This window comes from Desmodus rotundus, chromosome 5 (genome assembly GCF_022682495.2).
Source record: "Desmodus rotundus isolate HL8 chromosome 5, HLdesRot8A.1, whole genome shotgun sequence".
NCBI classification, from domain to species: Eukaryota; Metazoa; Chordata; class Mammalia; order Chiroptera; family Phyllostomidae; genus Desmodus; species Desmodus rotundus.
The window spans coordinates 11,859,286-11,930,908 of record NC_071391.1 but is presented as its reverse complement, the minus strand read 5'-3'; the positions used below and the strand labels follow the sequence as shown (position 1 = coordinate 11,930,908).

The following is a 71,623-nucleotide window of genomic DNA, read 5'->3' as shown; positions in this document are numbered from 1 at the left end:
TTGTGAATTGATTGAATGCATTCATTTTTATTAATATCATGATTGAACATAATGTTCTGAAAGGCTGACCTATGGAAATCATCACAAGACTAATGAGGAAAAATACTATTGGATTTTTATTTTCTGGAACACTGGGATCATGCCCATTAAACACAGTTTCATTATATTATAGTGTTATCACCAATCTTATCCATGAACATTGCTGACATTGACTTACGCATTATGTCTTTTCAGGGACGTGTTAATGCATTTTTACTGCACTGGACCATGGAAAGTGGAAGTAATGTCACTGTGTTTTTTCTCTTAGGACTATCTCAAAACAGGAACATTGAAATCCTCTGCTTTGTGTTGTTTTTATTTTGCTATGTTGCTATTTGGATGGGAAGTTTGCTTATAATGATTTCTATCACATGCAGTCCGCTAGTTGACCAGCCCATGTATTTCTTCCTTAATTACCTCTCCCTGTCCGACCTCTGCTACACATCAACAGTGATGCCCAAACTAATGACTGATTTACTGGCAGAAAGGAAGACCATTTCTTATAATAACTGCATGACACAGCTATTTATCCTTCACTTCCTTGGAGGCATTGAAATCTTCATCCTCACAGGGATGGCCTATGACCGCTATGTGGCCATCTGCAAGCCCCTGCACTACACCATCATCATGAGCAGGCGAAGGTGTAACGCCATCATTGTAGCTTGTTGCACCGGGGGATTTGTACACTCTGCCAGTCAGTTTCTTCTCACTATCTTTCTGCCCTTCTGTGGCCCCAATGAGATCGATCACTACTTCTGTGATGTGTATCCCTTGCTGCAATTGGCTTGCACCGACACCTCCAGAATCGGTCTCTTGGTAATTGTCAATTCAGGTCTGATTGCTTTGGTGACATTTGTGATTTTGATGGTGTCTTATCTTCTGATACTGTACACCATCAGGGCTTCCCCTGCAGAGAGCCGTGCCAAAGCTCTTTCCACCTGCAGTTCTCACATTACAGTTGTGGTCCTGTTTTTGGGGCCTGCCCTCTTCATTTACATTAGACCAGCCACAACTTTTCCAGAGGATAAAGTGCTTGCTCTTTTCTACACCATCATTGCGCCCATGTTCAATCCTCTGATCTACACACTTAGAAACATGGAGATGAAGAGTGCTTTGAGGAAAGTGTGGTGCCAGAAAGCATTTTTGATTGGAAGGCAAATCATCTGAAAGCATTTTCAGTCCTCACTACAGACCCGGTTCAAGCGATATATTTGATCCACTTATGTTTATTAAACCAGGAACTTTGCTGTAAGAAAAATAACCACGACACCAGTGTCATTTCATTAACATTAAAATTTACTATAACATACTTTCTTCTTTATTTATTGATCTGTTTCTTATTTACATCCTCCCCTAATAATTGGAGTCATCATTGCCTTGTGCAAGTTCTGTTATGATATTTTTCCTTTAGAGTTCCGAGTGTTGCTAACGGGGGTCACCATTTTAATCTCTCTGCACTTTGGTCCCGTGAATGGATGTCCAAATGTACATAAGCATTGTCATACAGACCATGCTAGACGCAGGGAGTCCATACGACCTTGTTGTCCTCCCTGCATTCTCATCCAAAAGAAGCATCAGAAATTTAGAACCATTTTTTCCTCCTCCTCTTCTTCCCCCTTCTTTTTTATAGCTGAGTAGTATTCCATTCTGTAAATGTACAATAGTTTTATCCACTCCTATCCTTATGGACTCTTGGGCTATTTTCAAATCTTGGATATTATAAATAATGCTGCAGTGAATATAGGGGTGCATATATCATTATGCTAAGTGAAATAAGCCAGCCAGAGAAAGACAAGTACCATATGATTTCACTCATGTGTGGAAGCTAATGAACAAAATGAACTAAAAATCAAAATAGAGGCAGATTCATAGATGGAGAGCAGGCTGACAGCTCTGGGCAGGTTGGAGAGGGGGTGGAGGGATTGAGCAACAAAGGAAAAAAAGAGACATGGACAGCAATGTAGTAATGGCAGGGGTTGGGGGATGGGTGGAGGTGGAAGAGGGTATAGGGGTGAATAAAAGATGATGAAAACAGCACAAAAAAATTGTAGAAAAAATATAATTTATGTAAAAATATGGTTATATAAAAACTGGAAGAGATTTTCTAAAGTGATTTTCATAAAATCATTTTAAAAATTACAAAATTTTAATAACTATATAAAAATCTGTTATAAAATTCTCATTTACATGGTAATGAAATGGTGATATTGATTATAGATAAAGTAGTCATATAATTTATTGTCCAAACTAAGCCACAATGTCACTGCCACTAGGCCATCATTTCCCTAGGCCATCCATTCTTCTCAGACATTTAAAAGTAGCCAGACATCCTACTCCTCTGGCACAATCCCATTCATGCCTAGTATTTCAGTATCATTCTAAGTAGACCCTCACTTTTGTACTCAAATGTGGCTTAGTTTAGACATAGTGTCTAATGAAAAATTATAGAGAAGTTCAAATAGAGAGATGTAATTGGAGACATCCTGAAACAGTGCATGTTTGTGGATATATTAGAAATTTAAGAGACTTGTTATTAGAGCAGTTGGTAACTGAATTTTTAGTGAAGTTATTATGCAATGTACACCATGATACCTATCAGTTTTCAAAGATAGTTTTGAAGCAATGAATAAATTATTAACAAATGTTTTATTTTTAAAAACACTTTGCTTTGGTTAAAGCCTTAAATTTATCACCCAATCACATAATTGTTTATTATAAATTATTGAATTATTATAAAGTAATAACAAAGATGGCAATTGTAGTGAAAAGGTTTCTCATTTTGTTCAAAATAAAAAATACGAAGTTGGCACAGTTGAACGAAGACTAAACATGCAGATGAATGAACATCGTAGCTGAGGGGCCCTAGAAAGGCAATTTTGCTTTCTCTTCTTTTTCTTCCTCTATCAAAAAGAGATGATAGTAGCTATCTCATAAGGTAATTTTGAGGGTAAATGGAAAAGAGTATTGTTCTTCAAATAGAAACTGCTCAAAATAATTTTATCGTTGTTAGTTTTTAATATTGGCAAATTAATTTTGTGAAATAGTTGAACTAAAATTTTTAACATGAATATTTCAATTTGTACTTTAAATATTTTCATATTATACATATAAGCATACAGTTTTTGTGACATATCCATCATGTCTAAGTAACATTATAATAAAATATGATTTTAATCAATGCTTGGATTTGTGAGAATTTTTTCCTTAAAAAGCTGTATAAACTTTAGTTCTGAATTAATGATCTAATTATCTGCTTCATTTTACAAATGGATAAACTGAAACTCTCAGAATTAAATTTGTCTAATCATCAAACTGTAACCTAGAGAAGAAGTTGAATAGGTAGGTAAAAATAAATCTCAAATAAATTGGTGGTAGCTATCAAAGTTTTATTTCAAGCTTGCCAGCCAGGGAAAAGTCTTCATACAAATCAGATCAAAGATTTTACTCTTGATAGTGACATATAGAGAAGAAAAAGTAGGAGGAAGAACTGGATGAGATTTTCAGACTAGATACAATGGAGGAATATCTGGTTAAAAGTTTTAGGCAAAACATGTGAGTGAATTCCATTCCCCAAAGATGTTCTTCATTGCATTAAATTCCATCAAAGGATTGCGCTTTTTTTCCCTCCCTAGAAGAGTCTTTAAAGATTGTCCACTGTCTTTCCTTGAACACGAGGAACTTTTCCTTCTTAGGAAACTTATTTGACTGAGGAAATCCTTGAAGGTGTTTTGCCAAAAAGATTTTTTTTCTTGTATTCTGATTTTGTGTTAAATCATTATTTAAATGTTACTTAGTTAAAATTTTTACATCTGGAGTTGGATTTTTAAATATGCAATTGAGCTTAAATATAGTTCAAATGCAATTCCATTCAGGTATTCTCTCTCTCCATATTACCTTCCAATGCGTGTTATTAGAGATGACGTTTTATAGACAGACCCCAGAGCCACTTCCTTCCCAGAGCAACAAGTGGCATGGACTCTGGAAGTGGGCTTCACGCTGAGAGTTTCTGCTTAGATCTGTGTGTTCTCTCCACTTACGCACAATAGTAGCAGTTCTCAACCACGCCAAGGCTCTCTGATGATTTGGTAAAGAAATTTAGAACTATTGGATGCGAGGCCAGGAAATCAGTTTCTGAATGGAGCTTGCAAATGTGATTGCTTGTATTCTTCCATGACTTTTTCAATTGATGTTGTTAATCTTTTCTACCTTGAGGGCAAGTCACAGGGCTGGCTCAGGTCATTAGGTTAGCCTTTGGTACCTGCTGGATAGCATTTCCTTCAAGATCTTTTGGTGTGCTAAAGTTTTTTGCCTGCCCTTAAATGAGTAAAAGTTTTACTGCTTCTTAGGCTGGGACTCAGTGAACTCCAAATTTTCTGAGAGGGCGTGTGTAAGCACTCTTCCGCATGTGAAGTGAAATAGTTATTCTTCTGTAATGGGCTTGTCATAACTAATTAAGTGAAATTTACCTTTAAATGAGGTAGCTCTGACATAGTCAAAATAAAAGCTTGGTTTGTCCAATTATGTTCTGACAGGAAGGCCATGGACTGATATTAAACCTATGCAAGGAACTATTTGCCGTCCAAACTATGCGGACTCATCATATTACTTACAGAATCAAGGTAGACTCAACTAGTAATGCTACTTGCCTTCAAGATGTTTTTATTGCTTGCAAATGTATTGTTTTTAAGATAGAAAATTTAACATAAAGTCTCTTATCATCAGAGGATAGTTGTGATTTCTTTAAAAGTTTAACCCATTATAAAAATATTCCTCCTAATTTTCATAATTATGGAATATTTGTAACTTTCCCCTAATGATTCACAAATTGGCTTGGATTCACTGGAAAACACAACCCAAGGCAACATTTTTGTGCTAATACTTTCTTCCAGAGAAATGTACTTCCAGGGAAACAGGTGTGAGGGAAAGGGAGTGAGTCAGAGAAGGAAGGAGATCCAGTCCAGAGGGAGGCATGAGAGAGCCAGCTTCAGCTTCATGCCCCACACTGCCTTTCTACTATGTCTCAAAGGCCAGCTAAGAAAATCCTGCACCTTGAACCCATCTGTGAAAGGATTAACGTGAAAGGGAATATACAACATCTTCCTGGGTCTGTCAGTAGGAAATTAGCAGTGAAATAAAAATGGCATGCCCCTTACTTTCAGAAAACTTAAAATTCAGTGAAGAATGAAGCATATCTATGTAGGAAGATGCAACTGGAGCACCATGGCGGGCGGGTCGTTGTTTAAGGCTTGGCTTTCACACTCTCTGACTGGCTTTCCCACTGGCTGGAGGTTGAGCAGAGAAAGGGGATGTGAGGAGCAGATACTCATTTGCATCAGAAGATGAATTACCCTCAAATCATTGTCTTCCCTTCCCCAAACCTTTCAGGGCACCAAACTTTCCTGATTGTGTTTCTCATCTGCATGTTTGTGAGTGTGTAGATAAGAGGGTCAGGCATGGGGACGATAATTGTGCACAAGAGTGTAAATACTTTGGAAAAGTTGTGGCTGGTCTCATGTAAACAAAGGTGACGGGTGTGAAGAACAGAATCACAATTGTGACGTGGGAACTGTCTGTGGAGTGTGCTTTGTGGTGGCATTCTGCAGAATAGGCCGCCAAAACCGCAAAGATCCCCGGACCCATGAGGCTGGAGTCAGCATTGACCAAGAAACCCATTTTGCGTGCATCAGGGCAGGCCAGTTTCAACACAGGGTACACGGTGCAGAAATAGCGACCTATTCCATTGGGGCCACAGAAGGGTAAGACAATTGTAAGAAGAAATAGACCTGGGAATGCACACCCCCCAGCCCCAGCACAATACTATGAGGGTGGACTTACACCTTTGCCGGCTCACGATGATGGCACAGTGGGGCGTTGTAGGTGGCCACATAGTGGTCCTAGGTCGTTTCAGTGAGAATGGAGACCTAGACTCCCCCAAAGGAGTCTGTGGTGGAACACCGTGCCATGCAGTCTTTGTGGGAAATGACTTTCCCCTCTGTTGGCAAGTTGGTCATTAGTCTGCAGGTCACAGTGGAGGTGTAAAAGAGGTCTGAGAGTGCAAGGTGATTAGGGTGGAAGAGGACGGGCTGGTTCATTAGCCGACTGCATGTAATATGAATCATGATAATCAAATTCCCCAACAAAACAGCTAGGTAACAGAGTCAGAAAAATAAAAAGCAGAGGATCTGACCTTATTTTTGGTTCCTAGTCCCAAGAGAATAAATTCAGTAACATTTTTCTATTCTCCATGCTTGGAGGCTCCAGCAAGTTTCCTGAAATGAAGACAGTAAAACAACAAATAATGGGAATCTAGTATCTAATTAAAATGGCAAGAATGCATTTCTAGAAGACCTCAGCCATTTTGAGGTCCATGGGAATCACTCACTCATCTAGCGCCATCCTTTTGCATGTCCAGTGCTAATACTCCTCTAGGAGCCAAGGGTGCAGTGCTGAGTTAGACAAAACCCCAGCTTTCCTGTGACTTAAATTCTTTTGTGCGGAAGCAGGAAATGATGCCAGTCAAGAATGAAGAAATTATTTCAAACAGCTTCAAGTATGGTGAACATATAAAGGGCCATCTAAATGGGAGAAGTTTGAGGGAGACTGAGCACCATTAGTGGTCACACCAGAGCAGGTGTGAACCAGGACCTCCCAGGGAGAACCGAGATGTGGGTTCACACTGATGAGGGGTCCTCCTCGCCCCTCTGTGGCTCACGGAAACTGCTTTGTGTCTTTGGCAAGAACATTTAGCACTAATCAGATCAATGAATTTGAAGTAACTTCACAAATGAGGAAGAATTATTTAAATACAAGTTTTTTGATTATCCAACTATGTGTGTATGTGTAAAACAACTTCTTACTATACCACCAGTTTACAATAGAATCTTGTAATCCTTACTTTTAGAAAAGAAACAAAATGTTTTGGTCATTTGCATTTTATATTTTATTAATTTTTTTTTCAATTACTGTTGCCATTCAATGTTATATTACTTTCAGGGGCAAGCATGGTGGTGAGACATTTATACAATTCACAAAGAGATGCCCCGGGTAAGTCTCGTACCCACCTGGCCCCTCACACAGTTGTTACAATATTACTGACCACATTCCCTGTGCTGTGCTGTTCTTTACGTGCCAGTGACTGCTGTGTAAGTGCCAGAGTAATCCCTTCACCTTTTCACCCAGCTCCCCAAAGGCCCTGCTGTCCCGGTAACCATTGGTTTTTTTCCTGTATCTAACAAAACTCAAGTTTAAAGTCATGGAAGAAACATTTTAAAGATCCAGCTCAGTATTAAAAAGTACATGACAGTGTAATAACAACAACAACAACAACAACAACAATCAGTAAGTAACAATGGTTATATTCTTAATTAGGAGGCGCTGCTGTAATTTTTATATTTATTAACTTATTTTATGCTCAGTAAATCCCATTAAATTTGTATTATTTTCCCTGTTTTCCCATGAGGAGAGTAAAGCACAGGGTGGATAAGGAATGAATTTGAGCTCACACCTTGAGAGGCAAACTACGTTTTTAAAACCTCATAGACTGAATTTTGGACCTGCGCTCTTAAATACTCTTCTATGTTAGTTTTTGGAAATTATGGAAATTTTACTTGAAAGGCTATTCGTGGGAATTCTTGGGAAAGTGTTTACTAAGTGAATGTTTGTGGCATTTATACCCAGCAGAAAACCAGAAGAAATGATTTTAGGTCATCCTTCATTCAGGCAGCTTAAATGAATTAAAATGTTTAAACATCATTGGTGCTTCTGCCTTTTGTATTAAATCCCATGCATTTTACTATAAGCAAAATTGAACTTAATGCTATTTAAGAGACACCCAGTGTAAGTTTTTAAACTTTGGCCTCCATTCTGATGGCATAGATACCATGTCGAAGGACATAGAAGTTCTAAGTGACTTATCTAACGTATTTGACCTCCTTAGCGCTTACAGAATAGGACTCCCAAGAAAACCAGCACACACTTATTTTCAGTGCACGTGGAAGGCTTGCCACCAGTGACCGTTTGCTGGGTTGTGAGGCAAGCCACGGCAAGTTTCAGCTGGCTCCAGTCATTCAGAATATACTCTGTGACAACAATGCAATTAATTTAGAAGTTACTAACTTATCCTTTAATTTTAACTTTACTGAACCTCTTCTCTGAGTTTCTCATAAATATAGGACAATGTTGGATTTAACTTTATCATTAAATTTATTAATGTAATCAGTATGTTCTGTTTCAATTCTGTAATATCTTATGCTATATGTATGATATTTTATACCCTTAAATGTATATATATAACTAAATGGCTTTTCACTGTTTAGTTTGTTTTGTTTGTTCTTTGCTTTTAGAAAGATTTGCATTTTTGAGAAGATTTTTACTTTTATACTTATATCTGTAATATCTGTATATATTATTCCATTTTATTTGTGCATTTATTTATTATAAGTGAATTGAAATAAACTGTTAATACTATTTTAAAGATTTTATTTGTTTATTTTTAGGCAAAGGGGAATGGAGACAGAAAGAAAAGGAGAGAAACATCAATGTGAGGTTGCCTCTTATGTGCTTGCTTCCCACTGGGGACCTGGCCAGAAACTGAGGCATGGGCCCTGACTGCAAATTGAACCAGTGACCCTTTGGTTCACAGGCCAACACTCAACCACTGAGCCACACCAGCCAGGGCTAAACTGTTAATACTCTTAATTCCCCAAACTTGTGATTGTTTAAGTGACCAAGAGCCAACAGAGCTACACAACATTACTCTTACCTCAAAATTAATACATGAAAAAACAAAGATAAGAATTAAAGGTGAGTTGATGCTTGAATGTGGTCAGAAATTTACTGCCTTTGAACATTTGTTCTGTTACCCTTGAAAGAAAAGGATGTGGAATGAGTATATTCAAAATATGAACATCTTATTGTTTCTTTTGTTTGTTGCTCTCTTTAAAGCAATTGATACGGAGATTTTAGTGTCTTATTTTAAATTATGGTATCACCCTGCCATCTAGTGGATATGTGTTTGTATTGCTTGTAAGGGAAAGAAATTCATACTGTGCTACGATTTTTGCAGAGGGATTTTGTACTGGGCTGTATGAGAAAATCTACCAATTACTGTGCAGTTCACTTGAGAATAAGACCACAAATAGATGAGAGCCTAAGTTGCAATATTATGGAAATTAAAATCAACATTTTTTCTCATTATGTCAAACTAAAATAAATTAAAAAACCAACAAACAAAAAGCTGTCTCTTGTGTAATAAGAAATGATACTAGACTGGAAAGTAAGACATCCATATGAGGTTTATCTTAACTCTCTAATATTTTTTGAAATATGTGTCATGTAGGAGATCATTCTTAGATCAGAGAAAGGAAAAGAAAATTGTCTGTAATCACATTAATTGAGAGTTATCCATAGAGCTAGTCATGGATACTATATACACTGTATACTTCCGATTCTCAGAGGTATCGCTATCTGTCTCTGTACCTGTCCCTCTCCCTCCCTCCCTCCCTCCCTCCCTCCCTCCCTCCCTCCTTTCCTCTCTTCCTCCCTTCCTCCCTCCCTCCCTCCCTCCCTTCCTTCCTATGCATCATCTATTTATCATCATACTGGATTTGGGAGGCAATTTTGAATTATATTTTCTATTTTTCATAGTATGCTATATTTATATACTTGTATAGGTTTCATGAATGGTCTACTCATTTACAGGCAAGAATTAATAAAGCTTGAATTAAACCAAATTCTTCTTGGTTAGCAAGGTTAGAGCATGCCTAATTACTATAATAATTACTTTTATTGGGTAGGAAGTTCAACTAACCTGTTAGATATGAACACATTCTGGATTTTGAGAAGCATGGAGATAATTTAAAAACAGTGGAGTATTTTGAGGAGACCGAAAGTGAAGTGATCTTATGGAGAGTTCTATGCAAATATGAGAATTGGTCATAGGATATGGGAGATGCAGAGAAACATTGTGAAGTTCCATTGTTTCAGGATTTTTTCTCAGGAGCCACTGTGGAAAGAAGTATGGAGATATCTCAAAAAATTTAAAATGGAACTGTCTTTTGACCCAGCAATCCCACTGCTGGGAATATATCCAAAGGAACCCAAACACTAATTTGAAAAAACATAAGCACCCCTGTGTTCATTGCAGTATTATTTACAATCACCCAGGTATGGAAGCAGCCCAAGTATCCATCAATAGATGAATGGATAAAACAACTATGGGACACTTACACAATGGAATTCCACTCAGCTGTAAAAAAGAAGAAAATTTTACACTTTTGCAACAGTATGGATGGACCTGGAGAACATTACACAAGGTGAAATAAGCCAGTCAGAGAAAGACAAATGCCATATGATTTCACTCATATGTGGAATCTAATGAACAAACAGAACTAACATGCAGAATAGAGACAGACTCATAGATGGAGAGCAGATGACAGCTAAGAGAGGACAGGTGTTAACTGGTGGAGGGATTGAGTGAAAAGGAAAAAGGACTCATGGACGTGGACAACAGCGTGGTGATTGCTGGGGCGGGAGGGGGTTTTAAGGTACTAAATGGTAATGGAAAAAATATAATAAAGATTTTATGTTTTAAGAAATGTTGATGATGAAATTATTCCCCAATGTTTAGAAGAAATTACATACAGACAAAATATCACATTAGCCATTACTTCATCTAATTGCTCTACCCATGGTGTCCTAGGCAATACTTCAATGATATTCTCTGGAGCTAATGTCCCTAACGTCTTGGTGGCGTATATATGCAACACAGTTTGGTGTTAAGATTCAGCTTTTTGATCTCCTTTTTTCTCTGTTATCTGTCACATTTATTCATAATAGCTTTGAGAAAAAGGTAATTTCCCATAAATATTGCAATATACTGTAGACTCCTATTCATATTTTTACAGGTTTGTTACTATATCACATTCAAAGCTGAAATCTCAGCAGGAACTTTTTGGGAGTTCATTAATTTTAGCAAAGAAACTTTAGTAAATGAGGAAGTCAAATTCGTCCACACTCAGGTGAGTTGATTTGCTCTTACTTTATTTCACTTCAGAAGGAAAATGATGTACACCAGCCAGCTTTGCAGAGGGCGAACACGTGCCCCTGTAACTGCCAGGATGCCTGGTTAGCCGACGGCAAGTATTTGAATATTTGCTGACTTAGGATTCACTGACTAGGAAAGTCGCAGTTTTTGTTGATCACAATATTCTTATCTTTCTCTTTATACACACAAACTTCAATTTTAATAGGAAAAAAGAATTATATGTTGTAATACATCATTTGTCATTATATATATTATTCCTCAGAATAATTCTCAGAAGGGAAGAAATTGAGATGAGCCCCACATTTCATAATTATTTCATAGCTTCCACCATGCCTGTGACAGAGCTGAGCAAAGAGTGGATGTGCAGTGAGAAAGCCACTGCAGGCTAGATGTCCCTGGAAAGAAGAGAGGGAGAGTGCACAGCGCCTGGAGCTCTCGGTCACCTGGGCGTGTTGGACACTTCATGGGCCTAAACGGGGGACTCTGAGCTTTGGCCCCACGTCTGGTGCTATAAATACAGAGGGCAGGAGATAGAGTAAAAAGCCAGACACGTGGACAAGATATGTGGGTAAGAATGAGATGAATACATATCAGAAATTATATTTATCTTCTTTAAGTTAAATTTTTTGGGGTGACATTGGTTGATAAAATGATATAGGTTTCAAGTATAAAATTCTATGATACATCATCTGTACGTCGCACTGTGTGCCCACCACCCAAAGTCAAGACACCTTCCTTCATTATATATTTGCACCACGTTACCCTTTATTGCCTCCCCACCCCTACTTCTCGGGTGATTGCCGGACTGTTGTCTGTGTCTATGAGTTTTATTTGTTTGCTTTTCTTGGTTGTTCATTTGTTGCTTTCAGTTTATATCCCACACATGAGTGAAATCATATGGTTCTTGACTTTTTCTCTCTGACTTATTTTGCTGAACATGATGTTCTAAGATCCATCCATGCTGTCACAAGTGGGAGTATTGAACCTTCTCATGTCTGAGTGGTATTCCACTGTCTATATGTACCAAATCTTCGTTATCTAATTATCTACCAAAGGATATTTTACTGTATTTATTTTTGATGGTGGTAATTTCCCTTTCAACCTAGAATGCTCAGACATTGTTATAATAGCCATAAAAAACCAAATATACATATTTTGGAAAAAGTAAGCAAAAATGTGCTCAATTACTGAATTGGTATTTGATGAGTTTTATGTGAAGTTGAAAAACATGTTCAGGAAGTTATAATAAATGTGGTGGAAGATCAAACCACAAGTATAAAATCAAAGGAATTTGAAGGAACATTTGGAGAAGAAAAGGCACAGCAAGATGTGAATGATATTGTTCCATATGCAGGACACCTTTAAGTGCTATGTGTGACCATGGAGGATAAAGGCATAACATCCGAGTGAAAATGCTGGAGTATTTTCACTTCAGCTCATAACAGGACATAGAATTTGAAGTTCTACATGGAATGACCTTCCCTTTATGCCTGGTGCCATTTCAGGTTTTAGTCAGTAGTCAGGAAGTGGCTTTGAGAGTAATTGCTTAAATAGCAGAAAAAGGTAGTTGAGGCATTTTGGAGGAATACAAGACAGTAAAAATATTAAATGTATCCTTTCCCCCGACCACACATCCTTCTGTTCTGCTATTTCAGGAAGACTAGGTCCCAAGAGGCTTCACTGTGACAACTTGTTTTGCACGACTCAGGACGTGCGTCTCAGTGCGTTGTGAGTTTGCAGAGTGGGCCTGACTGAATAGGCAATTCTAACGTCTTTAGTATTTTTATGAGCTTTTACCCCAATACAAGTATATTATATTCCCAGTGTTTATTCCCATAATCACATGTCATTTCTTCAGTAGATGTTATTGAGTACCTAGTCTGTCCTATTGTCCCATCTTTGGTTTTGTGAATTTTATTTTGTTGTGGAATAGACAATGATAAAATAGTAATTGATGAAAATCAGTAAAACATGTATTATGGTAGAGATGTGAATAAATTTGATATTTCTGAGGCTTATAATTATCGATAAATACATAGTTAATAGTATGACTATAGTTTTGAGGAGTATGTCAAGTAGAGACAAAATTATTGGAAGAGATCAAGAAACTTAGAGAAGAAGAAATTGTAAGGATTATCTTTATGTCTTTCAAAACTTCTCAGTGCCTAACCAAATGAAAGCCACACCGTGATACCTAAGTGCAGTGCCCCATGTTTAAAGGGTTACAGGTAGACTAAGTTGACCATGTAGTGATGATGTAGTAGAAAGGTCTCCAGCACAATACAAATAAAATAAAGATAAAAGTATATTTCTGCACAAGTCCCTATAAATACCAGATATTATAATAGACCAAGAAAGGGTAACAGATTTTTACAACTTGTAATGATTAGGCAAATATGGCTGATCAAGTGTATTATTTTTCCTCAGGAAACATCTAAAACATGGGGAGAGAAATGTGTGACCAACTATAAGAAAGTGTCTAGAAAAGGAAGTTAAAAAATAGCTACAGCAACAATAGTAAAAAAGAAAAAAAGAAAAATTTTAATGACCATTTTGCTAGGCCATGAATTTCCTTTTGAGTTCTAACTTCTTGTGAAACTGGTTAGGTAGGGAAGAAATTATTGAACCTTACAATATGTATTTCCTCCAAGACAAGCATTTTAACTAAACTCATGTTGAGGCAAAAAGCTAGACTAATCCTTTGCATGATGCGAACTGTCTCTGAGGATACTGAGTCTCATCTAGAATAAAACAGATCCAACACTATGTTGTTCCTCCTTCTGCTATTATACCATCAGCACAGATTGTGAATTTACTCTACAATATTGGTATCAGCAAATTCTAGCTTTTAAAATAAGTAACAAATAAATGAAAGCAAGTACTTGCACAACAGTTTGTATATTCATGTCTTTCAACATTTGCTCCTTTTAACCTGCCTTATCCAAATTTGGCTTCTCTGAGTCAACTTCCCTATATTGCCCACAGGATCCTAGAAAACCAGAGTGATGAGGTCACCTTCATCCTCGTGGGCTTCTCAGAGTATCCCGAACTCCAGGTGCCTCTGTTCCTGTTGTTCTTAGCCATCTACACGGCCACGGTGCTGGGGAACCTGGGCATGGTCATGACCATCAGGAGCAACCCCAAACTCCACACCCCCATGTACTTTTTTCTCAGCCACTTATCCTTTGTTGATTTCTGCTACTCTACGGTGGTTACACCCAAACTGTTGGAAAACTTGGTTGTGGAAGACAGGACCATCTCCTTCACAGGATGCTTCTTGCAGTTTTTCTTGGCCTGCATATTTGTGGTGACAGAGACTTTCATGTTGGCAGTGATGGCCTATGACCGATTTGTGGCGGTGTGTAACCCCCTTCTCTACACAGTCGTCATGTCTCAGAAGCTTTGTTCCCTGATGGTGGGTGCCTCATACTCTTGGGGTATAGCTTGTTCCCTGACCCTTACCTACTTTCTAGTGCACCTAACCTTCAGAGGAGATAATATCATAAATAACTTTGTCTGTGAGCCTGCTGCTATTGTCTCTGTGTCATGTTCTGACCCTTATATTAGCCAGAAAATCCTATTAGTCTCTGCCACATTCAATGAGATAAGCAGCTTGGTGATCATTCTTACTTCCTACATTTTCATTTTCATTACTGTCATGAGGATGCCTTCAACTGGGGGGCGCCACAAAGCCTTCTCCACATGTGCATCCCACTTGACTGCCATCTCTATCTTCCATGGGACCATTCTTTTTCTCTACTGTGTTCCTAACTCCAAAAGCTCCTGGCTCATGGTCAAGGTGGCCTCTGTCTTTTACACAGTGGTCATCCCCATGCTGAACCCACTGATCTACAGCCTCAGGAACAAAGAAGTGAAGGAGACAGTCAGGAAGTTAATCAATACCAAATTTATGTCAATTAATGTAAAATAGCTAAGATTTACTTATTGATTTCCAAGAGCATCGTGGATATTTGTCCAATTCTTCTAGTATTTTTAATACTTCAAATTCGTTTTCAAAAAGTAAAGTGGTGCATGAGTTTAATGTTACTCCCCAGTTGATGGATCATTCAACCTCTGTTCAACTTAAACTTCAGTACAATAGGTATAAAATAGTAGATGACAGTACTCAAAGCTCAGACCATTTACATTAGGTCTTTACACACAGAGATTGCCCTGTAAAGGTCTCTACATCAGGGCACAGTACCGTTTGGCTTCCCAGGGGAATCTTGTATTCACTTTTAAGTCATTGATCAATGGGTTTAAAGAGTTACTTTGAATAGTTATAGCTTACTCTGAAAAAGCATACATGAAATGCAATACAGTAATTTAAGAGTTGTTAACAGTGAGTAAATTTAAAAGAAATATTTAATTCCACACTGGAAGCATTGGTATGTAGTAAGTGCAAAGAAAGCATAAGCTTGCCCCGTCCATCCTAAATCCAGATTACTGTTTGGTTACATTGTACTTATTAATATAAATTTTATTTGCTCTTTGTGTACAAAACATCAAAAAATAACTAATAATTGTACACTTCAGAAATAGCCATGATAATATGTAAAATTGTCATTCATGCCAGTCTTGAGTTGTGTATATCTGTTCTTGTATAATAATGAGATGACATGCAATTTCAGTGATATGTACAGCAATTATTTTATTGGTGGATTGAATGGGAAGCCCTGGTAACATCAGCTAGAGCTTGTTGGCTAACCTGGCAAAGTCACCTCCACTCTGTAGCACTGGAGGTAATGGCGTAGCCGTGCTCTGTGTGCCGTTGGGCTAGTTATAGTATTTCTTGCATTGTCAGTGGTTGAGTCCCAGGACAGAAGAAACGTGCTAAAACAAAAGATAGTTCGAGCTCCCTCTCATGTTATGCCTGTTACCATCCTGTTAGCCAATGCAAATCACAGAGCTGAGCACAAAGTATGCCTGCCTCATGTAGAACTGAAATGTTACCTGACAATGTGCATAGACACAGAGGAAAAATGAGAGTTTCTCAGTATTTCAATATACCTAAAGTTTATGGTCAGGTTTACTTCATGAAAATATTGTTTTTCTATCTTCCAGATAAATGTGATATAACCGTGCTAGTTTGACAGACTTTTCCATAAATGGGCAGGCCCCTGGATTAACTTAATTAAATGACTCTTTGCTGGAGTTGCTTGCTAATCATGGTCGATGTCTCATAGGACAGGGAAAGTCTGGGCAAATTTCTAAGTATCACGATTCCAGTGTAACTGCAGGCTGTGAATTATGTCACTGTTTTCACCCAAATCATGAATGAATGTTTTATTTCCAAATAAAACAAAGTCTGATTTTTATTACCATAAGAATTGCTGTCAAACTTTGTAATGTAACCTATTTATCTGCTTGGTTAACAATACATAATGATATTTTCAATAATCCAGGATATATAATTACACATTCTTGTGATTCATTTAACTTTCAATTTTCTGTCAACCAGATGCCACACACCCTCAACCAAACGTTCCTGTCAATGATACTTTAATAGGCTGTGTATGTTAATAAAAATACTTAATGACACAATATATGCATTTAGGGGGCGTGAACACAGTATAGAATGAACCACATCGATAGGTCTTATAAGTCCTTGAATTTAAGATCCTGATTTTAAAAAACACATAAGTGATAGAAATTAGGTAAATTATAGTTTTGAAACTCAAATTAGGTGCCTGTCGTATAGGAGAAACCAAAACAAATGATGAAAGAACACTCTGGATAGCTGCAATTTTCTTTAGAAAAGATCATTGGTTCTTCTGGAAACGTTTTTGAGTGAACAGTTATTTACACAAACATAATGCAGAAAATCTCCAAGAACTTCAAAATTATAAATTTATTCTGAAGGTACGCATTTTAAATGATGAAGTGAATGTATGTTTGTTAACACAAGTGATTTTAATGAGGGTTCTAATAAAGTGCTAGGATGGGCTCTTCAGTGTATGAATTATACTCTTCTTATTGTCAGTTCTGGGTGGTGGCTTGGATGGGTTTGTTTCTGTAGAGCTGCGGCAAGATTTTTGGTAAAGATATTCACTAGATTAAAGGAAGACTGTGTAGACTTAATAGTCACTTAATGCAGAAAATGTGGTCAGTCGATTGTAGACCACAGTAGGTAAACGCAAGGATAAAGCCCAACAGAACCTACATGAAAACAATCTTGTGCTTGTGGATTTGAGAGAAGAAACATCTAGGAGTAATTTCCTACATTTGGTGTCTATTTCCCTACTGCTCTCATCAAAATTTCAGGAAGGCCTTATCAATAATTATAGCCTTGTCCCCAGTGTAGATGGCACATTAGAGAACATACAATTCTGATCTTACATAAATTTGCCCTAACAGGAGAATAGAGGCAACACTTTCAAGTTCATTTTTTGAAGTCAACAGCATCAGTAAAACATTGCAGAACAATAAATATACATAATTCATTGACATATAAATGAATATATACCAGAAATATGCTCAATCCATTGATACATAAAAAAGATAGAGCATCATATCTCAGAGGGACTTAATACATGGATTCAAGTTTAGTATATCATTTCTAATCCATCAATGTAATTCAACAAATTAACTAAATAAAGTAAAAAAATACATACAGTCTCTTCAGCCGACGTAGGAAATAGTTCATGAAATTAAACATCTATTCATGGTGAAAATTCTCAGCAAATAAGAATGGAAGAATAGAGTGCCAAAACCAAGAACTCATTCGCCCCCTTCTTTGTGGCTAATGCATTACTAACAGTCTGGAAGACTGAAGCAAAGGCCAGCTTCTCTTTGTGCAAGGCCTGATTTTGTTGTTATGCAAGGGGACTGAGATTATTTCTATGTGGATACAAGGAACCACCAACTGATTTCCACAGTGTCTGAACCATTTTAGATCGCCACCAAACATGTGCACTTTACATCTCTGTATAATGCAAACAGAGGCAGTGTTGTTTATTGTTCTTAAGATTAATTGAGCTGATAATACAAATTCCCCAGGGTTTTAGGAGAATATTGCACAAGCAAGATGTCACATGGGACGGTGTTAACATCCAGTTACTCCAATTGCAGCCTGCAAGGTAATCCTTGGTGATGTGCTCTAGCCCCCACATCCCTCAGGTCTCCATGCCCTATATATGTGACAGTTAGGTGCCAGAATGTATAATAGGTTTCAGGTGTGACCTTTACCTCTGGTACCTCTCAGTTTTCTTCATAGTTTGAAAGAATAACTTTATGAGATATTTAATAAAATATACTGTACTCCTACAACTCTTTCAGGTCTGTTTCTATTAAGGAAATTCTAAGCAAGGGCATTCCTGGAGTTCATTAATCTTAGCAGAGGGTTCTGCAGGAAATGACTCATGCAAGTGCTTCTGCGTTTAGGTGAGTTGATTCAGTCTTTTGTTTCCTGTGGGAGGAACTGATGAGGTTCCAGGAATCTTTGCAGGAGGCAAACGTGTGGGTGAAGCAAAATGCCCACAAATCCACTTAGTTTGGCCAGGACAGGGCTTAGCGTATTATATTCCGATTCCTTCTTTACCATGATGTTCATCCTGGCTTTTCTCATGGAGTACCTACCACATAACCAGAAATGAAATAAACATTTTGGCCAATAGAGAATTATATTAAAAATGGGCCTTGTCCTCACACTTACTCCATTCTCTGAGGAAAAATTGACAATAATACCATATTTGCAAATGATTGATTATAGCATATAGTTATTATGAGTTATAAGCATTATTACTTGTAGGTATACAGTAAGAAGGAACAACAAGCAATGTTGATAAAAATAGCTGGCAAAATGAAACATTATGAGAGTGAGAATTAAATGACAAATAAACTGTATGCAGATGAGTAGGTGCAATGAACAGAGCTTGCTAAATTCACCGTATGAAAGAAGAAGGTAAGTTTTAGTGAGGACGAATTTACAGATCCAAGTAGTTTTGGAAAAGCCAGAATGAATAATATAAATTGTATGCATTCACTAATAAAAAGTATTTATCATGTTAAAATTAATTGACTGTCAGCTTAAAATAGTCATGGTAAATTATTTTGCAGTGTTGTGTAGAATATTTTTTATTTAATTTGTTGGGGTGACATTAGTTAATAAAAGTATATAGGTTTCAGGTGTAGAATTCTGTAATACATCATCTGTGTTTGTGTTGTTCACCCCTGCAAGTCTTCTTCCATGGCCATTGATCACCCCGCTTTACTCTCTCCTACCTCCTCCCACCCCTCTTCCCCTCTGGAAATCACTGTGCTGCTCTCTGCGTCTATGAGTTGTGGTTGTGTGTGTGTGTGTATGGCTGGGAAGTACGACCATAGGCTAGCTTTGCAGGATTAAGTACTTATAAGAATTTGGTATAGAGGATCTGTTGAGGGATTGGTTTTTGGAAGATATCTTTCCTACATGGCCAAGCATGTGGGAATCAGAGAAAGCTGTGATGTGATGAGAAAACCTATAGGACAATGAGGAAAATACAATTATGCATTTTAGACTAAGTGTCCAAATGAAATCTTACAGTGTGTCTATGGTGTGAGTTCTGTAGGACGGAATTCCTACACTGTATATTCCCAAATGTCCTCACTTGTTGACAGCTGTCCATGCTTGGGCCAAATTTTCAAAACCATACAAATCATTCTTGATCCCAATAAATAAGAAAACTGGGTATCTATATGTATTATACCATGTCTTAGAGCCTTTGATTTCATGATCAAAGTATGTCCTTCCATTCTAGTGATTTATATTTTATAGTATTAATATTCTCATTGCCCATGAAGGGCATGCTTACAGGCATCAGGCAATATTCAAGACATATATTATGGCATTCTGTTTGAGATGCCTCTATATCAGGACATCTGTCACTGGAAAGCTTTTAGCTTATTTCAAAATGAAAGAGTGTACTTTTGCTGTAGCCTGAAAATTCTTATTTCTTGTCACTTACCCAACTTGTAAAACATGCCACATTGGAAAAGAAGAGCTTTTCATTTAATATTGTCTCAACTGTTATTCCTGCAGACACAGTGTATTTTTTGTTGTGAATACCTCCTGATAAATAATGTTATATGTCATGAAAATGGCATTTAAAAATTTTCAACATTAGTTCAACATGAGTGAAAAATGTAGCAAACTTGTATGGCACAGTTGCAGTGTGTGCAGGCTGTGTTGAAAGTATAGGATTGCTGGGAGAAAGAAGGGACGACCAAGAAAATACTATATTGATCATTTTTGCAGGGATGCTAGCATTATCAATGTTTAGCACTTTTAAGGTAATAGTCCCATGGTTTAAAATATGAGGCAGGTTAGAATCTGTAGAATCTCATGATTTGTGTTTCCTCCAGTGCAACTATTTTTATTAAGCTGAAATTCATGCAAAGAATTGAAGTGGGCCGCTTATGATAACTTGAAAAAAAGCAGGGTCTACCCAGTTGTTTTCTTCCTACTTTGTTTTCATTTATCCCACCTTAATAAAATTCTTATTTACTTTGTAATTGTATCTAGGTGAATAGTGAGTTTTGATATAATGTAACAGTGGAATCTAGTATTTTCAACAACACTCAACAGCAAATCATCAAGCCTGTGAACATTTCTGCTATTCACTTACCTTGTCCAAATTTTGCTTCTTACTTCTCTAGATCAACTTTCCTATTTTGTCCACAGGAACCTAGAAAACCAGAGTGATGAGGTCACCTTCATCCTCGTGGGCTTCTCAGAGTATCCCGAACTCCAGGTGCCTCTGTTCCTGTTGTTCTTAGCCATCTACACGGCCACGGTGCTGGGGAACCTGGGCATGGTCATGACCATCAGGAGCAACCCCAAACTCCACACCCCCATGTACTTTTTTCTCAGCCACTTATCCTTTGTTGATTTCTGCTACTCTACGGTGGTTACGCCCAAACTGTTGGAAAACTTGGTTGTGGAAGACAGGACCATCTCCTTCACAGGATGCTTCTTGCAGTTCTTCTTGGCCTGCATATTTGTGGTGACAGAGACTTTCATGTTGGCAGTGATGGCCTATGACCGATTTGTGGCGGTGTGTAACCCCCTTCTCTACACAGTCATCATGTCTCAGAAGCTTTGTTCCCTGATGGTGGGTGCCTCATACTCTTGGGGTATAGCTTGTTCCCTGACCCTTACCTACTTTCTACTCCAACTATCCTTCAGAGATAAAAATATCATAAATAATTTTGTTTGTGAGCATGCTGCTATTGTCTCTGTGTCGTGTTCTGACCCTTATATTAGCCAGAAGGTCCTAGTAGTCTTTGCCACATTCAATGAAATAAGCAGCTTGGTGATCATTCTTACTTCCTACATTTTCATTTTCATCACTGTCATGAGGATGCCTTCAACTGGGGGGCGCCACAAAGCCTTCTCCACATGTGCATCCCACTTGACTGCCATCTCTATCTTCCATGGGACCATTCTTTTTCTCTACTGTGTTCCTAACTCCAAAAGCTCCTGGCTCATGGTCAAGGTGGCCTCTGTCTTTTACACAGTGGTCATCCCCATGCTGAACCCACTGATCTACAGCCTCAGGAACAAAGAAGTGAAGGACACAGTCAAAAAATTAATCAATACTAAATGTTCTGCGATGAAAAGTGAAGCTAGAATATTAATGGTTTCTCTTTCAGAGTATTTGTAAGAGTTATTCGTTAATAGATCAGTAGATGAATCTTGAGTAACCTTGCAATTGATAGTCCAATATGTGTTCAATGTGACGTTTAGTAAAATAGCTTCAAAATTGGAATATAAAATTTTGGGTGATAGGATCCATGAACAAGTGATTGTCCAGCTAAAATGTCAGTTCAATTTAAGGCATATAAAGTGTGCGATTTTTGAGTTGATCTGAAGAGTTATAGCCTAAAATGTAGTAATTTTATAATTTATTTATAGATTATTTTGTATGTTCAGCATGCATATCACATAATATCTGATTAAATATATTCTGATTTTTTTGTTGACAATATTATTTCTTTTAATTTTTCTACTTTGCTTTGGTTAACTTCAGTGGTAAGAACTTCCGTGTAATGTTGAATAAACAGTAAAAGTGGACATCCTTGTCTTCTTGATAGACCAAAACAGCATCGAATATTTTATATTTGAAGTGTTGTTTGCCATATGTCTTTATAGATTCCATTTCCCCAGCTTAGCTAAGTTACTTTCTTTATTTTTATTGTTTTGGTGAGTGTTAATTTAAACTACTTTTTCTTCATTTTACTCTTGAACATTTTAATATGACATCTTATATTTCTTTTTAGGTTTTCTAATATGAAACCAATATTTTTCTGAGAAAAATAATTTAAATGTGATATAATAGAATTTCCCATTAATTGATTAATGTGTCAATGTTTTACTTAGAATTTTAAATTTTAAGTCATAAGAGAAATTGTTCTGTAATTTTCCTTTTTTGTACTGCCATGTTAATTTTTGACAACAAAATTTTACTAGCCTTTTAAAAGTAAATGGTAAAAATATCTTCTAATTTAATTGAGTAAAAATTTTTTGCTTAATAGTAATCTCTGAAAAATCAGACAATTTTTAATTGCATAGGAAAGTTTTCAGTTATGAATTCACCTTCTCTACTGGTGGCAGGAAAATTATGATTTCAATTTTTGAGTTGGTTTTATTGGGTTTTTTTTTTGTAATTTTTCCATTATAGCTGAATTTTCAAGGTGGTTGCACAATAGTTTTTATAACAGTCTTTTTCTGAAGTTGGTGGCGTCTATGGTTATGATAACTTTTCATCACTGATATTATTTTTTCCTTCCTTTCTTCCTCACACCCTGGTTGAACTGCATAAAAGTTTATTTAATTTTATAGGTTTTCTAAAAAATTCCCTATAATCTGGTTTTGTTGTTCCCCTTTATTTTATATTTGCTTTTTATTTTAGTAATTTCTTTTGTTTTCTTCTTTGTTTTTCCTTACTGAATTTTTTTTTTTTACGAAAACACCTGTGGCTCTCTATGTCAAGGTTTTGGGTTTGTTTTTTCTTGGTGGTAGCAGTGTCCTCAGTCCATGCATGGGCTATCTTAAAAAAAACAAGAATGTCAGCACCTCCAGGAATAGCTGTCAACCAATGATACAGGGTTGTAGGTACATAAATACCCCAACTTCTTCACTTACTCTTTGGACAAATTGGAATTAGAGTCTACACAGTTTTCCACTGGGACTAAGATTCAGCTGTAGGCAAAAATAACCTGTTCATTGTTCTGTGTCCCTCTTTCCTACTGAGCTGCTGTACTTCCTAGGATAATCTTCTAAGCAAACTACTTGTATCTAAATCCTTGTCTCTGGATCTGCTGTTGAGAAACCCAAACCTGGAAGAGTGGAAAACATCTTTGAAACATATATGACAAATGTATGCAATAACTATTAGCTCCTAAAAGCTGTACAAAAACCCAATCAATATTGATCAAACAGTTTGAAAAACTTTAGAAGTATGAATCCATAGTTCTGTTTTCTATATGCACTGAGTAGAAACAGATACACATTTGCACCAAAGGTAGGGAGCGATGTTAAACATGATGACTGTGAATATCAAGTAAAAAATGTTGATTTTATACAAATTCCTGGAAGGATTACCACTGAGATCCAAAAATGAAAAGTCTATAGGTTTTGATCTCACAATCTGATGTGTCAAACTTGAGTTTATAATATTATTTGCTGACACAGTGGATACTATAATGCATTTCAGAAATAATTTGTAGAGGTTTGTTTTTAAAGGTTTGTCTTTAATTAATTACACGTTTTACCCGCATGACATAGCTGCCAGACAAATGTGGCATAATTGCAACTGTTTTGATTCTGTTGTTCTTAACCCAGTGTACTTATCTCAAATAAAACTTTCTAACTTCACCTTATACCATAAAAGTATACCACAAAACCGTGTCTTACATGTGTGCACAAGTAGGCAATTATAAAACATAAAAAAACAGATATTTTACTTTTAATTTTCTTTTTTTAATTGTTGTTAAAGTACAGTTGTCTGCATTTAGCCCCCCAAAATCTCCCCCAACCCAGGCATCCCCACTTCCCTTCCCTGATACCCCCTGCTTGGTTTTGTCCATGTGTCCTTTATACTTGTTCCTCCTTTTCCCCCCATTATCTCCTCCCACCTACCCTCTGGTTACTGTCAGTTTGTTCTTAATTTCAATGTCTCTATTTTTATTTACATTATATTTTATATAATTTTGCTTGCTTGTTTGTTTTGGTTATATTTTGCTTGCTTGTTTGTTTTGTTGATTAGGTTCTACTTAAAGGTGAGATCATATGGTATTTGTCTTTCACTGCCTGGCTTATTTCACTTAGCAAAATGCTCTCCAGTTCCATTAATATTTTTCTTTAGTTATAAACTAGGATTTCCACATAACTTTATCATAATATTCAGACCTGTTTAAGGGTCTATATAGTACACAAAAGATACATTGTGCTCTTCTTTCTTGCCTCCTAAACCACATGCAATTTTCAAAAAAAGAGAAAAAGAAAAAAATCTGAGTGCTGGTCTGTAACCACTTGCTGTGTCTTTGTAAGTCTCTGCCTCGTCCTTCTGGATGGACGCTACACCTGGGCATAGTCTCTTTGCTGACATCACTTTCATTTTATTGCCTGATATAAGTCTATCATAGTTAAAATACTTTGTATAACTATATTGTTTCTCTTTTGGATCCTGTTCATTTCATAAGGAAGTTCATAGTCATCACTTTGCTTTCATTTTTATCACTGTCCTAAAGATACTTTATATCTGTGGGCATCTCTACCTGTGCCTTCCGCTTCACCATCATCCTTTCTCTCTATAGTGTGTCCAATTCCAAAGGCTCATGGGCAATTGCTCAAGTAGGCTCCATGTTTCACACCAATGTAATCCTCATGCTGAACTCACTGACATATGGCGTGAGGTACAAAAATGTGAAAGAATCTCTGAGGAAGTTAATAGGCTCCAAAATATTTTAGCACTCAATCCCATTATGTTAATACTAATTTTTGTAACATTAATACATGTATTTCTCTGAATTTATTTATATGTCTATTGAAATGTCACCTTCTGACTTCCAGTCAAAGTGGAGGCAGAGGTAAACATGCTTTGCAACCTTGTGCAACCACAGAAAGAATTACAACTAGACATGAAAACAAACAACAACCAGAACCATCAGAAAATCAAGCTGTATGGAAGTCTGACACCCAAGGATTTAAAGAAGGCACATTCATTCAGATGGGTGGGAGGGGCAGAGTCGCAGCGAGTGGGGGAAAAACGAGGAGACGTGCTGTGGTGCAGAGAGGTGGTGGCAGTGAAACGGTGGTCCCACATTCAGCTGTGGTGGAAAAATCGGGAGGGATATGTTGGGATCAAGCAATCTCAGCTGCAGGCTTGACTTCTCCATGACTTCTGGACTCAAAAATTTGTAGACACACACAAAAGTCTGGAGGTTACCAGAGGAGGGGGCTGGAGGAGTAGTAAAGGGAAAAAAGACCAAATATATGGTGACAGAAGAAGGTTTGATTTTGGGTGGTAGACACACAATGCAATACACAGATCATGTACCACAGAATTGTACACTCGAAACCTATATGGTCTTATTAAGTAATGTTACCCCCATTAATTTAATAAAAGAGTATAGTGGCATGCTACAAAATTAAAAATAAAATAAAATAAACCAAACAAAACTTTCTAAAGTAAGGAATTGTATTATGTGATGAAGAACTTGTGTTTTTTTTTTTTCTTACCTAGGTTAAAACAAAAATTCAGGTTTCTATACTCACTCTGTTATGTCAGGCTGATGCTGTTTGTCTTGGAGGTAAAAGAACATTATAAGTGTTTTGTTTTGTTTTATTTCTTGGCAATAATAAAGTATTTTGTCTTGCCATATACTAACTGTTCAGATGTAATCTGCTAAATTTTAAGGACCAGTTAATACATTAACAGAATATAATTTAAAAAAAGGAAGAAAGCAAGTTTTTCTTTTCCAGTCCTAGCTTACAATAGTTAAACTCTTTACATATTTTGGGCAAAGTCCTGGGAAAATTATTTCTTTGGCAATACGTGGTAAGTGTTGTATCTGAGGAAAGCCCATTTTATGCATTCTTAGCCCTTGCTCTGGGTATTGCCCTCTCTATATTACTTCAATTTGCAAAGAATTTCGTAGAGTTTCCTTGCTTAGCCCGGAACTAGAGGTGAGAGAGTCTACATCCAGGTATAAACAACTTGAAATGGTCAGAAAACAGATGCCCTTGGACTTACTTAGGTATGAAGCAGAACTTTAATTGCACTTTCCCTTAGTGGCCTCATTCCCAAGACATGGTATGCTTTTGGGGACAGAGCATTTTCAATAACAATAACAAAGAAAGAAATGATGCAACTTTTCAGGGAACTTGCACCTAACTGATAAAGACTAAATGTATTTTACAGTAGAGTTGCCCACATTTCCTTTTTGGAAGAAGATAAAGGATAAAATCAAATGACTATTAAAATTTCTGCCCCAGTCTGCATGTGAAGGTAGCCATGTGAAGGGAAGAGATGGAACCTGACGAACTTGGCTCCTTTTCATTTTAGTTCTTATTGCCATCTTGAAAGAAACAGGAGAGGAGAGCCTGTTAGGATGTAAGTCGAGATCTCCTAAATCATCTTCTTTTCTTCATTCTACCTGATTTTTCACAAATTCAGGAGATTATAAATTATTTTAAATAAACTTAAAATGAATGATATATTTGGTGTACAACCAGAATCAGCATGCTCCTCATCTTTGTTGGATGTTGAGCAAGACCTAAGAGGAGGTCATTTCTGTAGAGATAAATTTAAAGTCTGCAGCTAGATCAAAGCAAGTATAAAATGGGACAGAGATATCTCAGCAGCAGGGGGAGGGGGAAACAGTCTTGACCATAACTCCATCTCTGTCTAAACCCGCTGGGTGCTTCCCTGCTAAAGGAAGACTACACAGATGGTCTGGGTATCATCCAAGTGCACTGAACACGAGAGCCAATCGTGTCCACCACTCTGTTGTCGTAGTCTAAGCAGCACATAAAAAAAGAGAAACTAAGAATCTAAAATTTTCATAGAGGGGAGAGGGCTTGGGCAGGTGTAGAAACTAAGATTGATAGAAAAGAGTTGAGGAGCTTCAGGCAATTGTCAAGGTGAAGGCCAAGATACAGTGCGTGACTGATGCCGTGGGAGTTAGTGGACTTCTTAAGAGGTTTAAGCAAGAGGTGAGTGTGATGGGTAGACAGTTCGACTGGGTATTTCATCTGTCTCTTTAATTCTCCCAAAGTCAAGGATATAATGTAAACTGTATTTTTCACTTCACAGGAGGCCTTGCTAAAGTCAAATAATGAATTTCAAATTAGAAAACTGAAGGAAAAGTGTCTATCAGGTAAGTCTTATGTTGGACTCTGATGTTCTTGGGCTCATAAGTTTTTGTTTTTTTTTTAAAGTGATGCATAAGTAGCTTACTGAGTGTATGTTGATCCTTTTATTCTAAGTGGGTGAGAATTCTCAGAGATCAAGACAATAATTAAATTTAGCTCCATTGAATAATGAAGTACTTAAGTAAAGTTCAGAGAGATCAACTGACTTAACTAAGGTCACCCTTAAGTGGGTGACATGAGAATCTATAGAAGATACAGAGATGGGAGAATTTAGGCCCTTTTCCAAATTTCTTCCCTGCACTGTTTTCTTCCCCACACTGTTTCCCTGCACTGGTACTTAAACAAAACAGTTTCTTTTATCCTATGGGCTTTCCACTGATGGCCACTGGTATAAATTCCACACCAGAAACAGGAAACCAGAAATGTGTTAACCTATACTCATCTTGGAATGACATTTTTGAAATGAAAGGAATTGTGAAGACATCAATATTTCCCAGTGCTAGAAAGGGAAAAGCACAGACCATTTTGACAGGGGTTTCAAAGCCCACCTCTGCCAGTCACTAGCATTGTGAATTTGGATTCAGTTTCAGTTCTCTCTTTCATAAAATGAGGTGATGTTTAGCTTGGAAGCTTATTCAAAAGAGTATATAATGCCAAAATACTAACAATTATTGTTCACTAATTTAGGTGCTCAATAAGACGCTGCTAAATGCTTTGGGTGCATTATCTCATTTAATCTTCACAACAATATACAAGGTTTGTATTACTATTACTATTCTTGCTTCACAGAGGAAGAAAAGTAACTTTCCTGGGGTGAGAGAAGGCAGATGCCAGAGCAGTTGGGTAACATGCATTCGGCCTTATGTTATAATCACACAATGCAAAGAAAGTTGTCTGAAAAATGAGTGGTTGCTCATTTCTTCTCCAGCTTGTCTCACTTCTACTCTCCTGCATCATTTCACCAGGGGTGTGGCTACCTGGTGAACTCAGGTAAAGTTCACTAAGGTGGGAGTTAACAGATGTCTATTGTGGAACCACCTATGCTCATTGAGTCAACTGAGAGGACCTTGAGCAAGCTGCTCCTCTTTTCCAGGCTTCCATGTTTTCATCTATGTATTGACAGATTCTGCAGAGTCATGTATATTGTAGCTATGGACGTCATCTTTTGTGGTGGTCTCTGTTTCATTTTGTATTCCCAGCTGCAGCTCGTAACTAACTCCCATCATTCCTTGTTAGTTCAGTTTCCAGTACATTTTTGCCGTGTCCCAATTTTGAAGATATGTTCACCAAATGTGCTGTGATGCCTGTCTTCTTCTAGTGGAAATCACAACCAGCCAATGGCCGATGCAAACGACACAAGGGTCACCGAGTTCATTTTCACAGGTTTGAATTACAGCCCTCAGTTGCAGGTCTTTCTCTTCCTGCTCTTTCTGAGTTTCTACATTATCAACCTAACAGGCAACTTGGGGGTGATTATTCTGATACGTATCAGTTCCCGCCTTCACACACCTATGTACTTTTTCCTCAGCCACTTGTCTTTTGTGGACATGTGCTTGTCCTCAGTTGTGAGCCCCAAGATGCTCGCTGACTTCTTTGTGCAGAGGAAAGTCATCTCCTTCTTGGGCTGTGCTTTGCAGCATTGGTTCCTTGGGTTCTTTGTGGCAGCAGAGTGTCTTCTCTTGGCGTCCATGGCCTATGACCGCTATGTAGCCATCTGCAACCCATTACTGTACTCAGTTGCCATGTCCCAGAGCCTCTGTATCCAGCTGGTAGCTGGTCCCTATGTCATTGGCTTCATGCACACCATGACTCATACAACAAACACATTTCGCCTCCCTTTTTGTGGCCCCAATGTCATCAATCATTTCTTCTGTGATGTGTTCCCCCTGTTTTCCCTTGTATGTGCTGACACAGGGCTCAATAAGTTGGTGGTTTTCATTGTAGCGGGAGCTGTGGGAGTCTTCAGTGGTCTGACCATCGTGGTCTCCTACATTTACATCCTCACTGCCATCCTGAAGATCCACTCCACTGATGGGAGGCGCAAAGTCTTTTCTACCTGCTCCTCCCACCTGACGGCTGTCTCCATCATGTTTGGCACCCTGTTCTTCATTTACGTGCGACCGAGTGCCAGTTTCTCCCTGGATCTCAATAAAGGAGTGTCCATGTTTTACACAGCAGTCATCCCCATGCTGAACCCACTTATCTACAGCCTGAGGAACAAGGAGGTCAAAGACGCCGTCCACAGGACTGTCACCAGGAGGATGGCTTGCTGGGCCTGAATTCTCTTCTGATTGGGAATTGGGGGAGAAATCTAATTGGAAAGACTGATGGTGTGATTCCTAAGGCCACTTGCAAGTGTTTGGGGGCTGGACGACACTCCTTTATCCATTCATGTATCCAGTTCTCTGTTCATTTAGTCAATTAGTGTAGATTTATTAAACCCTATATGTGACTTTTCTCTGCAATATGCCAGTATTGTAGTTGGAACCCACAGTCCATTTAATTTTGCTGATCTTGGACTCGTCACAATCCAATTATTTTCAAAAAGCTGTATTTAATTTCTGTCATTGATTTCCTATCATTCTGCTAACATGTTTTCTCTTCCTGCTGACCCCTTGGGATTAGAATTTTAAAACTCAGTAGTGTAGGTTTTGCACTCACATCTAGCTCCCACCAGTAAGGACATGTAAAATAAAAGCAATGTGTGATCTCATGTTGAAGCTCATCAATGGAAAGAAATCCTTGCCTGTAAACATTGATTTTTGGGGTGTCCTTAACACAAAGAAGTACACATCTCGGGGAATGAAGATGGAGCTGTGTTCAGCTCTGACAGATGGGGTGGCCCACAGTGTCTGTTTATAGTGACAAAGAGACCTGTGCTCATTTTAATGCATTTTACACCTGCCAGAGCTAAAGGAGTTCATCATCACCAAGCCCTTAGCATCTGAAATGTTAAAAGACTTATTTAAGAAAAAGAAGAAGCTCAAAACTATGAACAGTAAAATGATGACTAGCTCACAACTCTCAACAACTGAATCTGAAAACACAAAAACAAACTATGCAAACAACTGGAACAGGAACAGAATCATAGAAATGGAGATCACATGGTAGGATTATCAGTGGGGAGGGGGAAGGTAGAGAATGAGGGAAAAGATACAGGGATTAAGAAGCATAATTCTTAGGTACAAAATAGAGATGGGGATGTTAAGATGGAGAAGTCAAAGAACTTACATACATGACTCATGGACATGAACTAAGGAGGAGGGATAGCTGGAGGCAATGGGGGGACCAGGAGGAGAGGGGCAAAGAGTGAAAAATTGGGACAACTGTAATAGCATAACCAATAAAAATATGTTAAAAATAAAATCTCAAAAAAAATCAACCAATGAATGCAAGAAAAAAGTCACCTTCCCAAATAACCCTGCCCTGAAAAGCTAATATAATGCGATAGTCACTCCCTACCTTCTTAACATGATGCATGTTTTTTCATAGTAATAGATGTATTTTTAACAAATGCAATGATTTATTTGTCTGTTATTTGTTATTTCCAGTAAAATGTAAATTCTAAAAGGGCATAAATTTCTTATATTATTCTTGGAACTTTAGCTCTAATGCTTAGACAAGGGCCTAGAAAACACATTGGACCTTCAATGAATACTTACTGGATGAATACAAGAAAGAAGAAAAATAAAAGTTTTATACTAAATTAATGCCATTTGGAATTACATCCCATTTGCCTGGGTAAGTACGATTTTTGGGTGATGTCTCTTCAGTGAATGTAGCTCCCACTTGAGATCCACAAAGCCAAAAGAACAGGGATGAGATGCTCAAAGATGATCATGGTTATTTATAGGAATTCTCGTGCTGCTGATTATTGCATGTGGATAACATTTCTTTCTTTTCTTTTCTTTTTGTTTTTTTTTGCTTTTTTTCTTTATTGTTGTTCAAATACAGTGGTCTCCATTTCCCTCCCAAAACTCCACCAGACTCCACCTATCCCTATTTCCCACCCTCGATCCTACCTACCTTTGGCTTTGTCCATGTGTCCTTCATACATGTTCCTTGATGACCTTTTCCCTTCTTTCTTCTGTTATCCCCCTACCCCACTACACAGCAGAAAGAAAGAAGGAACTCCTACCTTTCATGACAGCATTGATGAATCTGGAGATCATTATGCTAAGTGAAATAATCCAGGCAGTGAAAGACAAATATCATATGATCTCACCTATAAGTGGAACCTAATCAACAAAACAAACAAGCAAGCAAAATATAAACAGAATCATTAAAATAAAGAACAAACTGGATAACATTTCTATGTCTAATTGTAAGTATTTAGTTCTTACTGCATATTCTGTAACCATTTGACACTCGTATCGGTGTCAGACCACAGAAAAGATGCTTCCATCATCAACAGTATCTCTCATCATTAGAGTTGAGATTAATTTTAAAAAGGTGGTCAGGTTCAATTTAGAGATCTTTCTCTTGAGCAGTTTAATTCAGATTTTGGAAAGATTGAAGAGTTTACTCAGTATTGTTGTTAATATCTTAGGCAATTTTGGTTCCTTTGGATTACCTAGATTCAGAAACTCAAACCTGTGGGGATCTGGATATAAGTGATAAATAATGCCCCGGATTAGAACAATCCTGGCTCACCGTGATGGGACAAAGTTGTTTATGTAGCTTGGAATAAGTGTCAGGATACTTCTGGATCATTCCACAGTTTCTGGCTAAATTTCTTTGGGGCACTGGCCAAGGGATAATTTTTGCTCTTGCAGAGATTGAAATAATATATCACTACCAGTATTCCCAAAATATGGCACCTAAAATATTTAGATTTCAGGAATAATTACTCACAATTCATGAGAAAAAGTGTCTGCAATATGGAAATGCTTTGCAAAATATGTGCAGAAATATCTCTTAGCAATGTACCCTTACTTGCTATATTAATGTTTCTATTGAGTGTTGCCTGCTCTTAAAACAATAAGGAGAATTTATAGTTTTAGAGTAGGCAAACATTCAGAAATCAAAATAAATGTTACTGTTTGAAAATTAAAACACTTTCTTTTGGAATACATGGAAACATTAAAAAGAGAAGCCTGAGAATAAGAGAAAAGTTTGCAGCATATTTAAGTGACTAAATATCAATATTTACAATACAGGAATATTTATGACAATTTAATTAAGAAAAGACAATAAATAAAATGGTGACAAAACTGGAAAAATATATGAAAGAAATCACATTCAGTTTATCCTTGTGTAGCCTCCAAATATTATTTTCTGTGCATAAAATGACATGAAAAATTATGGCAGATCACTGCTCCAGAGAAACTCAACACATGCCCAAAAAGAGATGTAGACAAACCCTCAGTTGCATGTTGCTTGTAATGACAAAAATGGAAATAGCCTATATAACAGTAACAGTTATATACAATTGGATACTGTACAAATTAAAGTGATTGCATTAGAAAAATGTACCTTTTAGTTAAAAATCTCAGAAACATTATTTAGTAGCATTTATATAATTCAAAAGCAGAATGAATAATATATATTGAGTATGCATATTCACATTGGTACAAAGAAAAAATATGGGAATGAAAATCACCAAGTTAAAAATGAAGCATATCAATGAGGAGGAGGGGGGAATGAGGTGGCAGAATGTTAAAAAAGGGTCTTTAATCCAATTGTAATGAATCACTCTAAAAAAAACGAGCAAATATTAATTTTTTTGCCAAGTCAGCCTCTCAGTGCTTTAAAGTTGAAGGTGCACCTTAAAGCACAATTCCTTTGCCTTTGCTGAGACAAATGCATCCCAGAATTTAGTGGCTAAAAGCAGTTGGTTACTTCTTGCCATTCGATGGGCTCGATGCAAGTCTGGCTTGGCCTCATCAGGTGGCTACAATCATTTGGCAGCTCTACTGGGGCTAAACTTCCAAAATGATGTCACTGTTTAGGTGAAGCAAGTGGGTTGATAAATATAATACCCTACAAGCATAATTATGTTTTAAATGATTCCAGTTTATAGGACTGGAAGTCAGGGACTCATTGTCCACAAAATGTCCTCGCTCTCTATAGTCCCCTGTACCAAGCTGTACACAGGAATGCCTCACCAAAAATATATTTGGGACAGGAAAAAAGTCAGTGTGGGAAGCAGTTCCTGTTATTGCTTGTTTTGAGGCTTATGGCGTTGGCTGAAATACTTTGTTTCCTTGAAATTCTTCAAAAGACTTAAAGGGTTAACATTACATTGATAAAGGTTTTGGTTGTATCATTCCAGATTATTTCTGCAGGTCCGAAATTATTCAACAGTAATTTCTTAATGAATGTATACTGCAACAGTACTCTACTAATATTATCCCATATTTTGTTATCATTCTAAGGATTACCCACATAATTGCATAAATACATCTTTAAAGGACACCCATAGGCTTCCTTCCTTTTCTTTCTGCCATAAAGAATGTCACCTGGAAATATCCATATTGTATTTCTGATTAAGGAATGTAGGAAGTTCAGAACATCACCACAAACTGCAGAATTATTGAAATGCATCAAAAGCGGTCTATTTGACAGCCAACTGTATTTGCTGTTCCCTTTTCCCCAAACTCAACAATTTTCCTCCAGTTATTTGCATAACTTTACAATGGTTTATGACCATATAGCACCTCATTGGTTTTGTTTAACCTCCCTATTTAGAATGGCTCCTTCAATTATATATTTTTAGCAGTTATTACCATAAAATTATTACATATTTATTTGTTTTTATATTCTCCAGTAAATATGAATTTGTTGGTAAAGTCACATTCTTTCTCTTCCCCCCCGCCAATATCTAAGATAGTACCTGGTTCAGGATAAGCCTGTAATAAATATTTGTTTAATGAATGAATAAAAGAATGAATGAGTGAGAGTATCCTTATGATGTGCTCATCCTCCTTTCCCTGTTTCCTGCACCAGAAAGCAAAGTTCACAAATAGTCACTGTGTTCATTCTGATCAGTGACTACACATCCCTCATCCAGTCTGTGTTCAATGGCATTGCTTGTTACCACAGAGGGGTTGTATGGCTTTGGAGAGAAGAGTTTTAAAGTGATTCATGTGTGTACTATTCGTATATCAATAGCATAGCTTTGCATGCAATGGGTAGGCAAAAATATTTGCTGAATGAAAGGACATGATGAAATGTTGGTAAAGCTACTTTTAAGATGTTCTAAAGGAGAATATGTGAGATACTCTTTCCCATTTGTAGGCAATCTCACCATGCTGAATTTGATTTTGAAATTGAAGATTTCTATGGTAATAAACCTAACAAAAGATAGGAAATTCAGCACAGTGGACATTTGTTTTATTTTATTTTGTTTTTATCTTGACAGCCCACTTTTATGAATCCCTTCTAAAGCACCCTTATCATTCTTTATGAACTATCTCTTCTCTGCACTCAAATCCCTCATAGTTGTGGTTTGTGTGCCTCCATTCGCAGTTCCATGGAAGGTCACAGTTTTCATTCAGTAAAGATTCATGGCACTTTGTGATAATCGCTGACCTAGGAGCTTGAAATACTTGAGTGAATAAAACAATTAAAAAATTTCAATTTTCCTGGGACTTTTATTCTAGCAGACAGAAACAGGCAATATATCATAAATGTAATAAATAAGCATTAAAATTATTTGTACCACAATAAGTAATTTAAACACTAAGTTGGGTAGCCCAGGGTAACCCATAACGAACTATAACAGCATGGTCATTGAAGGGTTCACCACAAAGATGCATTTGAAGGAAAACTTCAGGGAACGCATTCCAAAGTAAAGGAAACAGAAGTAAAGAGGCCATAAGGAATGTGTGCTTTAAAATTTTTTTTTTTTTAGAAGCATCAAGGAGGTCTGCCTGGAGAATACGGAAGAGGGAAAGAATAATAGAAGAGATTTGAAAGGAGCTAGATCATCATCCTAATTGAGTATTTAACTTTCTAAGAGTTTCTGCTTTAACTCTCAATGAGTCAAGATGACCTAATGATGGATCTCCCACTTCTCCCACGTGGTCAGAGTGGGTGGTGTGGAGGAAAAGGGTAACTACATAGAATAGTTACTTGATCATGAGGGACTTTTACAATTATGTAATTTTGATAATTGTAGGGAGCTATGGAATGAGCAGTGGCTAGGGTAAGTGACTTGAAGAGATAAATTTCCATATGAAATGCCCCTCATGCTGCTCCAGGTTTCCAATACACGTCAGAGGAAGGTGATTAATTTTAATTGTTTATTTCATGGCCTCAAGAGCATGAGGCAATAGGGAGTCTCTAGGGCCCATATCCCAAAGTCGTGATTACAGATATAAGAACATATGCATCACTCCTAATCAGGAGAGGTCCTACCTTTGCCACCAGCAGGTTTGTTTTAAGACCCTAAAGACAGATTGATATTAACTTCACTGTATGATATCTGGAAAACAATGTGGAGGGGGCAACCTCACCCTTTAGATCTATGTAGTCCCCGAGAAATACTTAGTCACTGCAAAGTCATGTTTCTGAATGTGCCAGGAAGAGGACTGCCATTGTCCTGCACAGCTTGGCATTAGAGGGGCTGGCTCTGCTGAGCTCCCCAGTAACAGCCTCATGGACAGCAGGTGCCTGGGGTGGGTGAAGCAAGATCTTAGAGACTTTTGGGAATGTGCCCTGTCTTGCTTCTATAAATTCTTAGAGGAGTCGTCAAGGTAGATATACAAGTATGTAAATAAAATGAAATAAGCAGAGAATAAATAGACTCTCTAGTGAAAAAAATTAAAAGGGACCAGATTTGATTGGGCCCGGAGAGCAAAACTTTGTAACAAAATGGGGGAAAAGTATAAGAAGATTTTAGCTCTTATAATATTTCCTGGACTCAAATATATAGAAATTTTTACCAGCAATTTAATAATAGCGTTTGAGACACAAGAACCATTACATTAATTATAACATTAATTCTTAAATGCCTTAGAGAAATTCAACATTGTATTAAGAAAGAGTGTGATAATTAATTAGAATGTCTGGCTTTGTGATGGATTGTTTTTTGAGGTTGTCTTTCATACTCAAATTTGTGAGAATAGGAGCAGATAGCATTAATGCCACAGTCTCACACATGATCTGACATCTTTATTGATGGGCCATTTGAAGCTATTTCTCGGGTTGTGGGGCCAGAGATAACCTTCCCAGAAATAACTGAGGAAGGGTTTCCTGGTGTCGGAGGGTCTCAGAGGTGTGAGGCAGCAACTGGAGAAATACAGGGTCAGGCACAAGTAGGCTTAGGGTTGTGAGTACGTGAAACATAAAGTTTAGTTTTGTATTATGATTTATTAATTATTAAATTTATAATTGTTATATTTCCATACAAACAACTGTAAACCTGTTGCCCCTCCTTGTATAATTCTTTGGAATCACTATTTTCTCAGGAAATGTCTTCCCCGTGCAATCCTATCTCAAGTTTCTCATCCTCCCTCTTTGCAGGGACACAGGGACGGAATGAGTATTTTACAGGCTTTGAAGGGAGGGGGAGAGAGAGAGGGAAGCACATGGGAAAGAGAAGTTTGTAAGGCAGAATCTCCTTCATTACAGTTAGTCAGTTATTCCTGGGAGGGAAGAGTCTCCCTAAATCCCATTCTCAGTTCACACTGGTGGTGCCTTACAGTATAGCTCTGCCGTGTGTGCACTGTCCTTGGGCTATTGCTCGTACTCTGAGAGTCTCCAGTTTGTCATAAGGGTGTGGCTATTAATAAAGGAAGTACCTTAGTATTTAGACCTTGAACAAATGGACACATTGCAGGCAGCTTGGGAATGAGGGCGTTAGGCACAGACCTATAGACTGGTCCTTATTTGCACGTCATTGGGAAAGCCAAGGTCCCACTAGAGTCTGTTTTGTCACCTCCAGAATAAGGAAGTGGTCTGGATTATCATCTCTCCCAATTTTATTCTTTCTCAAGCAGTGGGGAAGTACTGACAATTAGGCCTTCCTGAATGGAGGAGAATACTCTCTGAAAAAACAAATTAAGATTTAATATCAGGTTTACTGGATCATAAAGAAAAAGATTCAAGTGTTACATGGAACTGACAACGCAGGCACAGATTGAAAGTGTTAGGGGTGTTCATTCTAAATGTCACAGTGTGAATGTGTGAGGAAAATTAATTTGAGCAACTTCTCATGTTCATCCCCTAATGTAGGGCTGAGAAAACCTGTCATTGTATTATGTTAGGCCTATCTTTTATGAAATTATAATGTTCAAGGAGAGATGGAAGTATTATGGGTGGATTTGATTTAAAAATACCATAAGTCCCTTGATCTCATATTATTTTTAGGAATCACACATTACCACTGAGAACTTAAAAAATTAATTCAGTAATTGTATTTTTTTTAAAGAAAAATGTATTTATTTTTTAATTTTACTGTTATTGTTTATGCTGTTATAGTTGTTCCCGGTTTTTCTCCCTTTCCCCACCTCCACCCAGCCTCACCCTGTCTCCTCCCCAAGCCCATCCCCGTATTGTTGTCCGTGCCCATGGGTTGTGCATAAGTGTCCTTTGGTGAATCTCTTCACCATCTTTCATTCTGTCCCCCCACCTCCTTTCTGGCAGCTGTCAGTCTCTTTCATGTATTAAACTTCTGTTACTATTTAAAAATGATTACCAAGTTAAAAAATATTATACATTCAGTGTATCTTGCATAATAAACCCATGGAGAAATTCTGAAAGATATTTTGTTTCATCGACCAGTTTGGTAAGGGATATTAACCCAGCTTTTCATACCCTCACCTTAATATTTTTCTTCTCAGGACTCATTCAGATTCTGACAAACGGAAACCATGACACTGTCAGAGAGAAATAAAACTGGAACCACGTTCAGTCTCTTGGGCTTCTCAGATTACCCAGAACTGCAGGTGCCTCTCTTCCTGATTTTTCTGGCCATCTACAGTGTCACTGTTGTAGGGAACATTGGGTTGATTGTTATCATCAGAGTTAACCCCAAACTGCACACCCCCATGTACTTCTTCCTCAGCCACCTCTCATTTGTGGATTTCTGCTATTCCTCCATCATTGCTCCCAAGGCCCTGATAAACCTAGTTGTGGAAGACAGAACCATTTCTTTTCAGGGATGCCTAGTACAATTCTTTTTCTTTTGTACCTTTGTGGTAACTGAATCCTTTTTATTGGCGGTGATGGCCTATGACCGCTTCGTGGCCATTTGCAACCCACTGCTCTACACAGTTGCCATGTCCCAGACACTCTGCGCCATGCTTGTGGCCGGGTCATATGCATGGGGCGTGGTGTGCTCCTTGATACTCACGTGCTCTGCTATCCAACTATCATTTCAGGGTTTCAACACCATCAACCACTTCTTCTGTGAGTTCTCCTCATTGCTCTCCCTCTCTTGCTCTGATACTCATGTCAACCAGTTGCTGCTTTTCGTTTTTGCCACCTTTAATGAGGTCAGCACACTACTCATTATTCTCACGTCCTATGTATTTATCCTTGTCACTGTCCTGAAGATGCGTTCAGCCAGTGGTCGCCGCAAAGCCTTCTCTACCTGTGCCTCACACCTGACGGCCATCATCATCTTCCATGGCACCATCCTCTTCCTCTACTGTGTGCCCAATTCCCAAAACTCCAGGCACACAGTCAAAGTGGCGTCTGTGTTTTACACAGTGGTGATCTCCATGTTGAATCCCCTGATCTACAGTCTGAGGAATAAAGATGTCAAGGATACAGTCAGCAAGCTAATGGACACTAAAGTCTTTTCTTGTTGAGCATATTATTTTAGTAGAATCTGCCCATTACATGCAAATAAAGGGTATCTCCACAGGTTCATTTTGAAGATATTTTTAAGTTATTGAAGACCTAGTGTTGTACAGTGGAAAGGACATAGATTTTGATCCAAAGAGACTAAACTCGACTCTGTCTCTTCTGAAGAAAAGCCAGCAATTCCGCTCACTTTAATTTTTCATTTACAAATTTAAGACAACATAAGCTAGCTCCTAATGTGATTGTAAAGATTAAAAGATAATGTAGATATCATGTGGAATGCCTTATAAAACATTAATTTTCATCCCCTTATAACATACCTGGAGCATTAGGCTTTCAATAAACACACAACTTTCTCTTGTAAAAGTATTAACAATATTATATCCCATCCATTTCTGATATTTGGCAGAACTCTGGTGTGATTTTAGAGCATATGTCCTTGAGGAAGGAGCTTTTGAACACAAGACAAGCAAAGTTTAGAAGACCTGTACACAGATTTCATAATATCAATGTGACCTCTGGTTCTCAGAGAAATGCTTGCACGAAGTATACAATGCTGTGCAATTCATCACGAACTCTGAAGGAACTGTATTACATTCCAATCATATGTGCCAAGTTGGAAAAGATTTCCTACTCTGTTTACATCCCATAGAAGTCATTAATTATTTGAGTCCCAAGAGGATGGTGTTTTCCTGCTGTCTTGTTGGTGTCCCACGGAGATCAATGATTGTTTAGGGAAGCATAAGAAACAGGGGCCCCAGGGATGTACACACACACATGAAACCATAAAGCCTATGGCATCTTCTATCATAGTATCTCCAGGAACAGGGGAGGCAATGTTCATCCCACAGCTGGTTGGTTGGACTACACTGTTTTTTTGGCGGGGGGAAGTAGAGATGCACGATATTTTCTGGGATCTGGAAGCTTCTTCTTCTTATTTTCTCCTTGAGGTAATTTAATATAGCCATGTGTAAAAGAAGAAAGAATTGCAAAGGAGGGCAGCGGTATTAGACATACTTAAATATGTATTTGGTCTTCTCTTAACTAGACAGTGTCTTAAGAAAGTCAGGTTTTGAACACTCCTTTGTGGAAATATTTTCTCTTTGTGCATTGAGAACCAATCCAGTGAGGAATAGGAACAATCTCATTTGTGGAACCAAAGATCTTGTAAACAGCTTTTAGTGTGAAAGGGAAGAGTGTAAGCAAGTTGGGAGGAATGCTTGATTTCTCTCTCCTTCCCTTTCCCACTCCTTCACACCAGCTCCATCAAGGAAGCCTGCATGGAGGTTCACTGATGGTCACCCGAGGCAGAGCAGCTGTAGGGGTCCCTCAGGACTGTTCATGGAGGGACATAGACTTTTGAAGCATGTCTAAAGCGGAAAGGAGAGGAATTATTTTGACCATGTGCTTGTCTCTCAACCTCAGCAGTTTTCTCAACCTCGATATTTTTGACATTTTGGGCCAGATAATATTTTGATGTTTGCATGTACACATTCCTGGTATGTGTATGTGTGTGGGGAGGAGGCTGCTGTTTGCATCACGGAGTGTTTAGCTGCATCCCTAGTCTCCACCTGCTGGCTGTCAGCCACGCACCTCCCTATCGTGACGACAAATTTGTCTCAAGACACTGACGAATGTCCATAGGAATACAAATCACTCCTGGTTAAGAACCACTGCTTTGTAAATAACCACAGCCTGACTCTTCATCTTTAGATTTGAAAACGGGGGAAGATTTTTCAAAATTATATACTATTTTGAACTCAGAAAAAGGCAACTCTCTTTTACTGGCCACTGAAGAGAGAAAATCATATCATTAGAATAATTGTTTTTAAATTGGGATTTCTTAATGTACATTTTCTTTCCCTCTTTGAAATCATTTGAAGAATGAGAACAATACCTGGCTGTGTTGGGTTTTAGTTCAGATTTTCTTTCCTCCAGGAATTATTAGTTGGTGCCTCTAAAGTCACATGTGTATTGTCCAAAGGTCAGGAGGGAAATAATAAATAGGTGTCCTCACACTCTGTTTGCATTTTCTACATGTCAGAGGCCTCGAATGGATCTGTCTCCTATTTAAACGATCCGGCCCTTTCTCCCTATCAATGCCATACCACTTATGTCTTGTGAGAATTCAAGCAAACTCTACATTGCTTGTTTAAAAAAAAAGATTGGAATAAAATATTTATGTTTTATGTGTGTTGTGAGGATTAAATATAAATTCATATTATGTGTATATATATATAAAAAATATGTTATCTAGGCATCTGGCTTACTATGTTTAACTTGCCATTTTAGCATGGTCATGTTTCAAGCCACAAAAGTTATACAAAATATAATTTTCATAGCTGTATAGTTTTCCATAATATGCATATACCATGGTCTCACCATTTCCTCCTGCTTACACTTTATTGTTACATTTCCCTATCGTAATGCTGCAGTGTGGCCACAAACATTTCTGTTAATAATCTCATATTCACATCTTTGATTACTTCTCCAAATAGATTTAAAGCAGTAAATTCATTTGTCAAATAGGTCGTTGGAAAGCTTCAGAGTCAAGTTGCAGGACGTTTAAATCCAAGAGTACCAATTCACTAAGTAGTGGCTGACATAAAATATCTAATTGATAAACTATGCTGACTTTATAGAAAAAAATGCACAAAAGCGACTTTTGCCATCTAAAACATTAACAAAAAGAACCCTCGTGGGTTAGCAGTCTTAAATAAACATACTTCTTATCATTTCAGTGGGAAACAGTATAATGATAAAAAAATTATTTCCTGAGATTCCAATCTTTCCAGTCGTGACCTAAAAGTCAGCAGGAACAATGGGATTTGAATTTCATAAAATGATATTGCTAATTAAATAATATTTAATGTCTTTCTAGTGATTCACTCCCAGGCCCTAAACTGTGTGGGACTAATTTAAGGAATCACATTGACTCTTATGGATGTGAGTGCTTTTTGGTGACCTGTGAATTAACTGTGAGCTCTACGCATTTGTACGCTGCAGTATTTGGACATTTTCTAAACATCACAAGAGCAATGTCGTATTTGCCTAAAAAGTTATCTATCCTACTTATTTTCATGTCTTTGTAGGAGACAGTCAAGACAAATTTGGGATCATGTAATGGGGAATAACTTTTACTATTTTTCTCCAAACTCAATAAAGTGTGAACATGAGCAAAGAAAACTGTACCACTGTGACGGAGTTCATTCTCCTCGGATTATCAGATGCCCCTGAGCTGAGGGTCTTTCTGTTCTTGGTGTTCCTTCTCATCTACGGAGTCACGGTTATGGGTAACCTGGGCATGTTCGCACTGATTCAGGTCAGCTCTCGACTTCACACTCCCATGTACTTTTTCCTCAGCCACCTGTCCTTGGTGGATTTCTGTTACTCCACGGTCATTGTGCCCAAGATGCTAGCTAATGTCTTAAAAAAAGACAAAACCATCTCCTTCCTGGAGTGTGCTGTGCAATTCTACTTGTTTTGCACATGTGTGGTATCTGAGGTCTTCCTGCTGGCCGTGATGGCCTATGACCGCTTTGTGGCCATCTGTAGCCCACTGCTGTACATGGTCACCATGTCCCAGAATCTCTGTGTGGAGCTGGTGTCTTGTTGCTACCTCGGTGGGACTGTGTGTTCTCTGATCCACTTGTGTTTAGTCCTTGAGATCCCAACCTACAGATCAAATGTGATTAACCACTTCTTTTGTGATCTGCCCCCTCTCTTATCTCTTGCTTGCTCCGATGTCACTGTGAATGAACTGTTTCTGTACATTGTGGCCTCCTTCAATGAGATCATCACCACTGTGGTCATCCTCACCTCCTACTTGTTTATTCTCATGACCATCCTGAGGATTCGCTCTGCAGAGGGAAGGTGCAAAGCCTTTTCCACCTGTGCCTCCCACCTCACAGCCATTGTTGTCTTCCACGGGACAATCCTTTTCACTTATTTCCAGCCCAACAGTGAGGATGCTGATAAGGTGGCCACAGTGTTCTACACTGTAGTAATTCCCATGGTGAACCCCCTGATCTACAGTCTAAGGAACAAAGATGTGAAAGAAGCTCTCAGAAGAGTGGTGAGCTCCAAAATGTTTTCCTAGAGAGTGTTTCAATTGGAGGTTGGTGGAGGGATGAACCAGTGGGCTGCAGTGTTTGGGTGGAGAGGGCAGCCAAGGAGTAGGTCATGGGTGTGTTGTTTGATTCATTGATCTTTACACTTACTTTCAATGACTTACCAATCAGCATAAATAAGTTATTAATTTGTATGGCAGCTTGACCAAGAGCATATTTCAATTCTTTTCTTCAGGATGCTCTAGGCAGTTGTCATAAAATAATTGAGTAGATTTGTTGTAACTATGGAGAGCTAATTGCTTTTTTTTTTTGCTGGAATGTTGTTTTAAATTAACTGTCAATATTAATGATAATCTAAACAAAGAAATAACAAATGTAGATTATTGTGTATATTAGGAAGGATTCAGTTTTGGTAATAATAGTAATAATATTTATTAAAAGGTGTCCTCATAGAAACAATTATCTAATTTTTAAAATTCTGTAACATTATATTTATCTTTTAAAATTAATTTTAATTGAATTTCTTATATTTCCTTCTTTTGTCCTGTACTGTTTGTATTTGGTTAAAATTACAAGTGGTTGAGGAACTTATTGGGTGGAGATTCTGGTAGGGTCTGTGAGGGTAAAATGGAACCTGGACAAAATCTTGTACTGTTTCATGGAATAATTTGATGTGGTTTATGATTTTAAACTTAGAATGATAAGTTAAAATAAGCACCAAAATATTTGCATTGTAATGATAAGCAAAATGTTTTATATACTTACAAATAAGCTACCTTCTGTTGTATATTGCCACTAATTTAATTTTTAACTTATTGAAATAATTATGGAAAATTAGTAAAACTGTTATATTGGTCTTGATTGGAATCAATGAACAATTTGTGTTTAAAATGTAAGTTTTTATGTTTTTTTCTCTGTCTTGGTATAGGATGATTACATTTTTGTGAAGTTGGAGACATAATCCTTAATTTTTATTCTGAGAAAATGAAAGGACATAGTTTAAGTGCCCTGATGAATGTATTAAAATGTGTGGGTGATAAAATAAAGGTAGTAAATTGAGATTTCAAAGACAAAGGCACTGTCCTTTTCAGTAAACACTGATGTAACATTTCACATCATTGCATCCTGTCACTTTGGACTTTAAATCACCTTTGGCATCTCTTGAAGCTGCTGTGCCCATGTTACTTTTTTTTTTTTACTCGTGTGCTTCTTCAATGGATTAATTTTTGAAGTCAATATATTTGTTAGAATTTTAATTAACCTCTAAAATAACTCATTTAATGAGGACAAGTTCAAGTAAATTTAACTTTAAAAATGAAAATTTATTGTTTTTAGTGTATACTGTAGCTCTTATGTCCACCATGATTAATTTGAAATTTACAGATCATCAGATTTCACATTCTTTCTTTTGTCCTTGAGTCATATTTTCACTCTACAGAATTGTATTTGAATGATTTGTATTTATTTATTTTAAAAAATTTTATTGTTCAAGTACAGTTTTCTGCCTTTCCCCACCCACACCCCTCCCCACCACTGCAGCCCTCCCTGCCTCCCTCCCCCATTTCCACCCCCCCTTGTTATTCTCCATGTGTCCTTTAGAATTGTTCCTGTAAACCTTTCACACTCTTTCCCCATTATCCCCTTCCCTCTCCCTTCTGATCACTGTCAGCCTGTTCTCAACTTCAGTGTCTTTGGCTATACTTTGTTTGCTCATTCATTTTGTCAATTAGGTTCCTGTTCATCGTGAGATCATATGGTATTTGTCTTTCATTGCCTGGCTTATTTCATTTAGCATAATGCTTTCCACTTCCACTCATGCTGTCACAAAGGGTAGGAGTTCCTTCTTTCTTTCTGCTGTGTAGAATTCCATTGTATAAATGTACCACAGTTTTTTGATCCATTCATTTACTGATGGGCACTTGGGTTGCTTCCAGCACTTGGCTAATGTAAATTGTGCTGCTCTGAACATTGGGGTTCATAGGTTCTTTGTATTTATTTTTATTTTTATTGTCCTCGCTGTGGCTAGGACTTCCAGTCCTATATTGACTAGAAGTAGCTAGAATGGATCCTTGTCTTCAAATGGTTTGAGTTTCCATCACTGAGAATATGTTGACCATAGGCTCGTCATATATGGCTTTTGTTATGTTGAGGTACATTTCATATTTTACCATCGGAAGGGACAGTGGTAGGATGATCTGGGTGTGGAAACATTTAGAAATAATTTTAAGTAAAATTTGTCCCTTACAACATAGCTTGAATTATAACAGAGTATGACTAGCATTTATTGTGTACTCTTATTATCACATTACTATATTTGAGGATGTACTGGTGGTAGACACCCTAGTAGGTGCAATCTATTACAAATTTTCATGAGCCCATTTTATCAATGTTCATTTTAACAATTTAATAAATACATTCCTTTTATTTTTTGTTAAGGACACATCTGGTAATGTATCTATTTTAGAAAGTATTTCTTACTCAGTCCCTAGAGAAATTTACTCTCTCAGATTCATAGACATTTTGAATTGTATTTATGCATTTATTTATAGGGGAAGGAAGGGAGAAAGAGAGGTAGAGAAACATTGAGGTGGGAGAGAAACATCCATTGGTTGCCTATCTCACACCCCACAACCAGGGACATGGCTTGAAACCTAGGCATGTTTCCTGATGGGGAATTGAACAGATGATCTTTTGATTTGCAAGGCAACACTCAAATTAGCCACACTTGTCAGGGTAGATTCAGATAAGTTTGAAAAGTCTTTAGCACTATTCATTAAATGACAACTTAAAAAACATATTTCATTTACACAGTTGAATCTCATTTAAACCAACGTAATTAGACTTTTGGCTAAAGTGTAGGAGATGACTAACTAGAAAGAGATTTGTGTCACATTACAACACAAAAAGTTAGATATTCTGCAAGATTAACACTTTTCAGGAACCCATCAGATAGCTGAGGTCTCTGGGTAACTAACTAACACAACTGTAGACTTTGCAGTAACAGAATTCCATTGTTATGGGTAGAGGTGGAATCTTGAGAGAGGTCCATATGCAAAGAAAAGACCTAAATCTTAGAATGTGCTAAATATTGAGAGTCTCTGGTGAATCAATTCCCACCATAAAACAAGATGGCTATAGATGAATTTGAAGTTTGTGGAACTCACAGGTGATCATATTATCTGAAAAGCTGAAGCCTAACTTCAAACACCACATTAAATGCTAAGCAAAAGATACAAATCATTTTCAGGCAAAATGCCAATTTCTTGAATCTCTATTGATCTTCAAATAATATGCATTTTTAGAAAATGCTGATGTAGTACAAATAAGTGGGAGAAAATGACTGGTGACAGGGAAACACGGATATTAACAGATGCAGATTTGGGCAATGACTTAGATTTCAGAGTTATCAGATACGCTATCTAAAATGACATCAGTTGTATGGGTATCAGTGGAAAAGGTGCCAACATGTGTGAATAAATGGGAAATTTCAACAGGGTCATGGAAACTAATTCTGAAAAAAATAAATTTGCTAGAAATAATAAGGAAAAAACAGAGATAAAGCATGTCCTTATTGGCACAGCAGTAGCCTCAACACACTCAAGGAAAAAGCGTTAGTGAAAATACAGACAGACTAATAGAAAATTATACTCAAAATGACAGAGAAAAAACTGAAGAAACAAGGGAAAGTATTTAAGCTGTATAACAATATCAAATAATTCAACTAAGTATATTTCAAAACTGAGAAGTAAAATAGAATGAGGTGAGGGCAGAGGAAATATGTGTGGAGATAATGGTTAAGAATTTTCTAAAATTAACAAAGACACCAAACCATAAGTCCAAGAATCCCAGATAATACCAAACAGAAAGAATGCACACACAACCCAGAAAGGAAAAAGTGAAACGGTAAGTACTGAATGTCTTCGCACTGAATAGTGTACTTGTGGAGTGCTCGCAGTTGCATTGTGGGATGCTAAGCACGCCCATGGCCTCTACACACTTGATGCCAGCAGCACCCCCTTCTCGCTATGACAATTAGAAATAACCCACAATTAATTGCCAAACATCCCTTGTATATATGTGTGGTGGGGTGGGTACTATACCACCTCCACTTTTGAACACCTCATCTAAAGAAAGAAAGGTAAACTTTAGAACAGATTTCTTGCCTAAAACTGAAATAAAAGTGTTAAAGAGGAAAAACAATAACAGAACTCTCACCATAGATTGGTATATATAATAAAATATCTTTCAAAAATAAATGAGGGAATTATTTTCAAATTTGCAAAAACCAAGTTAATTTATTGTCAGCACACATGTACTAACAGAAGTATTAAAATATCTTATCCAAGGAGAGGTAAATTCTTTGAGTTTCACAAAGAAAAAAAGCACTGGTTGTTACATGTTAAATGTAAATTCAAAACGTATTTTTCCTATTTTGATTGTTCTAAAAATATCCTTGCAAAAATACCCTAGGGGAGAGTGGAATAATATAATCAAAGTGCTGAAGAAATAAAAACAATAGTAAAAAATTAGCATTCTATAAAAGTATAAGATAGTAAAACAATAGCATAAAGAATGGAACAGTACCTAGGACTCTACTGTTTCATGATCTACATAAAACCCATGATTTATTAAATAAGTTTACTGTAAGTCCTAAAAACCATAATAATTTTATAAAGAAGAAAAAATAATGTCAATAGGATTAAAAAATATCGCACTTCAAAGGGTGACAAAAAATGGTATGAAAGAACCAAAAATAAGCAAAACAAATAGAGACAATGTATTAAGGTAAGATGTTTAATTCAATCACATCAGTAATAATAGCTGTAAGTATAAATAATTTGGACAACAATTAAAAGATAGAGAATGTTATACTGGACATAAAGGCAAAACGAAATACTGTGATATCTAAAGAACTCCTTAATTGTGGAGACATAAGTTAAATACAAAAGGATAGAAAATATCTTGTGAGGATATATTAAAATAAAACAAAGACTTTACAACAAGAAATATTACAAAGGGTAAAGAGCTATAGTGTAATGAAGAAGGAATCATCAATTCATCATCATACATAACAATCTTAAATGTGTTGGTTGAATTATTATATATTGTTAAGATATAAAGATGCCCTGAGTTGATCAATGGATTCAATTAAATTCCACTAACAATCTCACAGGATTTTTTAAGTTGACAATCTGATGCTAAAATATACACAATAAAGGGCTAGAAAAGTTGGAAGTCAAACTGTTGCAGGTAGGGAATTGTCTATACTTAAAAACTGAAAATTATAAAATATTGCACTGGGTACCAGCAGCATGAGGTAGGTACATATATATCAGTGCAATAGAAGTGAGGGTCCAGAAAAAATACCCAGCCGTGTGTATGATTGATTGATTTTGAAAACCTGTCAGGCCGTTCACTGGGGAAAAACAGTTCTTTCAATTAATTAATGGGGATGAGTAATTGGATTTTCACATGCAAAAAAGATGATATTCAACCTTTGCCTTGCATCAAACATGGACATTAACTCAAAATGGATCATGGGCCTAAAATTTAAGAGCCAAAACATAAGTTATATGTTTGATGAAGGATTTGTGTCAGCAATATGCAAAGAACACTTAACGACTAGAGTATGAAATGCCATATGCAACTTTTACAAGAGGCAAAATATTTGAATAGAAATTTCACCAAAATTCATGAGCCATACCATGCATTTAAGAAGCTTTAACTTAGGAATTAAAAAATTAAAAATGACCTGAAGACCAACAGTATTCATAATTACCTACCAGGCTGTTCTGGCCCACAGGTTTATCCTAGTCGGGGTAGCTCAGCAATGATGGGTGGATGAGAGCTTGTCTCCTGCTTGGTTGGCTGTGAAGGGTGAAGTGGGAATGGAGGACCAGAATGTCTAATCAGCCCTGGGTGCTGTCTCTGGCTCATCACTTTTTGGGATATATTTTGTAATATAGTAGTTGAGAGCATAAAAGATCATTTACTTGAGACTACTTTTTAATTTCATTTTATTATTATTTCTTATTGTTGACACTACTACAGATGTCCCCCATCTCCCCTGCTTTGACCCCCACTAACCAGCCTCCTTCTCCCCACCCCGGGCCTTCACCACATTGCTGTCTGTGTGCACGGGCTGTACATACATGCATACATGTCTTTCAGTAATCCCTTCCTGTCGTCCCCACCCCCTCTGAGATCTGTCAGTACTTTAGGGCCACACACACCTTGTGGAGTTTATGTGTCCACTCAGAGGTACACATAGGCGAGTAGAACACTGTGGCCTACATAGACATTAGACAGAAGAAGAGCACACCTACACCAGGTCACTGATAGGGTCTCGTTTGATGGCTTCTGGCATTAAACATGCATTAGGCAAATACATCCTCAGCATTGGCTGAGAGTGTGTTCTTTTCCGCATGAAGTCATAAGGGTAGGAAAAATTACAGAGCATCATGGGGCCTTTTCCTGCGATTCCTTTTGACTTTATCCAAGTTACAGCTCAGTGCTTGTGCCTCCATTATCTCCTTTGTACCATAGACCTAGAATTGTTCTCTTGATTGGTCATCCTGATGATTAAATGAGTTAATGTTGCATAGTATGTACAACAGGTTCTAACACATAAGTGCCCAGTGAATGTGAACTATTTTATAGTTTCTAACCAGTAGGTACATTGTGTTTATGGTATTAAGATTTTCTGATGTACCTTTAGTCATTGTGTCATATAGAAATTTAGGACATTTTATAATATACGAGAAGGAGAATTTATAAGAAATAGTCATGTTACTATAGCCATTATAAGCTGTGACCCACATATAAAACACCAAGGTGTAAGTAATATTATAATGTACCACAAAATCTAGGAAGCATGTTTGGTTTAAACAGCTTTTTCCCAAATGGAGATTTTAAAAATAATTTTTCTGATGATATTCCATAGAGATTAATTATTATTTGTGTTACCTCATACGTTGTCTAAGTTTAATTTATATATATTTTGTTACTCCATAGAAATTAATAACTGACTTTCTACTTGAGGGACCCATCCCCCAAGAGCTTAACTTACAGTATAAGTCTCTAACTCTGTACCTTTCTCATCCTAACATGTTCAGCACCAGGGAGGGAATGTCTGTAACTCAGGTTTGTTAGCTAATGCTAAGTAAGCTCTGGTTACTTGAAAATTAAAATGAGTATATTTTCCCAGTAAACAATTATTTTAAAGATATAACTATCTGGTTTGTCTTCTGATTAGAGAGTGATTTAACATACCATACTCTTGTGCACTTACTATTTCAAATGTTTTTTCTTTTTTCTACTGAGAGACAGTTGATGGTGAAATTAGAACAGTTTCCTCTGGAACACCAAGCGCTGATGTGCATGAAAGGGTACAGAGTGAACAATGGTGGTGTCTCTCTCTCTCTCATCTCTTTCCATTTTATTTCACACCAATTTTTGTCATGGGATCTAAAATTAATGACCATGGAGGAACTAGAGTGAGTTGTTTTTATGTTACCAGAGTGAGTTTTATCATATTTTCAGTGTATTGAGGTGACACTGGTTAAAAGGTTATACTGGTTTCAAGTGCACATTTCTACTACACATCCTCTGCATACTGCCCTGCGTGCCCAGCCCCCAGAGTCAGGTTTTCTTCCGTCACCATATACTTGGCCCCTTTACCCTCTACTGCCCCTCCCCACTCCCCTTGCCTCTGGTAACCACCATACTGCTGTCACCCTTATTCTGAGGGTTGAATTATTGTATGAGCCTGAGAACTGGTCATGGAGAGTTAGTCAGGGCATGAGGACTATCTCTGGTCATTCAATGAAGTCTTTTAGATTGGTTTTGGGTTTACCTTAAACTGGTTTCTTATTTTCAGCCCAGAACACAGGAAGAAATTCTTCCAAGTTTATTTTTCTGTTTTAACTCATGAGTGGGTAAATAATTCAGGTTTTTGGTGTGGTTTTTTTTTGGCCAAGTAATAAGAAAATCATGACTTCAGGAACGTGATTTGCTTCAAGAACGTGTATAAAGGACCCATGGACAAAAGACAACAGGGGGGACTGAATGTGGGAGGTGGGGGTGGATAGGGTGGGGGAAACTAATAGGGGAGAAATGGGGACAACATTTTGAACAACAATAAAAAAGGACAAAAAATAAAATTAGCTCAAGCTAAGGAGAAAATAATAGGTTTTGTTTTCAGTGCAGGATCTCTTCACTCAATTTTCATTACATGTATGTATATGACATGATGGAAATATTCCTCTGTGAAGGAGGGCAGAGGGTCAAAATCTTTAATTCCTTATGCCTTTTCTTTAAGGTCAGGTCTGAACAGTACACCTAATTTATGCAGAATATATAATGCAACCACTTTCTCAAGCAAGTACTTCAGAGAACCTGGGAAATTTTTTACTTACCCTCTTTTTTTTTAATTGGGTATAAGATTAACCTTTTGATTATACCCAAGTTACAGTGATAACATACCTATCTATCATATGTATACATACCTCTACATGTACATCTTCATTTGTATCTACTTCTATGTTCCAAGTGCCTTATTATGTATCTTTAAAAAAATTAACCATCTTCAAAACATAATTTTAAATAGAATGATAGCTTTCTACCCTAGATATGATGAACCAGTGTTACAACTGCTCTCTTTTTACAATTAAAATTTCCCATTGCTAATATTGTAAACAATGCTTCAATGTAGCTTTGGATGTAGTTTAAACAATTTTGCCAGTGTAATTAATATATCTTGTTAAAATTTCTCATTATATAAGATAGCTTCGGTTGTCATCAGGATTAAGTCTTCTAATATATGTTACCTAATTACTTTCCAGAAAAAGTTATAGAAAAGTTTCATCTTCCTGAGACCTTATTAGCATAGGCAATTATTAGTATAAATAATTAAACCACTTTTTCAATTTGATATTAAAATTATAATTTTAAGTATATATTTTAATTTTATGTTTTGGTCATTCCCAACCCAAGGGGTTTTCATGAACCACAAATTTCAAAAATGTCACCTCAAAAATGAAATTGTGAAGAACTTTATTTCTGTTTCAAATTTATATTCCTGATAGAGTCAAGTAAAAAAAAGTTTACATTTTATAGAACCACAGTAGGACAGAACCCTAATGGACAGAATTTAAATTTGTTTTGGGAACAGGAGTTAATAGCTGTGTGATTGAAGTATATCATTGAATCTGTTTTGAAAACCATGAAAACACTAAACCTTAATCTATCATCTCAGTCTATTGTGATAGACAAAGGTTGGAATTGTTTAATATTTCTGGTGACATTTAAGTCAGTTTTGATCAGTGACACCCACTGAACAGTATTTTTAATTATATGACAATTTTATATCTGTTGTATTTTACAGACACACTGTTTGATAGATCTCAACATTATATGTTTTGGATATTATTTTCCTGTTGATTTCCTCTTTTTTATCTCTTTCTAAAAGAAACACAAAACTTACCATTTGGTTTCCCAACCTGGTGGAAATGGGGGAAGAGAACTGCACTGCTGTGAGGGAGTTCATTCTCCTCGGGTTATCAGATGCCCCTGAGCTGAGGGTCTTTCTGTTCTTGGTGTTCCTTCTCATCTACGGAGTCACGGTTATGGGCAACCTGGGCATGATCACACTGATTCAGGTCAGCTCTCGACTTCACACTCCCATGTACTTTTTCCTCAGCCACCTGTCCTTGGTGGATTTCTGTTACTCCACGGTCATTGTGCCCAAGATGCTAGCTAATATCTTAAACAAAGACAAAGCCATCTCCTTCCTGGGATGCATGGTGCAGTTTTATTTATTTTGTGCTTATGCAATCACTGAGGTCTTCCTGCTGGCTGTGATGGCCTATGACCGCTTCGTGGCCATCTGTAGCCCACTGCTGTACATGGTCACCATGTCCCGGCATCTCTGTGTGGAGCTGGTGTCTTGCTGCTACCTCGGTGGGACTGTGTGTTCTCTGATCCACTTGTGTTTAGCTCTTGAGATCCCAACCTACAGATCAAATGTGATTAACCACTTCTTTTGTGATCTGCCCCCTCTCTTATCTCTTGCTTGTTCTGATGTCTCTGTGAATGAACTGTTTCTGTACATTGTGGCCTCCTTCAATGAGATCATCACCATTGTGATCATCCTTACCTCCTACTTGTTTATTCTCATGACCATCCTGAGGATGCGCTCTGCAGAGGGAAGGTGCAAAGCCTTTTCCACCTGTGCCTCCCACCTCACAGCCATTGTTGTCTTCCATGGGACAATCCTTTTCACTTATTTCCAGCCCAGTTCTGACAACAGTACAGATACTGACAAGGTGGCTGCAGTGTTCTACACTGTAGTGATTCCCATGCTGAACCCCCTGATCTACAGTCTAAGGAACAAAGATGTGAAAGAAGCTCTCAGAAGAGTGGTGAGCTCCAAAATGTTTTCCTAGAGAATACTTTCTGAACAAGACATGGGGCCCCATAGTGGAGGCTGGTGGAGGGCTGAATGGCGGGCTGCTGTGTTGGTGTGGACAGCACAGCCAGAGCACGAGTCTTTATGAGTGGTTGCTTCAGATGCACTTTCCTTTGTGCCTTTGCTACTGAGCAGGGTAGGGCTGAACATATTTCAAAATTTGCCACCTACTTCTTTGCTTTTATTCAGTCTCAGATGTTTTAAATGGGCCTGGGTAATGGACTCCTGAGACACACATTAACTTCATTTAAAACATTCATAAGGTTAATAAAGAATCTTGAGAATCATATTTTCTGATCTATTATGGAAACTGATTTATTGCAAAATCGAATTCCTCTTGTTTTACAATGAAGAACGCAGTTTATACACAGAATGAGATTCCCATATGTGCATGTGTTCTGTTTGCTGGTCATTTCTTGCTTCCTTTATTATGTTTCTGTTGTTGTCATTGCAGTGTGTGATGTTTATGGGACTCTGGAGATGAATATCTAATATCTAACATATTTAATATATATGTTGTATTAAACGTAACTACATTTAAGAACCACTGTTATCACGGTTAACATTTCCAACTTTGACCATTTTGAACATTTTATATTTTCTTATCATCATACTTATTTTACAACATGTGGATCAAATGGTTACTCGACTTATAGGTGGACTTCTAGCCTCTGTTTATATTCTTTGTTGTGTTTTTGCTCCTGATGAAATGAGCTTTTTTCATCCTTCCTCTATGTGTCTGATCAGTCCTGATCAATTTCTTCATACAGTCCTGATTTGTGTGCACCATTGATAAGTTATTTGTGCTTTCATTGTGTTTATGTCAATTTCTACATTATGATTGCTCATTCACTGAAGCTTCTCTCCTTATATCTGTAGTAATGTTAGAAAGCACTGGGCTGGAGTTTGTGAGGTACCATCCTGTGCATTGTGGGCTGTTTGGCAGTATCCATGGCCTCTGCACACTAGGTGCCCCAGCACTACCTTGTAGTTGTGACAATAAAAATTTTTATGGGTTGCCAGGCATCCCCTGTGTGTTTGTTTATTTTGGTGGGAGTAGACTTAGAACTGTTTACTTCAGAACAATGGATCTAAATGGAAAATGGTAAGCACATTTCTAATAAAGGATTTGTATCTAGAATATAGACAGAACTATAAAATTAAATAACATACTTCTAAAGAATCCAAAGGTCAAAAAAGAGTACCAGATGCCTTGGCTGGGTGGCTCATTTGGTTGGAGCATCATACCGTACACCAAAAGTCTGTGGTTTGATCCTTGGTCAGGATCAAACATTAAGGGAATTGTATGGGGGAGCAATTCCCATTAAGGGAATGTATGGGGGGCAACTGATTGATGTTTCTCTCTCACATCATTGTTTCTGTGTCTTTCTCCCCCTTTCTTTTTCTCTACAAACCAATAATAATGGAAAAAATATCCTCAGGTAAAGATAAAATTTTTTTTTGAAAAACACAAGAGAAATTATGGAATATTTTGAATTAAATGCAAATGAAAACACAATCTATAACATTTTAAAAGAGGGATATTTAGAGCTTTAAAAGGAGAGAAATATCTCAAAACTAGAAGCTTAGATTCCATATTTAGGAACTAGGAAAATAATGAACTAACACAAGCAAACAAGCAAACAAAAAAAAAGATATAATAAAGACTAGAGTATTATTCAATAATACAAAGGTGAAAAACAATATAGAAAATCAATGAATTTTGATTTTGAAAAGATGAATAAAATGTACAGAAATTTATCTAGAATTAGAATTTGAAAATGAGACAAGATATAAGTTAACGTAATCAGGAGGGATGTTGACCTTGCAAAAGTGAAAATGACTGTAATAAATATAAACAACTTATGCTAAGAAATTGAACAACTTAGATGATGAGAACAAATTCCTAAACAGTTAAAATAGATAGATAGATAATAGATTAATAAGTGAGTCCGTCATCTGGATTCATAGCAAAACTAATTTTGTTCACAGACTACATAATCTTTTAAGTAAAAATCCTAATCACTCCACACACACACACACAAATCACTAGAATTAATAGTTGAGTTCATCACAGTCACAAGATACAAAATCAAAACAGAAAAACAATTTCATTTTTATGTAGTAGCAAAATAATACCTGAATGTGAAGTTAAGAAAAGAATATGATTTATAGTAACACTAAAAATACTTAGAGATGAATTTAACAAAAGTAGAACAGAGTTAATACCAAAATTATAAAACATGGTGTTTGTCCTGGTTTAAGGCAGACACATATATCAATATAATAACACTGATAATTAAAAAATTAACAGATTAATGGTTGATTGATTTTTGACAAAGCTACCAAGGCTACTCATTCAGAAAGGACAATCTTTTCAATAAATGGTGAAGAATAATTGACAGTAATGGAGGGGAAAGGGAAGAAGGATAATGGAGGAAAATAGGGGAGGGGCCATCAAGGAACATGTATGAAGGACACGTGGGGGTGGATTTGAGGGTGGGAAGTGGGGATGGGTGGGGCTGGGGGCCATGGTGGGGTGAAAATGGAGACAACTGTACTTGAACAACAGTAAAAAAATTTAAAAGAGTAATTGACTACTCATATTCAAAAACATGAGTTGAAATCTACACCTCACACCATATACAAACATTAACTCAAGATGGATCATAGACAAAAATTTAAGAACACAGGCACAAGTTATGTATCTGAGTGAAGGTTTAACCCACATATATAAAGAATACTTACAACTAAAGCATAGGAAGTGAAACAGGCAAAATATTTGCATAAACATTTCACAAAAGAAGAATGAGTTTTAGGTGCCTCAGCTGTGATAAAACAGCCTTCAAAACACCAATATTTCAAGTTATTTCTATTTTGACCCACATGTTTCTATTCGTGGAGGTAATACACAAAATATGAGCTAGTGAAAGTTTTTTTCTTCTTTTTTCAGTTGTGTAAGATGATGAATGATGGAATGGAGAACCAGAAAGATTTTTCAGACTAGGGTGCTCTCTCTGACACATCAAGTTATGATGATATTATATGGTATTTTATTTGATTTTTCTTTTTATTTTTTTTAATATTGTATTTTTTCCATTAACATTGAGGTACCTTAAACTCATTCTATTTCGGGGAAGTTTTTGGGAAATATTTTGTCTGTTTGACTTCCTCTGCTCTAGTTGTAAGTATTCCTTATACATTATCAGTCTAAATTTTTCATCAGATATATTACTTGTGCTTTTGGCTCTTAAATTTTTTATTGCATTTTTTCTATTACCATTTATTTCCCTTATAACACCTTAAGTCATTTTCATTTTTGCTCAATCCCTCCACTGCCTACAACCCCCTTAATTGTCATCCTGCTTTCTTAACTATTAGTCTCTCTCTATTTTGTTTATTAGTCCAGTTTGTTCATTAGATTCCACATATGAGTGAAACCCTATGGTATTTGTCTTTCTCCCACTGGCTTATTTCACTTAGCATATTTTCTAGTTCCATCAAAACTGTAACAAAAGTTAAAATTTTCTTATCTTTAAGCTTAATAATATTCAATTGTGTAAATGTACCATGGCAGGTTTACTCACTCATCTATTGTTGGACACTTGGGCTGCTTCCATTATCTTGGTGATTTAAAATAATGCTGCAATGAACATCGGGATACTTATGTTCTTTTGAATTAGTGTTTTGGGTTCCTTTGTATATATTTCCATAAGTGGAATCAAGAGTCACAAGACAGATCCATTATTAATTTTTTGAGGTATCTCCATACTGCTTTCCACAGTGGCTGCACCAGTCTGAATTCCTATCAACAATGAAAAAGGGTTCCCTTTTCTCTACAACCTCTTTAGCACTTGTTTGTTGATTTATTGAGATAGCCATTCTGACAGGTGTGAGGTGATATCTCATCTTGGTTTTAATTTACACTTCTCTGAGGATTAGTGATGCTGAGCATCTTTTCATATGTCTATTGGCCATCTGCATGTCCTCTTAAGAGCAGTGTCTATTCAAGTCCTTTGGCTAATCTTTGGTGTTGAATTTTGTAAGTTCTTTATAAATTGTTGATATTAACCCCTTTTAGATGTATCAGTGAATATGTTCTCGCATTCAGTGCATTGTCTTTTTATTTTGTTGATGTTTTCCTTTGCTGTGCAAAACCTTGTTTGATGAAGTATCATTTGTTTATTTATTTTTTGTTTCCTTGCCTGAGAAGATATATTTGATAAAATATTCCTACAAGTAATGTGTAAGATTTTGCTGCCCACTTCTTCTATGACTTTTATGGTTTTGTGTATAATATTTAAGTCTGATTCATTTTGAAGGTATTCTTGTGTGTAGTGTAAGAAGGTGGTATAGTTTCATTTTTGTGCATGTATCTGTCCAATTTTCTCAACACCATTTATTGAATATGCTATCATTAGCCCATTGTATGTGCTTGCTTCCTCTGTCTATACTAATTGACTATAAATGTGTGGGTTTGTTTCTGGGTTCTCTGTTTTGTTCCATGGATGTATATGATTGCTTCTATGCCAGTACCATGCTGTTTTGATTACTATGGCCTTATAGTACAGTTTCATAGCAGGTAGTGTGAATCCTCTAACTTTGTTCTTTCTCAGGATCACCGTTCCTATGCTGGGCCTTCTGTGGTTCCATATACATTTTTGAAATATTTGTTTTAGTTCTGTGAAATATGTCATTGGGATCTTGATAGGAATTTCATTGAGTCTATAGATTGCTTTGGTAGTATGGGCATTGTAATGATGTTAATTTGTCCTATCCATGACATGGTATGTGCTTCTACTCATTTGTTTCTTCTTCAATTTCTTTCTTCAGTATCTTATAATTTTCCGAGTAGAAGACTTTTACATCCTTCATTAGACTTATTCCTAGGTATTTTATTCTTTTTGAAGCAGTCATGAATGGGGTTGTGTTCCTACTTTCCCTTTCTTTTAGTTTGTTATTGACATAGAAAATGCAAATGACTTCTGAATATTAATTTTGTGTCCTGCTACTTTGCTGAATTCACTTATCAGTTCCAATAGTTTCTTGGTGAAATTTTTGGTTCGCAATGTACAGTATCATGTCATCTGCACATAAAGACAGTTTTACTTCTTCCTTTCCAATGTGGATGCCTTTTATTTCTTCTTGTCTGTTGCTGTGGCTAAGACTTTCAGTATTATGTTGAAAAAGAGGGGTGAAAGCAGACATCCCTGTCTTGTTCCTGTTCTTAATGGAAAGCTTGTAGTTGCCCATTGAGTATGATGCTGGTAGTGAGTTTATCATATATGGCCTTTATTATGTTTAGGTGTGTTCCCTCTACTCTCACTTTGCTGCAAGTCTTTATCCTAAGTGGGTGCTGGATTTTATCAAATGCTTTTTCTGCCTCTATTGATGTGATCTTGTGGTCTGTAGCCTTCATTTTGTTTGTGTGATGAATCACATTTATTGATTTGTGAATTTCACACCAATCTTGCATTCCCAGAACAAATCCCACTTGATCATGGTGTATGATCTTTTTGATGCATTGCTGTATTGGATTTGTTAATATTTTGTTAATTTTAGCATGTATGTTTATCAGTGACATTGGCCTATAATTTTCTTTCTCTGTAGTATCTTTTTCTTGTTCTGAAATTAGGATAATGCTTGCATCAAAAGTGAGCTTGAGAACCTTCCCCCCGCTTGAATTTTTTGAAATAGTTTGGGAAGGAGAGGTGCTAGTTCTCAGGATGATTGGTAAACTTCACCTGTGAAGCCCTCTGGTGTAAGGTCTCTGTTTGTTGGGAGAATTTTTTTTTTACTGCTTCATTACTAGGTGTAATTAACCTATTCAGATCCTCTGATTGTTCCTCATTTAGTTTTGGTAGATTGTATGTTTCTAGGAATTCATCCATTTTGTATAGGTCGTCCAGTTTGTTGGCATATAACTGTTCATAATATTTTCTTACGATCCTTTGTATTTCTTTGATGTCAGTTGTTATTTCTCCTCGTTCATATCTGATTTTATTTGTTTGGGTATTTTTTCTTGATGAACCTGGTTAAAGGTTTGTAAATCTTATTTATCTTTTCAAAGAACTGGCTTTTAGATTCGTTGACATTTTGTATCATTTTGAAAGACATGATTTCATTTCTTTCTGCTCTGATCTTTATTATTTCCTTCATTCTACTCACTTTAGGCTTTATTTGTTGTTGTTTTCCAAATTCCCATAAGTGTAAAGTGAGATTATTTATTTCATCCTTTTCTTTCTTCTTTTCTTTCTTTCTTTTTTTTTTTTGAAAAAGGCCTGTAATGCTATGAATTTCCCTCTTAGTATTGCTTTCCTCGTGCCCTACAAATTTTGGATTGTTTATTCTCATTTCCAGTAGTTTTGAGGTATCTTTTGATTTCTCCTTGATCTTGTTGCTGACCCATTCATTGTTTAATACCATGTTGTTCATTCAGCACCCGTGTCTTCGCATGTGTTTCAGTGTTGTTCTTCTGATTGATTTCTAATTTCATAGCTTTGTGGTCAGAGAAGATGCTTGACATGATTTCCATCTTCTTAGATTTATTGAGACTTGTTCTGTGTCCTAACATGTGGTCTATCCTAGAAAATGTTCCATGTGCACTAGAAAAGTATGTATATTCTGCTGCTGTTCGATGAAATGCTTTGAAGATATCAATTAAACCCATTTGATCTAGTGTGTGGTTTAAGGCCACTGTGTCCCTGTTGATTTTCTGTCTGGAAGATCTATCCACTGAGGTATATGTGGTGTTAAAATCCCTGAGTGTGCCTGTATTTCTGCCTCTCTCTCCCTCTATGTCCATTGGGATTTGCTTTACATATTCCGTTGCTCCTATATTGGTTGTGTAAATGTTTACAAGGGTCATATACTCTTGTTGGATTGTTCCCTTTCTCATTATGCAGTGTCCTTCTTTGTCTCTTATTATATAGCCTTGGATTTAAAGTATTTTTTTGTCACATATAGTATTCCTACTCAGTTTCTTTTTCCCTTTCCATTTGCATGAAATATCTTTTTTCCATTCCTTGACTTTTAGTCTGTGTGTATCTCTTGATTTGAATGGGGTATCTTGGGGACAACATATATGGGCGTTGTTTTCTTATCCATTTAGTTACACTCTGTCTTCTGGTTGGAGCTTTTAAACCATATACATTTAAGGAGATTTTTCTTAGATTTAATTAATATATTTTTAGACAGAGGGGAAGGGAGGGAGAAAAAGAGGAAGAAACACATCAGTGTGTGGTTGCCTGTCTTGCATCTCCTACTGGGAACCTGGCCCTCAACCCAGACTTGTTCCCTGACTGGGAATCGAACTGGTGACCATTTGGTTCACAGGCCAGTGCTCAATCCACACCAGCCAGGCTTTGAGTGTGTTATTTATCCATACCTTTGGGAGATTGATTGGTTACTTGCTGAGAACAAGGCTTTGTGAGAAGGAACACAGAAGGGAGGGGTATATGGAGCTGTCAGTGAGCATGACAAAAAAAGATGTAGCAGAAGGTTAGGTGGGCCATCACAGAAGTGGTTAATCTCATTTGATCTACTGGAACATAATCAGCATATTAACACTGTATTTACTGAAGCATCTATAATTCCCACCGTGTGTTCCCCAGCCATGAGCATGGTGCACACTCTGCTGGACATGGGGAATGTAAAGAGGATGGGGTTGCCACTGGCCTTGTGCCCATCCAGGGCCATCACCACCAACTTCAGACACTCAGGCTCTGCAAAGGTGCAGAAGATCAAGCATTGCAGAGAGCAGCCACAGAAGGGGACTGACTTCTTGGCAAAGAAACCTACCAGCGTTCTGGGTCCAGTTGCTGTGCTGTAGCAGAAGTCACTGAAAGAGAGGTGGCCGAGCAAAAAAATACATCAGTGTGTGCACCCAGAACCAGGCCAAAAGAAACAGAACATTACTAGCATCTCAGAAATTATCCCCACACCCATCACAAATTGATGTCCAGTATGCTAGATCTGTTTGTATATTTTTGAGGTATATAGTAGTCAAATCATATAATTTTTTACCCATCTTTGTCTGGCTTGTTCACTCAACATTGTGTCTATAAAATTTCTCTGTGTTGTTGCATGTGGAAGCAGTTCATTCATCTTCATTGCTGTGTAGTTTTTGAATGTACGAACTTATCATGAAGAAATTTGCCAAATCTAGACCATGGGTCAGCAAACTGCAGCACGTGAGGTGTTATTGAAGCTGCGATGCACCAATTCTTTATATATTGTCGATGGTTTCTCTTATGAAACAAAGGCCAATCTCAGTGCTTGTGGAAAAATTGTATAGCCCACAAATCTTAAAAATGTGCACTACTTATCACTTTAAGGAAAAGTGTGTCAGCTCCTGATTTAATGTGTTGAGGAAAAAATGAGTTGTTTTCAGTTTTATACTGTTGCAAATAATTCAATGGTGAGTATTCTGTACATGTGTTTAGGTGAATATAGTCATTGGTTTTTCTGGAGTATAATTCTAAGATTGTTGTTTGGGTCATAGGCTATCTATATGATTAACACCCATGAAGTGCTTCAAATGGCTTAGGCAGTCTTCCCATCATTCACTTAGTTAATCATGTAACAATCAATGACACAGGTAGTATATTCTCCTGTTCCACAGATAGTTAACTGAGGCATAGAAAAATCAAGGAACTGATTCATGAAGATGGCGGCAACATAGGTGGGAGCGGAGTCCACTTCCCCTCAACGCCAGGGAAATACCTAGCTGATCTGAGGAGCAGAGCGAACAGCCAACAGTATTCCAGCATATACGAAGATCAGAGACCAAAGATAGAGGACACTGAAAGATCTGACGGTGAGACAACAAAACCTGGAGTGCTGAAAAGACTAGAGATAGACCGTGTTAAACACATAAACGTCAGCTCAAGACCAGTGAGCACAGGAGAGTAAGGAGACAGCACCACCGAATCCCATTGGCATTCTACCATAGAAGTTCATATCATAAATCCAGGGAGTCAGAACAAAGCAATTTAAGACGCAGAGGCCAACAAGAAGAACCTCACAAACAATGGGAAGACAAAGAAACAATTCCCAAATGAAAGGAAAGGAGGAAGTCTCAGAAAGAATACTAACCGAAAAAGAGGCAAGTCAACTATCAGATACTGAGTTCAAAGCAATGGTCATCAGGAAACTCACTGAGCTCTCTGAGCTCAAAGAGAACTACCAGAAACTACAAGGAAACTACAATGAACTCACTGCAACCTATATCAACATGAAAAAGGAAATAGAAAATATCAACAAGAGCCAAGCGGAAATGAAGAATACAATTTCTGAATTGAAGAACACAGTAGAAGGAATTAAAAGCAGACTTGATGAAGCAGAGGATCGGATCAGCGAGCTGGAGGATAAAGTAGAAAAAAACACCCAGAAGGAGCAAGAAAAGGAAAAGAGGCTCAGAAAGAATGAAGAGGCAATAAGGGAAATGCAGGACAACATGAAACGTAACAATATCCGTATAATAGGAATACCAGAAGGAGAAGAAGAAGAGCAAGGGATAGAAAACCTGTTTGAAAAAGTAATGATGGAAAATTTCCCTAATCTGAGGAGAGAAAAAGTCACCCAAATCCAGGAAACACAGAGAGTCCCAAGCAAGAGGAACCCAAAGAGACCCACTGCAAGACACATCATAATTAAAATGGCAAATTTCCAAGACAAAGAGAGGATCTTAAAGGCAGCAAGGGAGAAAAAGGAAGTAACATACAAGGGAGCCCCAATAAGGTTAGCAACTGACTTCTCAATGGAAACGCTCCAAGGCAGAAGAGAATGGCAAAAAATATTCCAAGTAATGAGAACCAGAGGCCTCCAACCAAGACTACTTTACCCAGCAAGGCTCTCAATCAAGATAGAAGGCCAAATAAAGAGCTTCCCAGACAAAAGAAGTCTAAAAGAATACAGCTCCACCAAACCAGCTCTGCAAGAGATGCTAAAGGGACTGCTTTAAGGAAAGGAAGGAAAAGAGAAAGACAGAGGAACACAGGTAGGAAATAATGGCAATGAATAACTACCTATCGATAATAACCTTAAATGTAAATGGATTAAATGCTCCAATCAAAAGACATAGAACAGCTGAATGGATAAGAAAACATGACCCACACATATGCTGCCTACAAGAAACCCATCTCAGGACAAAAGACTTACACAGACTGAAAGTGAAGGGCTGGAAACAAATTTTCCAAGCAAACGGACAGGAAAAAAAAGCAGGGGTAGCAATACTCATATCAGACAAAATAGACTTCCAAAGAAGGGCCATAAAGAGAGACCCAGAAGGTCACTTCATAATACTCAAAGGAAGAATCCACCAAGAAGACATAAACATTGTAAATATATATGCACCCAACATAGGAGCACCCAAATACATAAAGAAAATATTGGAGGATTTCAAGAAAGATATTGACAGCAACACAATTATAGTAGGGGATTTTAACACCCCACTATCAAAAATGGACAGGTCTTCCAAACAAAAGATCAACAAAGATATTGTGTCACTTAACAATACCTTAGAGGAAATGGACTTAACTGATATATACAGAGCTTTTCATCCCAAAGAAGCAAAATACACGTTCTTTTCAAGTGTCCATGGAACTTTTTCAAAGATAGACCACATGATAGGACACAAAGCAAGCCTCAACAAATTCAAGAAAATTGAAATCATATCAAGCATCTTCTCTGACCACAAGGGTCTGAAACTAGAAACCAACGCCAAGGGTAAAAACCCAAAACACTCAAAAGCATGGAGACTGAATAGCATGCTATTAAACAATGAATGGGTCAAGAACGAGATTAGGGAAGAAATCAAAAACTTCCTGGAAACAAATGAAAACGAACTCACAACAACCCAAAACCTATGGGACACAGCAAAGGCAGTCCTGAGAGGGAAGTTCATAGCAATACAGGCCTACCTTAAGAAGTTAGAAACAGTTCAAACAAACAACCTAACCCTACGCCTACAAGAACTAGAGGAACAACAACAAAAACAGCCCAGAGCAAGCAGAAGGAAGGAAATAACCAAGATCAGAGCAGAACTAAATGACATAGAGACTAAAAGCACAATTGTAAGGATCAATGAATCCAGGAGCTGGTTCTTTGAAAAGATAAACAAAATTGACAAGCCTTTAAGTAGGCTCATCAAAAAGAAAAGAGAGAGGATCCAAATAAACAGAATTAGAAATGAAAGTGGAGAGATTACAACTGATACCACAGAAATACAAAGGATCGTAAGAAATTACTATGAAGACCTGTATGCTAAGAAATTTGAAAACCTAGATGAAATGGACACATTTCTAGAAAAATATAATCTTCCAAAACTGAATGAAGAAGAAGCAGAAAACCTGAACAGACCAATATCAGCAAAGGAAATTGAAGCAGTCATCAAGAAACTCCCATCACACAAAAGCCCTGGACCAGATGGTTTCACAGGAGATTTCTACAAAGCATTGAAGGAAGAACTAACCCCTATCCTTCACAGACTATTCGAAAAAATCCAAACTGATGGAAGACTCCCAAACTCTTTTTATGAAGCCAACATCATCCTAATCCCAAAACCAGATAAAGACACAACAAAGAAAGAAAACTTCAGGCCAATATCGCTGATGAACATAGACGCTAAAATTCTCAACAAAATATTAGCAAACCGCATCCAGCAATATATTAAAAAGATCATCCACCATGACCAAGTGGGATTCATCCCAGGGATGCAAGGATGGTACAATATTCGCAAATCAATAAACATAATACATCACATCAACAACAGCAAAGACAAAAATCACATGATCATATCAATAGATGCGGAAAAAGCATTTGATAAGATACAGCACCCATTTCTGATAAAAACACTCAGCAAAGTGGGAATAAAGGGAGCAGTCCTCAACATAATTAAGGCCATATATGAGAGACCTACAGCCAACATCACACTCAATGGACAAAAACTTAGAGCTTTCCCACTAAGATCAGGAACTAGACAAGGATGCCCTCTCTCACCACTCCTATTCAACATAGTATTGGAAGTCCTAGCCACAGCAATCAGACAAGAAAAAGCAATAAAAGGCATCCAAATTGGAAAGGAGGAAATGAAACTGTCACTGTTTGCAGACGACATGATAGTGTACATGGAAAACCCTATAGACTCCACTCAAAAACTACTCGACCTAATAAATGAATTTGGCAAAACAGCTGGATACAGAGTCAATACCCAGAAATCAAAGGCATTCCTGTACACCAGCAACGAAACTGCAAAAACAGAAATCAGGAAAAAAATCCCATTCGATATAGCAACAAGAAAAATAAAGTACCTAGGAATAAACCTAACCAAGGAGGTAAAAGACCTGTACTCAGAAAACTACACAACACTGAAGAAAGAAATTAAGGAAGATACAAACAAATGGAAGCATGTACCATGTTCATGGATTGGAAGAATCAACATTATCAAAATGGCCATACTACCCAAAGCAATTTATAGATTCAATGCAATCCCTATTAGAGTACCCATGACATATTTCACAGATATAGAACAAACATTGCAGAAATTCATATGGAACCATAAACGACCTCGAATAGCTGCAGCAATTTTGAGAAAGAAAAACAAAGCAGGAGGGATCACAATACCTGATATCAAACTGTATTACAAGGCCACTGTAATCAAAACAACCTGGTACTGGCATAAAAACAGGCACATAGACCAATGGAACAGAATAGAGAGCCCAGAAATAAACTCAAGTCTATACGATCAATTAATATTTGACAAAGGAGGCAGGAGCATAAAATGGAGCAAAAATAGCCTCTTCAACAGATGGTGTTGGGAGATCTGGACAGCTACGTGCAAAAAAATGAAACTCGATCACCAACTTACGCCATACACGAAAATAAACTCAAGATGGATAAAAGACTTAAATATAAGCCGTAACACCATAAAAGTCCTTGAGGAAAACATTGGCAGGAAAATCTCAGACATTCCACGCAGCAACATCCTCACAGACACATCCCCTAAAGCAAGGGACATAAAGGAAAGAATAAACAAATGGGACCTCATCAAAATAAAAAGCTTCTGCATGGCTAAAGAAAACAGCACCAAATTACAAAGAGTACCAACAGTATGGGAAAACATATTTGCCAACGATACCTCAGACAAGGGCCTGATCTCCAAAATATATAAAGAACTCACTCGACTCCACTCCAGGAAGACAAACAACCCAGTTAAAAAATGGGCAAAGGACTTGAACAGACACTTCTCCAAGGAAGACATACAGAGGGCCCAGAGACATATGAAAAGATGCTCAGCATCACTAGCCATCAGAGAGATGCAAATTAAAACCACAATGAGGTATCATCTCACACCAGTCAGAATGGCCAACATAAACAAATCCACAAACAAATGTTGGAGAGGATGTGGAGAAAAGGGAACCCTTGTGCACTGTTGGTGGGAATGCAGACTGGTGAGGCCACTGTGGAAAACAATATGGAATTTCCTCAGAAAACTAAAAATGGAACTGCCCTTTGACCCAGTAATTCCGCTGCTGGGATTATACCCTAAGAACACTGAAACACCAATCCAAAAGAATCTGTGCACCCCAATGTTCATAGCAGCACAATTTACAATAGCCAAGTACTGGAAGCAACCGAAGTGCCCATCAGCAAACGAGTGGATCCAAAAACTATGGTATATTTACACAATGGAATTCTACGCAGCAGAGAGAAAGAAGGAGCTTATACCCTTTGCAACAGCATGGATGAAACTGGAGAGCATTATGCTAAGTGAAATAAGCCAGGAAGTGAGGGACAAGTACCATATGATCTCACCTTTAACTGGAACATAAGCAATAGAAGAAAAAAGCAAACAAAATATAACCAGAGACATTGAAGTTAAGAACAATCTAACAATAGCCAGGGCGGGGGTGGGGGTTGGGGGCGGGGATAGTGGGAAGAGGGTATTACAGGAACTACTATAAAGGACACATGGACAAAACCAAGGGGGAGGGTGGAGAGGGGGGAGGGAGGTGGGTTCACCTGGGGTGGGGTAGAGGGAGGGGGAGAAAAGGCATACAACTGTAATTGCATAACAATAAAAAAAATTTAAAAAAAAAAAAGAAAAATCAAGTAACTTATTCAAAGTGCCACTCAATAGCTGGGTACAGAACTGGCACATGAATCAAGGGAATCTGGCTTCTTCCTTCATCCAGTAATCTACTCTTGTGAATGGATAACCTGTACACGACCACACACATATATTTCTGAGGTATTTACTGTATCCTTTAAGACAACCAGCTACAGTCCATGGCAGCTTTAACTTTAAGCAGCGATTTTAAAGCTTTTTTTTTGTATTTTCTTTTCTTTTCTTTTTAAAAAATTTTTTATTGTTTAATTACAGTTGTCTGCCTTTTCTCCCCATCCCTCCACCCCACCCCAGCCAGTCCCACCTCCCTCCCCCACCTCGACCCTCCCCCTTGATTTTGTCCTTGTATCCTTTATAGTAGTTCCTGTAATCCCCTCTCCCCACTGTACCGTCCCTTCTCCCTTCTGGTTATTGTTAGATTCTTAACTTCAATGTCTCTGGTTATATTTTGTTTGTTTTTTTTCTTTTTTTGATTATGTTCCAGTTAAAGGTGAGATCATATGGTATTTGTCCCTCACCGCCTGGCTTATTTCACTTAGCATAATGCTCTCCAGTTCCATCTATGCTGTTGCAAAGGGTATAAGCTCCTTCTTTCTCTCTGCTGTGTAGAATTCCATTGTGTAAATGTCCCATAGTTTTTGGATCCACTCATTTGCTGATGAACACTTAGGTTGCTTCCAGTACTTGGCTATTGTAAATTGTGCTGCTATGAACATTGGGGTGCATAAGTTCTTTTGGATTGGTGTTTCATGTTTTCTTATACTTTGGGGCTATGAACTGCATTGGACTCTGTGAAAAACGAGGGTTTGATGAAATTTGTGAGAGACGTTGTGTGTGTACTGGTAAGGCTGTTGTGGGTTACCATTCAGAGGTTGGAATTAGGGAATTAGACACATCTTGGAAAGTCATATCTCACAAGGAATCTACCTTCAGTCCTGTGGTTTCCCTAGTGGTGCCGTTTACGTATTTGTTGTCAAACTATAAGTCAGCAGGTTCAGCATGAGGATGACCATGGTGTAGAACTGAGATAAATTTATCAATATTGGGAGAAGACAACCCTGATGGGTGGCCACAGAAAGCAGGCGAGAGGCCCATAGAGAGAAGGTTTTCCTCCTCCCAGTGATAAAGCAGATCTTTAAGTCTGAGAAAAGGCTGAAAAAGTAGGAGATGAGGCTGTGATAATACAGATCATTTCCACTGAGCTGCCCTATGTGGAGGGAAGCCACTCATTTATTGATGTGTCTGTGCAGGCTAGCTTCACCAGGGGAGGGCATCTCAGAAAAAAAGATTCATAACGTCTTTTGTCACAGTACTTCAGAATCAATGCAAAGGATGTGTGAACCAAGGAATTCTTGTTTTCTCCCATGTATGACAAGACACTGGCTTTCTTAACTTAACTGTATTTCAAAATAAAAAGTATGCCAAAGTGGCATTTTGGGGGGTAGTATAAGTGCTCTTCTTTCATTGTATAACATTCAATTCGCTGGTACACACATTTTGTAATTTACATATATATATATATATATGTATGCATGTCTTTGAAATCTTTATCTATTCTATATGGGTATAGATATGTTTTTCTACATTCTCAGCATCATTAGGATGCAGTTTATATGAATAATGACTCAGCAAATGTGTTTTAAGTATTTTTCTCTGGTTAGGCTGGTGGATATTCAACAAAGTGTAGAAATAAACAGCCATTAAAAGCTGCTTCTGCTAATGTAGTTCATTTGCATGAGGGTGTTTTTAATAGTTTATTTTTTATGGTATTTTATCATTACCTTTTATCACCCTTATACTCTCATTCACTTCTACCCACCCCATGGGTATGATCTTTTATAACATATATGGTTTTGGATAATACTTTACAAAATACAATGTATTCTAGTATACTATTGCTCATAATAGGGTTCAGGTGGAGACTGGAGCAGAGATAGATGAAATCGACAAATCTGAGGAATGTTCGAGGTGAATGCTCTTTACTTAGAGTGTAAGTGTTATGTGGGTCTTTACAGATCCATCACTTCAGTGCCCACAGCCATTCATGTACTTTCTGGGGGATGATGGAATGTGCATTGCCAAGCCTCATACCCTGAGATTGTTGTTTCGGTGACATCTAACAGGAGGTAAAATGTCATCTAATACTTCATTTCAGTATCTATTAGTCTGTTTTGTCATTTGGTGTCACTGACACCATGCAGGTGCTTTGGATAATAGACATGGAATGCTCAGTGCTTGAGCTAAGAACACGCATGATCTCATCTTGGAAATGGTGATGTAATAACAGATGATATTATTACAATGCTTAAAGGAGATAGATGCCAGTGATTTAAGATTGGGACATTTAACCAGAGGTGAGAAGTGTGTTGTTTCAGTCATATGATGTTTGAAGTAGGTACATTAAGCACACTTTTTACATTAAAGGGAGGGGTGTGTGTGTTAGTGTGTGTGTGTGTGTATAAAGAGAAGAGGTCCTAAGTGAGAAGCCTTGTGCAGTCTAGTGCTGTGTCTTCCAGGGAGAAGGAGAGAGAGCCTCCAGGTTTTTCTACAGAATGGCAACCTTAAAATTAAATTAATATTCTGAGACCCTGAAATTATATAATGTTTTTTAACAATGATATTAATTGTTATTCAGTAATAGTGTAAATATCAGGTATAATTACCTTAAGTTATTGAAATAGATTTTAGCTTTACTTAATATTGAACCACTAAGCAATGACCACTATTAAAATTGTGCTTAGACTAAGGTTTCAGTTTATTTTGCAAATTGACAGGGAACCAATTTAAGGCATTACACCTGGAATACTAATGTAAATACTATTTGTTTGTTTGTTTTTTCCTTCACTGAACATAAGTTTTTTGTTAATAACTCTTCAAGTTAAAATACATCAATTGGGAATTTCATGTTTTTTGTAAAGTTAATTAGTATAATGCTATGAACATATTGTACAGGAAGATAAAGTACATACATTAAGCACACTTTATACATTAAAAGGATAGTGGCTATTAGAGGAGGTCAAGGTCCTACACCCCCAAGCACCATTCATGCAGTTTCTGTTCAGTTGTCAAGAGCAGGTATCTGTTCCCCAGAGCGAGGGTAAGAGGGGAAATCCACAGTCTGAGGTGAAGGCTGTGATGTGCCATATAAATGTAGAGCTGCTGATGCTGCTGACCCCTGGGTAGAACGATCGGAAATAGAGTATCTGAGAAGTTATCTACATCCCATGAACCGTGTCCCTGATGGTTACACAGCCTTGGGCAAAGAAGAAATACAGGTGGGTTTTGTTTAAAATGGACATGCTAGAATAAAACAAAACAAAGTTATTTTCTTTTTCACACACAAAGGCTGCTTTTTACATCTGTCTTACAGGGGACACACTTTCATTCAATAAATGTTTTTGAATGGCATCTTGACAATGAGCATTGTAAATAACAAAGTATAAATACTAGTGAACAAGACAGACAAGAGCCTTGCAGATATGGGACTTTGATCTAAAGCAGAAAAATTTTATTTCATTCTTATTCATTCATTTACTACTTATTTCTTCTAAGTGTTATGATGGGTAATTTATAGGATGATACAAGCACCTAAGAAGAAGATAATGAAAACTAATTTAAACCATTAAAACTCCCTTTAGGCTCAGCAAGTTTATTAAAATCATTGATTGTAAAACGGAACCTTTAATCATGGAGCAAGATGGTACCATGCCCATATCTCTCTGGGATACATATATATACGTATATACCCATGAATAGGGCAGGA

The 71,623-nt window shown here is 37.3% G+C and overlaps 8 protein-coding genes across 13 annotated transcripts in view; 7 read left to right on the top strand and 1 right to left on the bottom strand.

The window, feature by feature from the left end:
* Positions 1-1,838, top strand: part of OR4P4 (olfactory receptor family 4 subfamily P member 4) — a 1,947-nt gene extending 109 nt beyond the window's left edge. The window contains exon 1 of the mRNA XM_024552100.3: positions 1-1,838. This exon is cut by the window's left edge and continues 109 nt beyond it. Coding sequence (XP_024407868.2) covers positions 193-1,206 — 1,014 coding nt within the window. The 5' untranslated portion in view covers positions 1-192 and the 3' untranslated portion in view covers positions 1,207-1,838.
* Positions 1,839-10,922: 9,084 nt separating this feature from the next.
* Positions 10,923-15,019, top strand: LOC112302698 (olfactory receptor 5D13). Its single transcript, XM_045193605.2, has 2 exons — positions 10,923-11,057; positions 14,069-15,019. The coding sequence occupies exons 1-2, from the start codon at positions 11,029-11,031 to the stop codon at positions 15,012-15,014; spliced, it is 975 nt and encodes a 324-aa protein (XP_045049540.2). The 5' UTR covers positions 10,923-11,028; the 3' UTR covers positions 15,015-15,019.
* Positions 15,020-18,329: 3,310 nt separating this feature from the next.
* On the top strand, positions 18,330-22,006 carry LOC112302697 (olfactory receptor 5D13). The gene is made up of 2 exons (XM_045193606.2): positions 18,330-18,466; positions 20,745-22,006. Exons 1-2 carry the CDS (start codon positions 18,438-18,440, stop codon positions 21,724-21,726), a joined length of 1,011 nt encoding a protein of 336 aa, XP_045049541.2. The 5' UTR covers positions 18,330-18,437; the 3' UTR covers positions 21,727-22,006.
* A 4,541-nt stretch (positions 22,007-26,547) lies between these two features.
* LOC112302660 (olfactory receptor 5G9) lies at positions 26,548-32,394 on the top strand. 2 transcript variants are annotated; one of them, XM_053925902.1, is made up of 5 exons: positions 26,548-26,679; positions 27,382-27,445; positions 28,128-28,196; positions 28,677-31,181; positions 31,555-32,394. In XM_053925902.1, the coding sequence occupies exon 4, from the start codon at positions 28,778-28,780 to the stop codon at positions 29,717-29,719; it is 942 nt and encodes a 313-aa protein (XP_053781877.1). In that variant the 5' UTR covers positions 26,548-26,679; positions 27,382-27,445; positions 28,128-28,196; positions 28,677-28,777; the 3' UTR covers positions 29,720-31,181; positions 31,555-32,394. The 2 variants fall into 2 exon arrangements, with proteins under 2 accessions (XP_053781877.1, XP_053781876.1); XM_053925901.1 differs by lacking the exon at positions 26,548-26,679 and adding an exon at positions 26,945-27,281.
* Positions 32,395-35,796: 3,402 nt separating this feature from the next.
* LOC128780986 (olfactory receptor 5D18-like) lies at positions 35,797-39,242 on the top strand. The gene is made up of 2 exons (XM_053924929.1): positions 35,797-35,816; positions 38,228-39,242. The coding sequence occupies exon 2, from the start codon at positions 38,258-38,260 to the stop codon at positions 39,197-39,199; it is 942 nt and encodes a 313-aa protein (XP_053780904.1). The 5' UTR covers positions 35,797-35,816; positions 38,228-38,257; the 3' UTR covers positions 39,200-39,242.
* Positions 39,243-40,066: 824 nt separating this feature from the next.
* LOC112302701 (olfactory receptor 5L1) lies at positions 40,067-44,080 on the top strand. Of its 2 annotated transcripts, none has more exons than XM_053924768.1 (2): positions 40,067-40,144; positions 42,076-44,080. In XM_053924768.1, the coding sequence occupies exon 2, from the start codon at positions 42,367-42,369 to the stop codon at positions 43,291-43,293; it is 927 nt and encodes a 308-aa protein (XP_053780743.1). In that variant the 5' UTR covers positions 40,067-40,144; positions 42,076-42,366; the 3' UTR covers positions 43,294-44,080. The 2 variants fall into 2 exon arrangements, with proteins under 2 accessions (XP_053780743.1, XP_053780744.1); XM_053924769.1 differs by having other exon boundaries at positions 40,080-40,144; positions 42,360-44,080.
* Positions 44,081-52,773: 8,693 nt separating this feature from the next.
* Positions 52,774-54,332, top strand: LOC112302705 (olfactory receptor 5L1). The gene has a single exon (XM_024558255.3). The coding sequence runs from the start codon at positions 52,774-52,776 to the stop codon at positions 53,707-53,709; it is 936 nt and encodes a 311-aa protein (XP_024414023.2). The 3' UTR covers positions 53,710-54,332.
* Positions 54,333-70,647: 16,315 nt separating this feature from the next.
* Positions 70,648-71,623, bottom strand: part of LOC112302696 (olfactory receptor 8U9) — a 3,761-nt gene continuing 2,785 nt past the window's right edge. For all 4 annotated transcript variants that reach the window (XM_024558247.3, XM_053925224.1, XM_053925222.1 and 1 more), the window contains one exon: positions 70,648-71,623. This exon is cut by the window's right edge. The gene's annotated coding sequence lies outside the window, so the exon portion shown is untranslated.

Bases quoted from the DNA above. Each gene is read 5' to 3' on its own strand.
- LOC112302701 (XM_053924768.1), top strand. From the start codon at position 42,367: ATGAGCAAAGAAAACTGTACCACTGTGACGGAGTTCATTCTCCTCGGA.
- LOC128780986 (XM_053924929.1), top strand. From the start codon at position 38,258: ATGACACTGTCAGAGAGAAATAAAACTGGAACCACGTTCAGTCTCTTG.
- LOC112302698 (XM_045193605.2), top strand. From the start codon at position 11,029: ATGAGGAAGTCAAATTCGTCCACACTCAG. The intron at 11,058-14,068 runs GTGAGTTGATTT...TATTGCCCACAG, and splicing joins TCAAATTCGTCCACACTCAG to GATCCTAGAAAACCAGAGTG.
- LOC112302660 (XM_053925902.1), top strand. From the start codon at position 28,778: ATGGCCGATGCAAACGACACAAGGGTCACCGAGTTCATTTTCACAGGT.
- LOC112302697 (XM_045193606.2), top strand. From the start codon at position 18,438: ATGACTCATGCAAGTGCTTCTGCGTTTAG. The intron at 18,467-20,744 runs GTGAGTTGATTC...TTTTGTCCACAG, and splicing joins GCAAGTGCTTCTGCGTTTAG to GAACCTAGAAAACCAGAGTG.
- LOC112302705 (XM_024558255.3), top strand. From the start codon at position 52,774: ATGGGGGAAGAGAACTGCACTGCTGTGAGGGAGTTCATTCTCCTCGGG.